This window comes from Scaptodrosophila lebanonensis, unplaced genomic scaffold, assembly GCF_003285725.1.
Source record: "Scaptodrosophila lebanonensis strain 11010-0011.00,11010-0021.00 unplaced genomic scaffold, SlebRS2 tig00000024-arrow-pilon, whole genome shotgun sequence".
Classification (NCBI taxonomy): domain Eukaryota; kingdom Metazoa; phylum Arthropoda; class Insecta; order Diptera; family Drosophilidae; genus Scaptodrosophila; species Scaptodrosophila lebanonensis.
In genome coordinates this window covers 4995458-5067546 of record NW_022060538.1, presented here as the reverse complement: position 1 = coordinate 5067546, position 72089 = coordinate 4995458, and the positions used below count along the sequence as shown (strand labels likewise).

At 39.2% G+C, this 72089-nt stretch overlaps 2 protein-coding genes and 1 long non-coding RNA gene across 3 annotated transcripts in view; all 3 read right to left on the bottom strand.

The window, feature by feature from the left end:
* LOC115621725 overlaps positions 1-348 on the bottom strand; it is a 587-nt gene extending 239 nt beyond the window's left edge. Inside the window, exon 1 of the long non-coding RNA XR_003995292.1 lies at positions 88-348. This is a non-coding gene — a long non-coding RNA (uncharacterized LOC115621725). The remainder of the gene's footprint in view (positions 1-87) is intronic.
* Positions 349-25226: 24878 nt separating this feature from the next.
* Positions 25227-27033, bottom strand: LOC115621957. Its single transcript, XM_030515804.1, has 5 exons — positions 27019-27033; positions 26613-26855; positions 26496-26574; positions 26325-26424; positions 25227-25344 (listed from the first exon to the last, which is right to left on the bottom strand). The coding sequence occupies exons 1-5, from the start codon at positions 27031-27033 to the stop codon at positions 25227-25229; spliced, it is 555 nt and encodes a 184-aa protein (XP_030371664.1).
* Positions 27034-61234: 34201 nt separating this feature from the next.
* Positions 61235-63281, bottom strand: LOC115621956. The gene is made up of 3 exons (XM_030515803.1): positions 63254-63281; positions 61543-61700; positions 61235-61297 (listed from the first exon to the last, which is right to left on the bottom strand). The coding sequence occupies exons 1-3, from the start codon at positions 63279-63281 to the stop codon at positions 61235-61237; spliced, it is 249 nt and encodes an 82-aa protein (XP_030371663.1).
* Between the last annotated feature and the right edge of the window lie 8808 nt (positions 63282-72089).

Sequence of the window (72089 nt, the reverse complement as noted above, 5' to 3'; positions counted from 1 at the left end):
AAAAAAAAAAAAAACGCTTAAACAAAACAATAATTAAAGCTGTGGAGCAGTTGTTTTTTTATTTGGCCAACAATATTTATTATTTACCCCTTAACAATTAGTAAATTTACTAATAAGTCATATCTGCAAAATTCGTGCGTGGTAGACGATAGTCGGAAGTCAATTATTCTACTTCACATTTAATTACGCAGGTATCATCATTCCAGTCGGCCATAATCTTATAAGAATGATTTAGTTCAGCTTTTTTGTAAATGTACTTTCTTTTTTTAATCCGATATCGTGATAGAAGGTTCCAGTAGTTAGAATTCTTGTATTTGAACACCCTCCTTGTAATCATAAGAACATCACGATTACGTAGCTTTATTTTATATTTTTGAAAAAATTTTTTTAGTTCAGAATTTAATGAATATACTTGTATTAATGTATTGCTAGCATATGGAAATATGACATGTCGAGCAAAGAATTCTGATTCTCATTCACTGTAATGTTATAGTATATTAAGTTTATTGGCTCTTTTGTAATGATAAGTGAAAAACAATGCATACAATTGTTTTCAAACCTTGGAATATAATTCGATTTCAAGAAACTGGGTTGCAGAGCCTTTCGGGAGAAACGCAATTAAATTATTTCAAGTATTAAAAAAATGAAATTCGATTTTATAATTTTTTTTTTTAGTTCAGAATTTAATGAATATACTTGTATTAATGTATTGCTAGCATATGGAAATATGACATGTCGAGCAAAGAATTCTGATTCTCATTCACTGTAATGTTATAGTATATTAAGTTTATTGGCTCTTTTGTAATGATAAGTGAAAAACAATGCATACAATTGTTTTCAAACCTTGGAATATAATTCGATTACAAGAAACTGGGTTGCAGAGCCTTTCGGGAGAAACGCAATTAAATTATTTCAAGTATTAAAAAAAGGAAATTCGATTTTATAATATTAATATATTCTTTAAATAATTACAAATTATATTGTAAATAAGTTTGTATGTGGAACTTGTCTCTCTATAACAGCCCCACCCCTGCAAGTATGTCTGTGTGTGTGTGTGTGTGTGAGCCAGAGTGTGTGCGGCTGCTACAAGAGGGTTGGGAAGCAGGCTTAATGCGAAAGTTGTCTGCATGCATTTGGCGTAATTTTTAAATGTGCTTCGCGGTTTTGTTGCCGCTGCCACTGCTACTGCTACTGCTGCTGGTGGTGCTGTGGCAAAAGTTTTCATATTTAATTTGGGCCAATGGAAACGACGACTGCCTGTACACAATTTTGAAAAGGTGTTTGACCGGCAATAAGTCAATTTTGTGTGTGTTTTGTTCACGCGGAGCCCGCGCTGCGGCGTTGAAGGCATTGGAGGTTGGGGAGCTACCAACGCACTGCCAAAGAGGCGCGCTCGCGTTTTGCTCTCCAGGGAGTTGGCTACCAAAAATTCAATGATTAATGTGCGTTGGTGGAGCTGTTGAGGTGGGCGTGTGGACTTGGACCTGGCCGAATGGATTGGTAAGCAGCAGTTTGGTTTGGGCTGGTCGTTCTCGTTATGCCTGCTCACATAAATGTGCGGTGGAATAGGGGGCGGTGGTACGCAATGACCTCAGCGTATTTCAAAAGTTTATTAATTTATTGGATTCATGAAGTCATTGGGCATTATGCGTGGGGAATCGCATTTCCACTGAAGCTAATTCGGAGATGGGGGTTGGGGCTTGGGGCTAGGGGCTTGGGCTGCCGCTATGTAAGTTATTTATTTAGCGAAAGTATTAAATTTTGTTGTTGTTGTGTCCAATTCGTATTGCTGTTGTTGTTCTCGTTGTTCTTGTTGTAAGAGTCAACAAAAGCTTGTCCAGAGGCAATTTGATTTAACAGGATTATACGAGATAAATGACGTTGTTTTTGTTTATTGCCCCGTTTTGCGTGTATTTGCGTACCCAGGCATTGAAATATCAAGTTTGGTCAGTCATTCATCCAGTCAGTTACCCACTCAGCCAGTCAGTCAGTTAGTTTGTCAGGCGCAAAGTTTGTGCGCTTAAAGTGGAAATGAATTGTGCGTATAATTAGACAAGCAAACTAAAGCCAGATCGCAATTTGGAACCCGCGACCAAGCACCACGTTTCTGGCAACACAATAGGAGCAAATAGGAGTAAATTATTGAATTGCACAATTCGCCATTTTCAATGAAATCTGAATACCACACACATTCTCAGTTACACACGAACAATCACATGGACACATCCATGTGAAAATCTTATTTAAATTTCTATTCACTTAGCAGCCATTCAATGTGTTAAAGATTTTCGCATGAATACACATAGATATGTAATTGAATTACTCATTTTAATTGAAGTATTAAGCCGTTCTTACCGTTCGTTTACAACATAAAAGGCAAATTTCATTACAAATGCACATACATACATACATACATATACGAATATGCATTTGGTGGCTTTCCAATTGAACTTAAAGTACCTCAATTATCTAAATTAGCATTTTGATCTTTTATCTATTTTTGTAATATTCAGCAATCTAATAATAACTTATCTTATTAGGAGTTCCTTAATAGTGCTTGGAGACCTAAGTGTCTACAACAACTTTCAGTTTAATGAGAGGGTTTTAATTGTCAAACAACAACATTCAAATTGTATCCTCAACAGTTCAGTAATCGTGAACTATGGTCATGATTTCAGTAATTGATTTATGTAATAAATTTTCGACTTACTCAACCATGGCGTAAAATCTTTACTTTTAGTCCCCAATAGTTAATAGTTAGTAAATATTGAATAATCATTTAGCACAGCTTTGACAGGCGACTTAGCTGCAAAAAGCATATAGAAGCGAAATTAATGTAACTAAACTATAGACCAGTAACATCCAGTGCCTTACAACATCCATTCCATGGCTTTAATCTCAGAAATGAAGAAATCTATTTTACTTATACTTGTGAAAGAAATGTCTATTTAATGAAATTTTCAATCACTTCCAATCAATGCCTTGATGTCCGCTTTTTAAATTGATATAAAAAAAAAAAATAAAATGTTACAATATTACATAAAATGTCTCCATGTACACAATTTATATTACCATTATATCTACAGCTCTCTATTTGAAAATGATGTTTGAATTTATTGATTCGATGTTTAAATGGTGGTTTAAAGGAATTTTCTTCACCAGACTGATTATTTCATTAATTTTCATTTATTTATTTTTTGACCATCTTATAATCCGAATAGAAATACAACTTAATGCGTTTGAAATTGAAATGCGTTTGAAATTATTTAAAGTATTTCAATTTTTGCCTATTGTACTTAAACGTGCACTGTATGCAGCAATTTTTGTTTCAGCTCAGACTTTTGTGGCTCATTTTGCTCGAACAAATTACATCAATGCCGGGCAATGGCAATGGCAATAGCAATGCATTTTGCATGCCATTACAGGCCAATTATTTAATTAATTAAAAATAGCCAAAAGCGTAAATAATTGCAAAAACACAGACAAAATGTAATTAACTAATCAAAATACAAATACACGCACATGCCAGCGAGTGTGTCCCTTTTATTTACCCATCCCCATCTAGCCAGCACTTACTCCGCCACGCCCCTCCACCAACATATAATGTTTTCCTATGCTAGTTTGTGCGTGTGCGAGCTAAACTAATCAATGTACAAATACAGGGGCTGAGCACTTAATGCATGTTTAGCATAAAAACATATCACATATGGTGGCTTTAATGTACGACACGCGACTAGAGCAAACAACAACAATAACAACGACATCAGTTACAGCAGCAGGAGCAGCAGCTGGAAAAAAAAACATGAAATAAAGCCAAATACAACGGCGGCAATTAAAATTTACGTAGCATTTTAATAGTAAAACTTTTCCCTTTAATGTTTATTCGGCTTGTTCCGTTGTTGCTCCTGTAGTTGTTGCTGTAGGTTTTTGCCGCATTTCATTAAAATAAAACTTTGCCCACAGCAGCAGTAGGAACAGCAACAGCTAGCTGCAGAATTTAATAGCTGCACCTAAAGCTGCAGCTCGGCTTGCCCGCTAGTTACACCAACCTGTAGCCAGGCTGGCTGAGGCCAACCACTGACGATGTCGCCTCGCATAAAGCACAAAAAATACCATCAAAAGTGCCAACCTTGAGCACTTGGTTATTAAAATGCATTCAACCAAAATCTAAAAACTGCAAAACTAAAAAAAAAAAAAAAAACAAAAAAAAAAAGTAAAATACTGAACGGATGGGAGAGGGAAGGAGAGAGAACGCAGCTAAAAACTAAACAACTTTTGCAGCAAGATGATGGCCAAAAGGGAGGCGGCACGTGGTGGGCGTGGGTGTGTTCAACTATTTGCCATTGTCGTTGGCGTCGTCGTCGTCGCCGCCGGCGAGCCAAGCCAGAACCCACTTTTTGTCGTTACACTTTCTAGATGCTTTTTTGGGTGACTGTGTCTGTGTGTATGCCGGTGTATGTATGTGTGTGTGTGTCAGTGTGGTGTGTGCCTTGCGAAAAATAATTAATTTGCATAATCCTTTGTAGCACTTTGCTTCATTCATGCCTGGCACGTTGCTTGCAGTTGCAGCTTCGTCGTCGTAGTCGTCGTTGTCGCCGTCGTCGCCGTTTTCCTTGCCTTGGCCAAGCTCTGCAAATTCTGCAATGCAAATTACCTTAAGTGCGGGCACACAACACATCACCTACAAAAAATTACAAAAAGGGGGAAAAAATAAAAACCGGCAGCAGCAAAAATAAAAGAGCCAACCAATGTAGTCAGTGCATAGGGATGCGTCGTTGTTGTTGCTGTTGCCGCTGTTGCTGTTGCTGCTGCTGCTGCTGCCAGCGCATTGTACATGGCACTAAACAACCTCAAATCCTCGTAGATCTTAAGTTATGTATACACGCACAGTTTCTAACTATGGAAGTGTGTGCGTTTATGTGTGTGTGTGCGGGTGTGTGTGTATGTTTCTGCCTTTTTCTAGTAGCTCTGAGAAGGTCGGACCTGCCCATTGCAGCAGTTGCCGTTGCCGTTGCTGTTGCCATTGCCTTGCCGTTGCTGTTGCTGCCACTGCAGCTGTCTTCTTTCATGTCGCGAGACAAGCCAAGAAATGTGTAAAAAACACCTGCTGCAAGTTATTTAAGCAACCAGTGAGCAGCTCTCCGAAAACCCCGGCTTGTTATGACGACGATGCCGGTGCGGGTGGCCGAACGCTGCCGCGACGTTGCAGCAACACTTCATCACACAAGTCGCCAACAAGTGCCAACAAGCGCGAGAACATGACGAGCCCAGGGAACAAGCTAGTAACCAACCAGTTGGGCAGGCCATAAACACTTAAAAAAACCACAGCTCATTACAACTATTCGCTTCAGAAATAGCTATAGTTGCAAAACTGTATATTCACATATTGGAAACTTGTTTCATATGTTAATCTTTATCAATGCAAATTGTAATTGGTTGTACTCTCAACTTTTTACAAGGCATAACAATTAAAATGTCAGTAGCGATAAGAACTTCTACTTTGATAAATTTTTTACAGTTCTTCACATAAAAAATACAACGATTAGTAGTAGAATGAAAAAATATAGTTATATCTTATTGGCTTGATTAAAGTGCTGTTTTGAACTTGTACTGGCATAGCAAATGAATAGTAGATGCAAGCGAATAGTCTGTTTTTATACTCTGTACATGAAATGTACAGAAGTATATTAGGTTTGCGGGTGCTGAAAAATTTAACAGGCAGAAGGAGGCGTGGCAGAACCCACAAATTATATTTATTCTTGAACAGCATGACGAGACGAGTCGATCTAGCCCTGACTGTCTGTCTGTCTGTCTGTCTGTCCGTCTGTCCGTCCGTATTGAACACCTGGATCTCAGAGACTATAAGAGATAGAGACACCAAATTTTGCACAAAGATGCCTTATGTGTGTATTCTATATGAGTTTGTTTTATTTTTTGATTTTCCCCCCCACTTCCCCCCTATGGTGGTTTTCCCGATTTTCCATTCGTATAACCGCCTATATCTCGGAGACTATAAGACCTAGGAACACCAAATTTTAGTCCTTGTTAGTGCCTTGTGTGAATACGCAGAAAATGTACATTTTGGAATTTCCCTCCCTCCCCCCTCTACCCAGCAAATCGTAACTCCCGTAATTCTTGGAATTTCAAACTAATTTTGGGAATACCCCCAGTTAGTTATTATGTGTTCGTATGCCAAGTTTCACTATGATAGACCGATTTAACAAGAAGTTATAGCCGTAAATATATTTGCTGCTGCAGCGCTACTCAAGCGCTGCCCATGCGCTGCCCGCGGCTGTTGTTGATGCTGGTGCTTTGGTTGACTGCACATATGTTTACACAGACACGAATAGATGCGCATAGGCATACATACACACAGACGCAATTGTTTGCATATTGCTATGTAAATGTGCAATTATACACCCTTTACGTGAGCTCGTATACCGAGAGAGGTAAAATCGATCAAATTTTTTTTTATTTTCCTAATTTTTTTTATTTTCTATAATTATTGTAAACATATGTACAGAGTATTTCAAAGTCGGGACACCCGACTTTAGCTTTTTTACTTGTTATTTTTGTTGTTAGGTCGCCATAACTAAGTTTATTTATCTGATACAACACAAACCCTTAAAATCATGTATGTCTTCCAAATGGATTGTTAAAAATATTTCAAGTATTAGATACTTTCCATTGTGCTTTCAGCCATCCGCTCCTTCTAATTAACTTTGCTATTTTTACAATTTAGATTTTTGGTAGCTTCGAAAGAGCTCCCCTAAAAAAAGAAGACTCTCGCAGAGAAAGAGCTCAGTTTTCAAGCTTTGAAAATAGTATGTAGGTAAGCAAATTTTTTTAAGTGCATTCTGGCCAGTCAGTCATGCAGCGAACCAAAACCCTTAAGGGCAACACCCAAACACTTGGCTCAAACATTTGGTTAACACGAAATTTCTTGCCTGCCCTGCTGACTCTGATTTTAGATGCTTTTAGAGCTTCTTCTGCTTCTCGACTTCTTCGGCCTCTTCGGCTTCCCCTTTGCTTTTTGTGCGCTGCAACTCGGGGCGTTTTGCACGGGCACATCAATTTGGCTCAGTCGAGATCTCAAGATGAGCGAACGCCTTGGCAAATTAGTGTAGCGGCAGCAGTAGACGGTGGACGGGAGATGGTAGTCGAAATTTGTCTGCTGTCAGTTTGTAGCTGAGCTGGGTGCTGATTTATGTGCCACTTTGCAGCTGCCACGACCAAACAAAAAACTGTGGCGGACAGTGCACCAACAGTGTCGAAGTCGCAACCGCTAGGACAGCCGCATTCAATTGTTTGGACCCCTTGTCCAGTTCAGTTTGGGTCATATAACTCATTCAGAGACTCACGACTTGAGGGTATTGCCAGTTTCTCATCAGCCGACTTTCTCAATTTGCCATATATAACACACAAAGCGCAGCATCCTCCTTGCTGCGAGTTGATGTTGCAACTCTTGTTGCTGGTGTTGCTGCTGCTGCCACCAATTTGCGTTGCACCGCCATCTACGTGCCCATTTTTAACTATTTCTCAAAAACGGCGCCCTTAAGTAATGAAGCAAGCTCTGAACGTCCTTTGGTGGCTCCTTCATTTACTGCGCTATGTCCATATACGAGTATGCAGTATGCAGTATATAAACATAAAGGTTGGTAGGTAGGTATATATACAATTATATTTGCGAGAGGTGCTGAAGAAGTTCAGCAGCTTCGGCTCAAATTAGCTAAATAAATATGCAAACAAAATACATATTCTACATATTTATTCTAGTATTTATGAATAAATGATCTTACCGATGTGTATAAAATATTTGCCAACAATTTTCTAATAAATAAAATAACAGAAACAATAAATTATTGCTTATTACTGTTGTTATGTTCCTGCTTAGGCTGCGGCCAGACAGCAATTCGGCATTGAGTAGAATAGTTTTTTTCTTGCAAGTGACTTGCTTCTCAGGTCGTAGCTTAATGTGCTGATATACTTGCATAACAAAATTATATTGCTTTCAGTTTTTATTATTTTATTATTATTTTTTATTTAATATATGAAAAATGTAATACTTGTATTATTATAAACTATTTAATAACCATTTTAGATGCGTCGTCGTCGTTATTATGTAAATAGCTGCAACAGAAATGTTTAAATACATTTAAATCAGATTTAATGAACAAATTAAGTTTAAGCAACATTTGACCTACACGACCGTCAATATAATAATTGCACTTCCTTTCGACAGTCCCGATCTAATCACGCAGCCCACTTATATATAGGTATGATGATTTCTTTTACTTTGGTTAATAGACCCGACGTTGCACTATAAAATTTATGCCATAATACCGTTTGTCCTTGCTGCGGTGTCTGTTGCCAGTAGACTGCAATTTCTTGCTGTTATATGTAGTAGCATCTAGCACTCCGCCCATGTCCTGTCCCAGCTCCTACCCCCCATCGTCCCAGCCCCCTGCGCGTTACTGACGGCCTCTGGCTGACTGGTAAAGTAAAGTAAGTATTTTTGGGTATTTGCATAAATTTTCTTAAGTGCATCAGGCAGTAAATTGCCATCGATGTTGTTGCTGTTGGCAATGGCATGGCATGTTGCTGCTGCTGCTATTGTTGTTGTTGCTGTTGTTTTCTTTTACACTTTTACCCACGCTATGCTGCATGCTTTCTTTATTTTTTGCTCGCCTGCTTGCTGCAAATTATATAGCACCACTTTCCACACCTGGACATGTCGACGTCGTCGCCGTCGTCCCACAACGTCTGCAACTCAACACTGGGCTTTGGTCTGCTCCGACGATGGTCCGGTCTGGTGCGGTCCCGGTCCGTTCCGTGGCTAGTACGTTCGTTGGCTTCCGGCTCGAACACTTGGCCACCTTCAACATGAGCCTTGGTGTCTGGCAAATTGTTTTCAAGGAACATGCAAAGCGCAAGTATTTAATTAATTTTTGCATATTTTATCTGTTTGAATTTGTTGAAGCATGTTAGAGTGGCCGCTTGCTTGGTTGCCTCTTAGCTCACCATCTTCCCTCCCTTGCTCTCTATCTCTCTCTCTCCACACCTCCACCTAGCCATGTTGTATCTTACGGCACCTTTGGCACTATAGTGTTGAAATGCTTAAGCCATTGATTGCATCTAAAGTGGGAATATTTATGCGTTTGAACTCATTTAAATAAATTTTAAATAAAGCACGACGAACGAATAGTCAGCCAAGATCCTGACCACTCAACCAAAACACTTGGCGAACAAAGTTTGCGCATCAGGCGTCGAAACTTCAAGCAACATATATGAATAAAAGCTTATTATATATGGCTTATACTTACTATATATAGCCATTGAAATACAATATTTATTTGAAAATGCACCCTGAACTCGTAAGTATGTTGAAAGAGATTCCGTTTTATGAGCTTTTGGCACATTATTGACGCAATCACTTTTCTATGACATACATTTCGCTTTTGATTGGCAGCTTAACTGCAGTTATGGGATTCTTTCAAATGTTGAAATGAGCAAAACAATTTCTAGCTTTGTGACTTTGAGCTCACATACACGGACTTCAAGTTAATAAATTTAAAAAATGAAGTATTCATACCATTGCGAACATTATTTTTGTATTAGGAAATGCATAAATGGGTGATTGAGCCAGGAAATTAAAACGAACTATGAAAAACTATTTTCTTTATTCGGCAAAAATATTTTTGTTTATTGAAGTCCTTTATTATCAATTGCTATGAACATGCATTGGATAAGCCTAATCAAGAAATAATACAGTATTTCGTAGTACACGTACTAGAAGCATAGTAAATTAACTGTGGAAACAAAGCTATAGATGCTGTGTTTGGTGCATTCATTTATTGGGAGGAACTTGTAGAGCTGCATTATTATCATTTAATAATTATCATTTATCATTTAATAATTAGGAATTAGGAATGTAAGAATATCAAGATTTTGGAATCATGGTCGATTTGAATTACGTAGCTATAAAGCTATATACTATATGTATATTAAATGACCATAATCTGAAACTCTAATTTATTAATCCACATAAGTAATATTTTCAAATTATTAAAAACTTAAACCATAAGGAACAGTTTAGGTAGACTAGTAAAAGACTGATACAAGTAAATGGTAAATAACACCCAGCGCATGAGCAGTACTCAAGTATAAGGCGCATTAGAATAGTGTACACCCTTTCCCTTATTTACAAAATATATTCTAAGATCTTTGACTGTAGATATACATTGCAATAGTGGCATTGTAAGGTTTTATGATTTTAAATTCAGTTTTGGGAACTTAGTGTCTAAATATTTCATGGTGTTTTTAAATTATGATTATTATTATGAACGAACAAAACGAATATTTAAACATGCCAAGGTGACATACAAATTTACATACTTTTTATTGAATTGTTTATTGAATTGTATGTTAGCAAGTAGCCGAGTGTGAAATTCGTATTGGCCGTCGGTCCTGAACGGCGTGTATATACAATAAAGAAAAAGGCTCGAACAAAGAGAGAATTACTACGAATTACTGGAAGCCAAATGTATTTATTGTTATTTATTTAAATGTATTCTCAAATGATAATTTATTAAAAATAGTTTCTGGTTTAAGTATTTTTAGTGAAAAATAATATTAATGCAATATTTACATGATATCCCTGAAAGGTAATCGTTGTGAGCCATAGTATGCTAATTACCGCCTGTCTAAATTATGATTCCGCTCCAGTAAACTAGACTGCACATTTCGCTGCTACTCGTCATAAATCAAAGAGCAAAAAATAAGCTTCTTTGTCAATGCCCATTGAAGTACATTGAAGGATACAATTTTTTTGGTATAAGCAGAATAAATATTACAAGTGAAATATTTATGTTTTTGGTTAATTTGTCCAATCACCTGTTTTTATTATTTATTTACTTGTACGCAAACTTTGCTGCCCAACTGTAATTATTATTATCTAGCTAACAGATATTTACGAGTATATACGAGTAGTATGCCTATGTGTGCGTTGTAGCTACCCATTTCATAAATCGTGTTTCAATCCATGTTGTTGCTATACTATAGCTGTTCGTGTTTGCATTGCTTTTGTTCGAAAATCAATTATGCTGTCATTGTCATGCTTTTGACCTGTACCTGACCAGCACCCCCAGCCCTTACTGCCTCACCCCCCACACACACACACTCAGCTGGGCCGGCAGTGCCTAACAACTACACCCCGACCGACTGATCGACCACAACTGTTATCACACCTAGCGCTGCTTATAAAAAACACGTTGCTCAAACATTGACTGCTGATGCCTGTTGGGCTGACTCTGACGCTGACTGAGCTGTCTAGCGTGCGGCATTGGCGCTGGTGCTACAGAAACTGGCCACGGGTCCGTGCTGCGCCACATTTTACGTGCCCATAATGGACCCTCATCAGTCTCATTATTTATGCGACGTGCGGTTTCTTTGGATTTTGTTAGATTAAAAAGCGCCTGAGGGTTTTGCTGAGTGGCTCGGCCGGCGTCACCACACCGGTCACTGCGGTCATCGTGTATGTCAGTATGCGTGCCGTAGTATATATATGTGTGTGTGAACCCAAAGGTAAAGCAGGTCAGACCGGTCAGGTATTGTCGTCGGTGGAGTTGCCCTTGCCTTGTTGCTTTGGCTCTTCTGCTTGTTTATGGCCAGAGCACGCGCCCCTTTTGCCTTTGCTATAGCGACTATTTGTTAAATTTACAAAATAAAACAGCAGAAAACGCAACAAAAAAAAAAAGCACGCATACACCAAACACTGCCACACTCACTGGCAACTTGAAAGATTGGCATTAGTAATGATTTTCTTCTTTTTTTCAGACTGTCCGCCCTGCTGCTGTTGCCTTTCGCACTGTTTAAAGATTAATGCGACAGGCATTGAATATTTATTAGTTGTTACTTTGCATATAATTTGTTGCACGGCCAGTCTGTCGCCTGCCTGCTAACTGGCATTGATTGGGATAAAGATATATAGTATGTGTGTGTCTGTGCATGCGAATACGAGTATAGTATGGATTGCTGAATATTTAAATGTGGCTGACTAACCAACTGTTGGCTCTGCGGTTTTAATTTGTCAAAGTGGGCTAATACGAAATTAATTTGGCCAAGTCAGCTGGCAAGACAAATGGTACCGGCCACGATGCCAGTGGCTACGTCTGTGTCTCTGCTTGAGAAATTATAAAAATACTCGGCCATATTGCGCATACGCCCAGTGGCCGTTCAGTTGCTGTTGCAGACAGGACAAGTGTAAAAGCAATTACGTTAAATAAAACAAAAACATAGCGCCAGCGTGCACAGACAAACAAACAAACAAACACAATGTAAGCCAAGAAAAACACAGCAGGCACTCTAAAACACAGAGAAAGGGACGAAGGAAGAGGTGGGGGAAAGCGAGGGCAACAAATTGTTGCACTGCGGCAAGGCGACAGTCGACAGGCAACAGCTGCATGTTGTGCTAATAAACCAAAAAAAAGCAAGCAACAGAACAAGCAGCAACAACAACAACAATAACAACAGCGACAAAACCCGAATCAAAACCAAATTAAATAAAATAAAATAAAGCAAACATTTTCCCCAAACAAAGTAAACCAAATAATGAGAATATTGCATTAGTTTTAGCCAAAGGCATGCAGCAAGCAACATCACTAGACTGGAGACTTTTTGGGATCGTCAGACTGCCCTGGTCTTGTCTGGTCGAGACGACTCGGGTCGGTTCTGCTCTGAATTTCTCAGACTTACTTGCAGCTGTACTTGTTGGCCAGCTAAAAGCATTAACCACAGTGACAGCACAACAACCGACATAGCCACACATGTTAGCCACACATACTGACACGGCCTAGGTTTAGCGATGGACATGATAATACTATGAAATTGTTATCATATATTAATAAAATTATTATTTTCCACAAGGAAACAAAAACCCAAAAAAAAATAATATTTTTATTTTCATTAATAATTAATTCGCTGAGAACTTTTTAAATCTATCCCTTGAGGTTAATATTAATGCTTGCCTAGAATACTCTAATCCATCCTGTTTCTTGCATTAGGACCATCAGGATTAGGGTAAGGTGGGCATTAGCACCATTAAGTTCAGCAACATAAAAGCAGTCCCACTTACTTTTTTCATTCCCCCTTCTTTTTTATAAATATTTTTTTTATTTTTAAAATTTGTTTTAACTAATTCTACAGTTCCTTTCTCGGTTAAGTTTTTGCTTTTATTTGGCAGATCTATTGACGCCTCTGATTGGAAGGGCACCCTTGGAAAGTATCGTATTTCATTTATTTATGAAATTAGTATGAACTTGGATCAATAGTTAGACATATATATCATTGTTTCACCCTAACTCTTCGTCCTATTCACATAAGCGTCCAACCCTACTACTACTTCAGCAAATTTGAAGCATGCCTATAAAGGATTATTTTCAAAATTTGGTGTCAGTTTGTGCAGTAACAGCCCAAAAATTGATTTTCTGCCCATCACTAGCAGAGATGCATGCATACTTGACTGCAGTAGCAGCACCAACGATGACATTGGTGGCGGCTAAGCTGACGACACGCTTATACAATGGCGACAACATGCTGCTAGCTACCGCCCGAGCCACGTTCTCATAGCAACAATCGGTCGCTCGCTCGCTCGTTCACTTCCTCACTCGCTAGCTTGCCCAAAAGCAAAATGTTTTTACACTTAAAGACAAAACCAGAGATTCACCCTGAAAACAACTCTCGACATGCCAGCCAGCCATGAGGGCAGGGCATAAACCAAAGCACCAAATCTTCAATAGCGCACAGAACAGGGCAGAGCATTCGAGCGACAGAAGGAGAGCACGAGCAGCAATGGCGGACTTGCAGGAGCAGGGGTACCAGGAGCTGCAACCGAACAAAGACAGAACAGCAACCACACAGCCAAACGTCCCAGCAGACGCAGTTGGTAGCATTGGAAACGTTTGTGGCTGCGGTTTGCACTTTTTGGTCTTTGAAGTTGGGCGGCTATGAATCTGTATTGGTAGACGAGTATGTGTGTGGCTGTTTGTGGGTGGGCTGTTGTCGGGCTGACTGTGTGGGTGTTTGGCTAAATTGCAACAGCAAAGTCTTTGCAAGCTGTTGTCGCTTTCGCTGCTGCAGCGAAATTCGTCGTCGTGTTGCATTGACAGAAGATTAGTGTGAAGCAACAATGTGAAAAGTGCGCTGCAGGGGTATAAGCCACAGACACAAACACACAAAATGCAGTACACTCAGAAAAATGTGGGAAGAATCTGAAAATTATGTCTATATGATAAGAAAAATTTAGCATAAATATGAAGAAAATAAAACTGTTTTAGTTAAAAGCAACACTAATTTTCAAATAGCAAAAAACTAGTTATTGGATCTAATTAAATTTAATTAAGCTACTATTGTAAATTATAATACTAAAAGCACCAGATGTGCATATTAATACGAGTGTATATCATCTTCAAACCATTTGGAAATGAACACTTAACTTATACTTAATACTCAATACCAAACATAAATGAAATCATGCAGCAATAATTTCATCATATATAGTATTGATAATAACTTTTATATCGCAAGAAGCATATGCAAGTACAATACTTGTATATCGGGTGGTGTTACTTTTTCTAAAACTAAAATCACGATAGATATTGCTTAGATACAGCTTTGTAGTACATTTTACGAAACCCATAAAGAAGTAATATATCAAGTATTGGCAGAGTATGAGATGAGAGATGTTTATCGACAATTTTTAACTAACTGGTAGAGCTGAGCAAGCTGACTGCCATACCAGCATTGTCATAGCAACATTTGGAGCCTAAGGATTTAAAATTGCTTTTCCTTTAAGTCACATGTCAGATAGTGAGAAATCTTGCTTGTACTACAGTGATTGATTTATCTGCCACATGCTTAATAGACATGGCCTTTCAATTTCATGTTTAGGCTAGCCTATATGAAACATTTCTATTGACGTCGTTTAATATGTTTCGTTTCGGCCTAAGCTTTTTATCGCAGTGCAGTCACACAAACAGCCATTCATGGAGGGCAAGGCAGCAATAACGGAAATGGCTGGCAGGGCGCAACTAAGGAGACATTTTTATTGCGGTGCAGCGCTTTTTAAGTTGTTCCGAATTGCATTTGCCGCTGTTGCTGTTGCTCTGCAATGGCTGTTGTGCTCAAAAATTACATAATTTAACGAAATTTAATAAACATCAACACCAACTGTGTTGAGTGTGTGTTGTGTGTTGTGTGCGGGGGCGATGGGTACGGGGCGAGGGGCGTGCCGAGAGTCGACCATTGTGTGCGTGCTGCGAGGACGATGGCAACGACGGCGGCAATGGCAACTTGAGCTTTATTAAATTTCACGCGTGCTATGAGCGTTACCAAACCTGAAAATGAATGCGCGCACTGCATGAGCAGCATAAGCAGAATGAGGAGTGTTGGGGCACTGGCAATGTCAAAGTGGGTGTCGATGCTGATGCTGATGCTGAAGCCGACGCTCACGTTGACGTCAACGCATGCGAATGGGGTGCAAAATGTTTGCACATCTGCATATAAATTCCTCTTGGTTCGGGCTAGCACCATCAGTTAGGGAGCTGAAGGTGGAGGTGCTGGACGGGCGGCAGCTTACACACTTTTTCAGTCGGTGTTGCCAATATTTGCATTTGCATTCTATTCCACCTTCCCGTTTTTTTTTTTCCTATTGCCACTGTTGGTTGCTTCGCTATTTGCTGCCAACTATCGCATGTTGTTGTTGTTGTTGCTGCTGTTCACTTACACTGTTTACATAAAAAATTTTTCGACACAAAACATTTCGTTGCACAAATTTACATTTAAATTAAATTTTAAGTGCATTTTCAAATAAACTAACTTGAATTTGTAGTTTATGGCAGTGCGAGAAGCGGTGGCAATCAAAACTCAATGCCCCGCCACCGAATGTGCGCTTGTTCGAGCACATTTGTATATACATATATACTTATATATGTGCGTGTGTGTGTCTGTTATGGGGTTAAGCGCATACATTGTTGTCGCGCATGTTTGCGACAGTTTGACCCACAAGCGACATACAGAAGGACGCCCAAACACTCACACACGCACGCAGTCACTTTTACACATAAACACATCGCCATATTGATTGTTATCAATTTTGGTTATACCAAGCCTAAACGCATGCTGTTTTCGGTGCGATTTTTCATGCGTGCCTTTAATGCCCTGCCTATGGAAAGTGTCGCAAATGGGTCTCTTCATTATAGTTGCAAATATGCAACGCACTGACACACGCTCGCATATTTATAAGCATGCTAGGCAGAACGCTGTCCATTAGGGCATGTTGATAGGAGTATGAAATTATAATCAGCTTTTGTGAAAAGTTCCCTTTTGGTCATTGTCACTGCATTTTCAGAGTATAGTGGGAAAGTTAACAAAAAATATCTAAAAATATTTAAGCTGTTTGCATTTCTTCAAAAAATGTTTTTGATTTTGCTGTAAATATTTGCATATAACTGATAACAGTGTACAAAAGTTTCTGGAAAAAAAACCTTAACATATAATTTCTGAATATTTCATTCAATCTCATCAGTGTGCAAGTGTGTGTATTATCTATACTAGTAAGTCTATAACAAACCAACGTCTTTTTATCAAGCTAGCTTCAACAATTACGATGTGTGACAATACTTTAAAACAGTAGCTTTTCAAAGTAAGTTTATACTGGATTTCGATTTCAAATTCAACTACATTTGTAAAAACTCATCGCCTTTAATAAACGTTTGAAAGTCGTTGGTAACCTGATACTCCTGATACTCCTACTAGTCACACACAACAACTTTTTCAATATTGTTTCAAATTTGAAACCTATATTTGAATTTCTACCACATTGCATTTCTAACTGAAAAAAATGTGAAAAAAGCTTTGTAGATTTATTAAATCGAGTGGGTAAAGTAATAATATTTAAACAAGTTAAATACTTGTATCCCTTTTTTTTTATTGTAAAAGCTATCTAACAATTTTTGCCTAAATATTTTCACATGAATTTTGATTAAAGCTGCGTAATATTTGAATATATATTTGCAAAAAAAAATGAAGTAAATGACAGAGTTACAGTTGAATACATTCATATGCTCTTCTCATTACTGCTGTGGTTTTTTGTGGTTTTCAATAATATATTTAACAATGTTGCTTTTGTAGATTGCTAAGCAACTCTTGAACTCCAGATTGCTTGCACGTCAGTAATACATCCTAAGACATCATTTTTAAAGATATAGTGGTTTGGCTTGTATAGTTCTGCTGTAAATTATTATTATTACTTTTAACAACTCACTCGAATCGACATATGAAAAATCTCTCCGCTTTATCGTTCCTGTCTTGGGTGCGCCACCCATTGTTGGTTTATCTACTCGTATATGCCTTGGCATTTATTCTTTAATAATCATGGATGCTGTTTTATGCCTAAATACACAAATGGGCAATAGTCGAAATATCAATTTGCCACGCACAACTCCCTTTAATGAAAATATTATTGCTTTTTGCAACTCAAGCAGAAGGCAGTGTATCAGGCCATCGATATTATTGAAGTAATATCCAGGTACGGCTATTTGTCTGCATTTTTCCCCACTCAGTCTATGCCAGCAGCTATTTCTACTATACGAGTATGTATTCATGTAGACATGAATTTATGCTTTTGATTTTTATTGAAGCTGAGTGCATCGATTATACAAATACCAAATTGAACTAATAAACGAGATTTACAATATTTTTCGCATTTTATTTGCCAATGCAAAAGAGAAACGCCCACAATCAAACAAATAACTATTACTACAACTACAACAACAACTACTATTCGGTCGGTTGGCCGTATATAATTGAACATAGTTTTATCGTTAGAATTGCATGTTGTTGCATGAATGTATATGGTCATTTCGATATGTATGTGTACGGGTACGTACGTTTATTATTTTACAACAGAAACACAAATACAACATTCTTTTTTTTTTTATATCACCTGAAATTGGCAATTGAAATTTGTGGCTGTTGTAGCAAATTGCAGTTGCAATATCAATTGAAAAGGAAAACGAACGACTTCCAGGAAAATTCAAGTGCACAAAGCGCCTTTTGAAGCGCAAAAGCAAAACGTAAACGCCATGAACAGATGAAAGCTCATCGTTTTATTTATTGCTTAATTTATATAAATAAGTAAAATGTTTAAAAAGGAAAGAAATGAAACTCCAAAAGGCAGAAACAAAACCAACAACATCAGCAGCAGCATCATCATTGAGCAAACGAGATGCGGGCGGAGCAAACGAAAATTAATGACAAAATTTAATGGACACTTGTGCTGTGTATATCCATGGACCTTCACCCTCAACCCTCCTCCCTACCTGCCCCCATCCATGTCCACATCCAATTGCGCTTGTTGGCACTGAGTGCGCGTATGTTTACACATACTTATGCAGTTGTGTACGCGCACTTATACATGGATACATGCCCATACATCTCCTCGCTCACCCACTCTCTTACACACACACACACACACACTTACACAAGCACACGCACTTTCACGTTTACTTATAGTTAAGTACGCGTCGTATTTAATGCAACGAAATTGCAGGCAACACCAGCACAGCAACATGGCCAATGTCGAGTGCAGAGGAGGGCCAAGCGAGAGAGGCGCTTAAACAACGGCAACGTAATGCAAAGAGCAAAAAGCAAGCGAAAATGAAAACAACAACATGAATGTTAACTTTATTTGACGGCAGCAGATTATGCACCCTACGCGCCAGTGTTGCAAAGTTTTGCACTTTGATTTTGCCTCTAAACGGGCGGGTGGTCGAGCTCAAGTAGCCCACTGATTAGCTCACTTTATCAGTTGATGGAATTTTCAAAGTGCCGCAAACAGTTCATAGTGTCGAAGATGTGAGTATTAGAAACTTCCACAACAAGGCCCTCCAACTTGAATAGTGTATGAGAAAATGTTGCATAATTTCACAGTGGTTTTCGTGACTTCGTTTAAGACTATTTGGAAGGCTTAAATAAATATAACATCCTGGAATACAGCTAACAGAAAAATAATCAATCTCTCCTTACAGGAGAATTACACCCTCCGCTCTTTTTAAATCCTTCACAAATAATTCACTAAATTCATGTCTTTCCGTAATTATTGAAAGTTTAAAAAGATTGCATTCCTCTTAGTTATGTTAGCTCAAGAAGAATCGCCTGTTTTTGAAAACATTGGTCTTGTCGCGGTTATAACATTCATGAAAAGTATTTTAAAAAGCAACACAATAAAATACCTTCGCAATGCCAAAGTGTGAAATTGTCCCCCACAGATACGAACTAAAATATTAACTAAAAACAATGGCTTTGGAAAGACAGAAATACAGAGTTCGTATAAAAATTAAAAGAAATTTGTATGAATTATTTAGAAAACGAAATCACGCCACTAATTACCTTTATTTTCAAAACACACACATTAAAGGCCAACTCATAGCGGACTATTACAACAGAACTCGTCCTTCATGACTGAACCAGCCGAGTTTACTTGTTCCATACCTCATGCAATCTCTAATCAAATTTAATAAAAAAGATAGGCCATTAACAAATGAGTTGCCCGTCATTGTGCATATAAAAGACTGCAGCATACGAATATGAACCATATGTGAAAAACGGTATATGCGGAATCATCATAAAATATAAAATGGGCGCATCTGTGAAACAGAAATCAAAAACAAATAATTTTTATTCATTAATCTACTTAATATTCTGCAATAAAGACATTTTGATGGTACTCCGAGACAAATTTTACTAGTTAATGGCAACATATACATATCTAATATACTTAAGTTCAATGAATATTTGATTTGAATTAAGTATCTGAAAAATATACATACTTTTATGTGAAGTATATTTGTTTTAGAGCGTAAGTTAGAGTTAGAGCGTAAGTGTCTGCCAAAGAGAGGTGTAATTACTGTAACAAGCACACCAAAACAAATATAGAAAAGGGGTCTGCCTAAGAGGGAAGTCCGTTTAACACAGACTTACATTAAAAGAGTTTTCACTGCATTTAGTTTAAATTGCCAATTGCGTTTTGAGTGTAAAGTTAGGTGAAGACGAAGATAACCCCATTGCTCAACAATATACAATTTAACTATTTTATTCATAATTACAATCTGTTTTCTATTATGCAACGCCATAAATGAAAAGCCTCAAGTTTTTAAATTAGCATAATTGAGTTTTTCTGCTAATTACCCAAAAATCATGCAAGCGCCTACATTTTGGAGATCGCCATTCTTACGTACCACTTACGGAGGCACGAGTACTCAGGCTAAGTGCGTGACTCTAAAGCCAAACTGAGATGCAGAGAAAATATTTTCATTGAGTACCATGGCAGCAACGAAATTTAATTATAATTCATATTCCACACAGCCAACTACTTGTAGTACTACATGAACTTTTAACAGACACCTATAAAATTGCACCCCATGCATATAAAAACTTTCAGCTCATTAACTAAGAACTGAAAGCGCACTTAAGCTAAAACTTAAGACCTGCAGCAATCGCAATGTTTTCATATGCTGCACAAGCACACATACACACACAGACACAGGCACAAACACAAACACCAACACACATACAATCGCAATATGTGTGTGTAGCTCTAGCCTTTGGCACTGCTTCAATCTCATTCCCGGCTTAAGGGCGCCTCCCGACCACTTGCATGCATGACAAACGCGGCAACTACATCATAACAACCTGAGTTTTTTATGTAGAGCACTTAAAAAAATACCGCACCGTTTTTAATTTACTAGAGAAATTACAAACAAACGCTGGATGCATTTGCTGAAGCAAAGCTGCTGATGCTGATTCTGCTTCTGCGGCTTTTGCTTTTGCCGCTGCTGTAGCTGCGTGAGAAAATGTATTTTTCTTAAAATTTCTTAAAAAGCGGCAGCGGCAGTAGCCGTAGATGAAAAACAAGCAGCAATCTTATGAGCGCAGCAAAAAAAAATACTGAAAATGAAAATATAAATAAATAAACCGAGGTCGAATGCACTCATTCATGAGCGCTCTCTTCCTGCACTCAAACACTTGCTCAGTCAGTCAAGTCACTTTGTCATTCAGAGTGGAGCAACAGCAGTAGCACCATCCGCTGCCAGCTCACACATTTGCATGACGTCAGAAGTCGCAAGTACGGACTGCCTGCAGTTCCTCTTCATAAACTCTACTATATACAGTTAGATGTGTCTATAAAGAACCTATAGTTTTATTAGTTAAAACGCTAGCATGATCGTTGCAGCAGTCTATATATCTTATTTGGATATTTCTGATATTCGTTTGCCATTGTTTGCTTAAGCTATATCTATATTTTATACTAGTACTGAAATATTGACAATATATACTAAATATCTTTCTTTTTTCAGTAATATTGCAAATATTATCATCATCAATTGAAATGATTAAGAATAATTGTTATAAAGCAGCACATTCAATTATAATTGTATATATATATTTATTATTGCCCACAACAGTTATGCTTCTCAACTAACATAAATACAATTAAATTACAACAAATAAAACGATTGAATCTAGTTCGTATTCCGAACAGACTTTGAAAAATATTCAGAAACTGTACTATTGATAACTTTGAAGTTAGGTGGAGTTTTTTTTTTTCATATACTTCATATAGTTGTAACTACTGCTCAAACTTGCTCTGCTACACTTTCTTATTTAAAATACAAATGAAAAATATGTCAGCCCTTCAAATCCTTCAAATTTGAGATCAAGGGCGATTGCTTTAATCATCAACACCATCTGTCTGAACTACATCATAAAGGATTTCCACTGTACATATTTTTTTGCGTTTTTACTGGTGGCTGCCAACGCCAGCGTTCTTGTTGGTTTTCTGCTGGCAGCGTGTATATTTAATTAAAACAGGATTAATCTAGCAGAAACAATACTTCACTTAATGCACCACCGCCAGCAGCAGCAGCAGTAATAGCGACAGGTCCGACGACGGGGGTGACATGAGGGGGAGGGGGCCTTGGCAATAACGGGCGATGCAGACGTTGGCAAGACGGTGCAAACTAACAGACTCGTTTGACTGGCAGACAGACGAGACAGAGTGCTTGTTGGTTTGGCTGTCGACTGGCTGGCTGTGCCAGACTCGACACAAACAATGGTGTTAACTGCATGCACAAACACAGACACACACATACGCACACGGATACGCATTCCTTTACCCACAAATTGCAAGTATGTGCGGGCGTGTAGTGCAATGTGGCCCCAAAAAGTATGCTACGCTTTTTGATACGTTATGCATGCGTTGCTCGCATTTACACACTTGAGCCTCCACTTCGTCACTTCATCCACTACACTATGAGAATTCAGTGGCACCCATTGCCTTCGCCCCAGCCTACTCTACAGCTTAGCAAGCGCGCCTTCAATCATTCAATGTTGACGTCGGCCGCCTGCGTTGCCAATCAAGGAAATTGCGTGCTCACATGTTAAACACAACGACGGCCGCCATGACGCAAAGAAAAACAGTCAAGTAAAACGTTTTGGCCATTCACTATCGACTTTAATTAATATTTACATTTTGCTTGCTTTTTGCTTGCTTGACTATTAACTAAGGCAAACAGTTTTAACAGCTCTCTACATTCTGGCTTTTAGCTTTTAGATGATGTTTTGCCAAATTCCTTTTGGCGCGCACATCAAAACTTGATGGCAAGTGCCAGGCCAATAGCAACAACAACAACAACAACAAGAATAACAATAACAACAGCAGCAGCAAGCAAATAAACAAAATATATAAAACACCAAAACGACTCTGAAAAAATTAAGTTTTTAATATTTCTAGCCCACAAACAAAAAAATAGAAGCAGCAAACGCCAAGTCAAAACCGAGCGCCAAACGTATAAGTAGCAGCAAAAATCCACATCAGGAAGTGCTATACACAAAACGACGCAAGCAATGCCAACAACAGCAACAGCAGCAGCAGCAACAGCAACAATAACATCAACAACAACGGCAACATGAGTCGAAATTGTAGTTGTACAAACACGTCAGCTTTTAAATTACTTGGCCTAAAGGTAAATTGAGCGGAAGTTAAAATGTTGGAAAAACAGCACGAAAAAAAGCAAAACCAAAACACGAGCAGGAGTAAGGGAACGAGGAAACAGGGCGTGCAGAGTGCTGTGCAGGCAGTCCAGGCATGCCGTAACGGAACGAAACGAACTAAAGAAATGCTATAGCAGTGTGCCCATAACAACAACAACACCATTAAAAGTAGCAGGGGACAGGGAGGCAAGCAGGAGCAAGCTGGAGCCAAGACAGGAGCTGAGGAAGGGAACGAAAGCAAGCCAAGGCAGCGGCTCGCACGGCGAATTGGCGGGAGTAAACGTAAGAATAATAACAAGCCATGGCAAGTTTTCGGTTTACGTTGTTGTTGCTTTTATCAGGGCTGGACACAAGATTTTTAAGCCAAAGCACTCGATAACGTCAATTTATAAAAACAATATTCATAATTAAGCCCCAAAGCTTTATGGTGTGAGGAAAAACTTGGAAGACCAGGAAGTATTTATAAGATTTTTGTTTACTGTTCCCTTGATATCCGTAAATTATATTAGAAGAGGAAACATGCAAAAATTATTTAAAAACAAATAATCCTCTAATTTCACAAGTCTATTTAATAATAGCAACAGTTGTCATTTTTGTGAGGTATTTTATATCTTCTTCAAAAAGGTTTCACAATTTCACCTTTGAATAAAAACTGTTTAAAATCTCTTCAAAAAACTATCATCTTTTAATATTATATGTAGTTTACCAGGGTTTATGGTTTAAGGTAATTTAATTTAGCCCTATATAATGTTTTGACATTTTGTGGGATTAACAATTAGCTTCGCGACTCTCCGTGACTATTCAATACAAATTGCATTCTTCCCATGTTATCATTTCAGCATCTGACAAACAGATTATTTTTCTATTAAAATGTTTGATGTTTTCCTTTTCAATGTTGTGCATTTATGTTTTACTTTTCGCAAAGCAATAATTTCGTGGCCTACATTATGATAAAAGCGGAAAAGACAGAAAAGGGTTTACAAGGGTCATCATTTCAAACAACAATTTCAAAGGGATCACAAATCTTCACACTGTATCATTACTTCAATGTTTTCTGTCAGCCCTGTTGTTGCTGCACGTTGGTTGTTAAATAAAAAGTATATGAAATTCAGTGGCAAAAATATATATGTATGTATGTATATGTGGGCTAAATATATATGTTTATGTGTATATATACTAATATACGTGTGCACAAGAATACAAAACGTAATTTCAACTAAACGAACCGACATTCAAAAATAAACAAACAAACGAATGAACGAACGAACGAACAAGAGCAACAACAGCAACAGCACAGGCAACAAACAAACAACGAAATATTATTTTAGCTGGTTCGCATCCTTCCTCTTGGCCACGGCGAGAAGCCAGCAACGTTTCAAGGCTTAAAGGCGGCAAGGAGGGCATTGGGCCACTTACATGAGAAGGATAAGTTGGCAAAATTTTGCAATAATAAAATATTTGCAACGTACTCAAAACTGGTGCAGAAGCAGCGCGCACTCTAACGACAGCGCGCGGTAGCTATGGAAACAACAACAGCAGCAACAACAAGAACTGGAAACTGGCAACTGCATTTTCATAAAGTGCAGCTCATAATAAAACCGACGACGGCGATGGTGATGGTGATGGCGACGCTGCCGGTGGCAACCGTGTGCAAGAGCTGCAGGGCCGAAAAAAAAAGTGAAAATAAATATGAGCAACCAAATAACGCACCCCCCGAAACAACAACAGAATTGCAGAATCAAACAAACAACAAGCAGAGCTGCAGAAACGGCGCCAACAACAACAACAACAGTAAACAGCTACTGTGGCAGCAACAACTGTAAAAAAAATGTTATAAAGCCCGCGAAAATATTTGCAGCGGGCGTTGAGAAATGTTGCGCAATAAAAATTGCATTTTTATGCTGATGTTTGAATTTTGCATGCAAATGAAAAACGAACGGTGCACCAACACCAACAGCAACAACAAATGCAAGTGGAACTGCAGCAACTACAAAATGGCGGCAAAACAAAAGGAGAACATCGTGCGCCGACTAGGACTGGGGCTATTCGGGGAGGGCTGTCGTCTGCCACTCTGTCTGTCGGCTTGTCTGGCTGGTTGGCAGGAAGTGCCGCCGCTGTCAGTGGCAGCGTGTTGTGCCTGGCCTGGGCTTAGCTGAGACTTTGCGCCCACGCTCCACGTGTTTATGACTTTGAATTGCAACTTCATCCGCTCGCCGAAGCCGTCCGCTCGCCGCTCTCTACCTTTTTCTGCCCCTGGCTGACTGGCTACACTAAAAATAAAAGAGGCAGCGATCATATATCGCGCAACCCCTTCTCTAATAAAGTTAACATTTGATTGTTCGAACTCCACACATCAAAATAAACTGTAAATTTTAAAAGAAATTGCCCGGTAATACTTTGTTTTGAAAACTCTAGAGAATATAAAGCTAATTCTTAAAGAGCTATGAACTTATCTTCCTAGACGTTGTCGAGCTTAAGCGCAGAGGAATATAACTGCCCAACATTTTTCTTTGTAGTGTTCTTGAAATCCATTTGTAATTAACTTTGTTCGTAATGATTTATACTCTGTGAGCTGTAAAGATTGGTTTTTTAGAAATCAATTCCATTTCTAAAGAATTTCGGTATAGAAATAGTTTGTACGAAAATTATTTTAAATCTACTCTACTTCTAAAATGATTGCCGAAACGTTCTCAAAATATTTTCAGATATTTGTTAAAAAATAAATGTGTTTCTGGGTAGATTGTTTCAAAGTCATTTCCATCCAGAACAAGCAACTGCTAGCCTTCCACCAAAACTAAATGCACAAAAAATTATAAAATTCACCACAGAAGCGACATTTTATGTTAAAGTAAAATAAAATAAAAAAATATTATTGTAAATATAAGAATATTATGTAAATATAATAATGAAGAATATTGAGGTATTTTGTTCCCCATTAGCAGTATCTAATAATTCATTTATAATAATTTTGAAGACGAAATAATAAATCCAAATATTCAAGCTTGAAAGCGTTTCATTCGCAATTACACATTACGTTGCCAGTCCATATGCAATTCAAATATTGTTAATCCTATTGCAATTAAAATTTAGTGCCTGTGATTAAATATAAACTAAAACTAACTATTTTGAACCATATTACATTTTTTTTGTTGCCTTAATTTTAAATGAGTGCCTAAAATATTTAAAATTATTCTTTGTCAAGTGTAGCTGCTTGCCGTGTGCCGTTCGCTGTCGAGTGCAATGATGGCGCCGCATAGCGCGCATTGTGACGCGAAATGGCGTCGAGTTGAATAATCCAACATGGCGTTTTGTGTGCTGGTGGCAGCAATGGTGACGGGAGTGGTGGTGGCGGCGTCGGCGGTGGCGCTGGCGGTGGCGCTCGACGCTGTGTGTTGTCTGTTTCCGGCTGCCGGATAAAAAACTTGGCGTTAAAGTGTTAATATTTTGAGTTTTGAGAGCGTCGTCGTCGTCGTAGTCGTAGTCCTCGTTGACGCTACTCGCAACTGGCAGGACATGCAAATGCTGTACAGCAGTAGCAGAGAAAATAACAACAACGACAACAGCAACAGCAGCAACAAAGGCGGCAGTAACAGCGCAACATAGTGTGTTTCCCCTCGACGCTGACACTTGTTCAATTCAAATAGCATGCCAGCGACGACGTTGATGTGCAAACCCGGAGGAGAAGAAGAAGCAGGAACCAGAAGCGGAGCCGGAGCTGCTGCTGCTGCTGCCGTCCAGCCCAGAACCTATTGCCATACTCATACTCACACCCATGTCCATTTCCCTGCCGTGGCATGGCGTGCCGTGCCAGGCGGGCGCATTTATGTTATCTTTAATTTTCATGACGAAATTGGCCGTAGGAGTGTAGTTCCGATTGCAGTACAAGCATATTTATTTATATTGCCTTACAGCACACGGCCCCATTGCGCCCTGTCATTAAGCCCAACCTGCCACCCAGACAGCGAGACAGCCAGCTAGCCAGTCAAGCGCCCAACATGCCAACAAGCCAAGTAGCAAGCTTCACTCATTAACTTTTTATGCTTTTGCAGGAAATTTTTATGCACTTTACATGAGAGATAATTATAAAGCTGTGAAATTTCGAAAATGCAATGAAAAGGCAAAAGAAAATGAAGTTTCTGATAAAGAATCAATCTATTGATAACAATAATAATAATGGTGATAAACAAGGACATTAGACAGCATCGCATAATAAAAGTTTAAAATTAATTTCTTAAACAACTCTTTGTCCATCAACTTTTCATAAAAAACAGTTTTTTCTTTAACGAAAGTTTTCAAAATTTATTCAACTTGATAAGCCACAAGCTTGCCAGAACTTTGTGTACAGGGCATGGTCGTCAAGTATTTAAGCCAGAAAGTTAATTATTAACTTGCTTAGAAAAATCTGATACTTCTTGTTTAAAATAAAGAATTCTGTTATATATTTAATAAATGAACGTTCATTTTAAATATAAACCATTACTCAAACATTACTTTTAACATTTTGTTCCTTAAGTTAATAAGTAGCTTAGGGTGTTCAAAAATTAACAACACATATTAGCAAAACAGTTGTTCATCAATTTACACAATTAAACGTAAAATGTGCTTTTTATTGGTTAGGTGAAGTCCTTTTAAATTTACGAAGATTTTACTTGAGGTTTTTAAATAATACTTATTTAAATTATAGAATGTTACTTTCTTATTTTGCACAACTATACAGTTTATTCACCAAGTTTCGATTCGCAGTCATACAAATAAAAAACAAGATAAATAAAATGCATCTACTACAGATCCGTGGCAACTGAATATTTAAACTGACTAATAATTAAACGCTTCGAAAATACTGTGAATATGCACCTTCAATATGCGACAAATGATATTGTTCAATGTTTATTTTTTACTTCGTCGCGTGCAATTTTCAGTTTTACTTGCAAATTAATTATCAGCATGTTGCATCTTGTTGATTTTGCCAGCATGGTCCGTGTGACCAGTGCGGTCAGTGCAGCCATGTCACATTAAGCATACGCACTGTCTGACCGCGCACATTTACATCAGCATATGTATAAGCACGAGGATAACTATGTGTGTGCTTGTGTGAATATCTGCGGGGCTGGCCTGCGAGCTGGGTAGTCAGATAGTCTGACAGTCTGACCGTCCGACAGCCCCAGAGTCAGACAATCGGGCAGGCGGTCAGTGGCAGTCTGCAGTCAACTTGTTGTGGCTTGCTTCTCTTTTCTGAGCGCACCACTCGCCTGCATCGTAAATTGTCAACTTGCCATTTAAAACCAGTTCTCGTCAATTTAAGCGGACATACAGTGAAACCAACAATTATTCGTACACTCTTTACTTTTGACTTTAAAGGCCTATATCTTCGCTGTTATTTATAATACACAACAATTTTTAATTTCAAATGAACACTTAATATTTATATTTTATATTTTAAAAACAATAACAAACAATTTCATAATCGGTAATGGAAAAAACTTAATCTAATCAAAATAAGGCAGGTTTTTACGTCCATAAATTATTCGTACACTTAATTGTTTTCAAATTATTTTTCTTAAATTTACATCTTATTTAAATTTTAATATTTTGTAGGCCCGCCTTTGGCCTTAATAACGGCTAGTAAGCGCCGGTGCATGCTCTTCACCAAATTATTGGTCTCTCTTGGTTAAATTTTTTGCCACTCAGAAACTAATGCGGCTTTCAAGGATTCCTTGGATGTTATATTGTGCTTCCGTATCCTCCTCTCAAGCAATTCCCATATATGCTCTATGGGATTTAAATCTGGTGATTGGGGTGGAGATTTAAGCTGCTTGCAGTGATATATCAGCCACTCTTGTACCAAATATGATGAATGTTTTGGGTCATTGTCTTGTTGGAAGAAGAATTTTTGGAATCGAGCCCGAGCTTTGTGGCACTTGGATGTAAATTTCTTTCCAAAATACTTTTATAAATGTGCTTGTCCATTTTTTCATCTATGAACACCATGTTTCCAGGTCCAGATGCAGCTATACATCCCCAAACCATTACATTTCCTCCACCATGCTTGACGGTGGGAATAATGTTTTTCTCTTTCATGGCTTCATTCGCTTTTCGCCAGCTTTTGGGAGGGCCGTCGTGCCCAAAAATGTTGTATTTGGACTCATCACTAAAGATAACGTTTTCCCAAAACGAATCTGGTTCATTTAAATACAGTTTGGCGAATTCCAGCCTCTTTTTTTTATTAACCGCCGAAATGAATGGCTTTCGCCGTGCAATCCTTCCATGATAACCAGCACTGTATAGGCAATTGCGTATGGTTTGGTGGCACACTTGTTTGTTGCTACACTGTTCAATATTTTTGGATAGTTCTGAAGTGGTTATTTTTGGGTTTTGGACAACAGCAGCTACTATATTTCGCTCATCACGCTGTGTTAGAATTTTTGGTCTCCCAGCTTGTTTATGATTTGCACCCAAACTCCCTGTGTTTCCGTACTTCTGTATTATACTTTGTACAGAAGAGTGTGATCTGTCGATTAATTTGCCAATGGCGCGAAGAGAATAATTTTCTGTATACAATTTAAGAATATGTTTGCGCATATCAAGTGAAATATCCTTTCCTCGCCCCATTGCGTCTATATCAATCAAAATTCGTCTCAACACTAATTAAAAATCAAAGAAGAATGAATGAAAACTAATGTACATGCTGAATGCTGGCGACGGTAACGAAATTCCTTAAAAAGAATTGCCAATTACAGTTACATGCGATGAGAAAACATGATAAGGCACAAAGTGTACGAATAATTTATGGACGTAAAAACCTGCCTTATTTTGATTAGATTAAGTTTTTTCCATTACCAATTATGAAATTGTTTGTTATTGTTTTTAAAATATAAAATATAAATATTAAGTGTTCATTTGAAATTAAAAATTGTTGTGTATTATAAATAACAGCGAAGATATAGGCCTTTAAAGTCAAAAGTAAAGAGTGTACGAATAATTGTTGGTTTCACTGTATGCTTAACTTGACTTGCGGTGATTTTTCAACTTGGCCGGCAAAGTTTGACTACAGCCGAGCCAAGCCGAGCCGAGCCGAGCGGCAGTTGCAGTCGCAGGCCCAGGTTGCAGTTTGCAGCGTTGCAAGTTTCAGCATTGTAGTGGATCGTTTCGAGTGCTTTGCACATTGACAGCGTTAATTAACTTTTAATTTAATTTTGCGCAAATGAGTTTTTACTGTCAACGCGGCGGCAGCGGCAACTGCAACAGCAACAACAATAAAGATAGCGGCATCAGTTGCTGTTGTTGCAATTTTCGAGCTGACAAAAAACAATTTGCAACGCAGGTTGGCTGCAGACCAAGCTTATAGACCAGAAATGGAGAGGGAGAGAGGAAAGGAGTGGCAAGAGCAAAGCAGGCAGGCGTTGACGCACAGCGAATGCTTTTAAGCGCGGTTTTCAAATGTGGCTACCACAGCGCTGGCGTCGCAGTCAGCATCGCCTTCATCTACGGATTCATCGCCAGCCAGTGTCAATTTATGCCACCAAAGTGAAAATCCAAACTGAAAGATTTATGTATGCGCAAAAAAATACATATTCCCCCACACACGCACAACCTCACTGAGTTTGTTCACGCACTCACACACTCGCACACCTACATGCATACATACATACATATATATTATTTATATTTTTGCGCTGCGAAAATGTGATTTATACGAAAAATCTCGACGACTTTGGCTACGTCGATGCCGATGCCGACGCCGACGGTGATGCGAACGCCGACTGCATGCGTGTGAAATATTTTGCTGCGTTTGAGGTTTTTAAATTCAATTCCGCCGCCAACGCCAACGGCAGTCGACGCACATAAATAAGCGCTTTGCACCACTGTGCCACAGCTCCACAGCAGCAGCTCCATGCCTTCTACAAGTAGTTCAAATTATCAGTAGTTCACTGACTTAACCTATTGTCAATACCTTGCCTCAGCCAGTAAAGACTTAACTTGTAAACGACAGAAAAAATTTGACAGAATTCGTTTGGGGAATACAATAACTTGAATAGAAAACTCTGGATATCCTGGGTGGACAAACACGAGACAGAATTATTTATTTGCTAATGTCAAACGCGAAAAACTACATTAGTTATTTTTAATAAACTGTTATGTGAGATGTTTATTACATATCATTGTAATATTTAGTATTATAAACCAATGCGGGATAAGTAAATACAAATGAATACAAATGATAATTTCATTTGTATCTTTGTCTCAGTGAATCCAAGAATAAGTTAGTAGTTAGTACAATATCTATTATTCTATCTGGCCGTAAAATTTAACTTGCTTTTTAATTATACTTGTATACTTATAATTCAAGGATAAAATAAACATTCAAAAAGATTCACATTTAAAGATAGACAAAAGAAATAAATGTACTATTTGGTCTGTCAAAATTTCAGAAGTGCAACATATTTTTATGCATGTATTTTAATTTGTTTATACGTTATTATGTAATTTATATACGTGTATACATATACAGAGATATAATATAGAATGAACACCCAGATCGCTGAGCCAGTTCACACAACTCTGCCAAACAGCAGCAGCTAAATATGCAGAACAATGAATGGTTGAATGCGAGGGGGGGAAGAGAATAAACGAAAGCAACGTTTACCGCGCAGAAGGTGTGTGTTTTATTAATTGCCGTCGCTGCAGTGCAACATCCCAAGTCCTCTCTTTCTGCCCCAGCCCCTGCTTTCGTCCATGACCTAGCCAGTACCACTGCCACTGCCACAGCTTTAGCCGGAGACGGCGAGCGAAATATGCCAGCAATGCACGCATGCGGTTTTTTTTTCGCTGGACCTTTTTTTCACATCGCAGCCGCTGGGCAACCACTGCGGCGTATCGTTAATGAAAACTGATTCTAGTGCCATTAACGTGCGGCCCTCAACAAACGGCAACACGTTCAACTGCAGCCGACCGACAGACCAACGAAATGACCGACCAACCGGTTGCCCATCCAGTAAGTCAGTTGGCTAGGGAGCCAGGGAATCAGGGAGCATCTTGTATCCAAGGAAAGGACCCGAGGCATGGCCACAAAATTGCACGGCTGGGCGACGAGTCATTTAAAATGATGCGGCGCCGCTTGAGTGAGCAACTGATTGCGTTGTCTGCTGCCGCTTCACTGTCCCACTACCTCCTTCGCTGTCGCGCTCCCAAACGGCATATACGTTGCGTTGACGACTTAATGACAGTCATACAAAATACGACAACGGCGCGAAAACTGCATGCCAGCGCTGTTTTCGATGATTACCTTTTAATGCAAATAAAAAATGAAAACAAAAGAGCGCCAACAAGCTGACAACAACGTGGCCCGAGGGGAACATGACAGGCAGCGGCGGCAACTACAAGAACAGCAACAGCAACACCAGCAGCAACAGCAACACAGCAACAACAAGGAGCCACAATGCGCGAGCGGCCAAAACGGACAAATGGGCCAAAACTGGCCGCCAACTGGACGGCATGTGTAAATGACGCTTAAAATTGAAAAATTAAATGAGAAATTATTATGTGCGGTATAACAGTGGGCTGGGTTAATACATATAAGTATATATGTATATACACCTACCGACATATACTTGTATGTATATGCGAGTGTGTGTGTGCACCCATTGGGACATGCAAGCGCATGTGTGTGTCATTAAATTAATTTGTCAAATATGTATAAAATAATAAATTACCTTTTTGTCAGTTACTCGTTTATTAATTTGTACATGGCAGCCAACTTTTCGTAGTGTCGTTTTGCGTGGCGTTCGTTTCGTTTCGTTTAAAAATGAATGACTGCACAAAAAGGTGCCGAAAAAACCCAAACAAACATACAAACATACACACATACATACACATACACATACGCCACGACGAATATGGCAAAAAGTCAACTAGTATAAAAAATTATGATGTGAAAAAAGCGTCAGCAGCAGCGGTGCCAACGGCACAGACATACAGACTTAAACCTACAAGCAGATATATACATGCATCTGTATATATGTATGTATGTATAAATAAGAAAAAACAAACAATAATTGTGACACGTCGAAAATTATATACGCTTACAACCATCCCAGCACAAATTATTGGCTCTTCAAATTCCGATGGCTGTTTGGCTTTTCAATAAACCAATCTTGTAAAGCCTGATCTATGTTTCTACATAACGCTCAATAGGGGATATTAAAACGTCCATTTGTTATAACAAAGAATGTTGTATTTAAGTTGTTGTAATGTTAAGAGGACTGAAGCGATGGTTGACAACCCCGATGCAGTTTATTTTCATATGGTTTATTGATCACTTTAGCTGATTTCACAATCTCCAGTTCTGTTAACCGTAAGATCATTTCGGCCGAGTATTCCAAAGGCAATGAACCCGAATCTGTAAGACTTCCGAAGCAACCCCACCCTAGTGGAATCCTCAATTGCTCTTAGTTGTAAGAGTGATATGAGGCGGCAATCTCTGATCTTAGGTGGACACTGTCAAGCGATCCTTACCTAGTGAAATATGGTAGTGCCATTAACAGTCGGCACACGATATGTAGTTTTAGCTAGAGGGTTTTACTATAAGCTATACATTTTAAATAATGAAAATAAAAACAGATTTTCATATAGTACAATTGTTCGATGTCAAGTCATCTAATCTAAACAGCTGGCCCAGGCCAGCTTTGCTGCTCATCTTACCGATTATCTATCTTCCTGATTATCTACCTTACTGATTATCTAAAGATCATGACATTTAACGAACAAAGTTTAATATTTTATCATCACTTTCGACTTTGATGTTGAAGCCCCGGTTTATTATCAGTCACAAAATTGTTTTGATCTTTTTAGTGGCCTTAACATCATCCTTCAAATGTTGAATTCCGAGCAATTGTTGTATTGCGTACGCAATACGTAACGCCACCAGAGAGGGATATTTTTAAAAGTTATACAGCATCTTTTGTAGTCATATTATAAAGATTAAAGTATTCATTCAAAGCAATCTCTCCATAAAATGAGAAAATCATAAATGAAAAGCTGCATTATAATAACATGAACCTACTTTCCTAAACTTCAACTGACGTGCTCGTATGTATCAATTTTTCATCTCAGTATATATGTACGTCCTGTAATCATCACATATTTAGGATGCCTTCTGGTGTAGTGTATAAAAAGCGTATGCACCACATGTGACAAGATTCTGAAGACTGAGGGGGCTGCCATCAGAGGTGGAGACGGGCAACGCCTGGCAACAGGGCGACAAGGCGACAGAGTGACGGCGACAAATTGGCAACCTGCGCATCGTGTAGAGTTTAATAGAAACGCGATGGCCGTCAGTTGTTGGGGCCATTTTGTTGGCCATCATATTTTTATATACACAAAAACCTCTGAATGATTTATGATTTATTCAATGCAACGTGCTGTGCAGTTAAAATGTAAGTGGGTGTGCGAATGTGTGCTTGTGTTTATCTGTGTATATGGCGCTTGTCTGTTAAATTATTTTTTAATGTGTCTATTAAAAAACACGGCAAAAACAACAATGCCAGCGGCAACAAAAAAAAACGAAAAGCAACCGAAAGAAGTGCAATAGGGGCATGCGGAAAGTGTTGGCCGCAAAATGCGGCGCTGGTACAATGCGAGTATATTGGATCAACTACATGAAATCGGCCCCATATGCGGCGCCGTGTCGAGGATTTTCGCTGGCATTAACATGAACCAATATAAATGGCATGCCAAGCTCTCTACTGGATGAACAAATTTGGGCTCCCAAAATAAAACAAGTACAAGCGCTGTCCACAAACAAACATCCTCGCACATATAAGCGAATGCGATTTTGGGGCATTTGTTTGAAATCACCCTGGCGTCGAAGTGATGAACAAGTAATAGCGAAACACTAAAAAGCAACCACAACAGTAATAACAACAACACCAGCAAAGTGTGGAGGCGTTTTTATATCGTCTCTTACAGGCCATAGGTGGCAATGGAGTGTATTATGAACCGGGGAGACATTACGAAGCTTTATTGCAACCTAATAGACTTAGGTAGCCATAAATGGATCACACGAATGTCAAGTATTATTGTCGAGTGCTCAGACTTTGAAGATACCTTTTGACTTTACTTATATTTGTTAAGCAAGCAAAATTTGTGTAGGAAACTTATTCAACGATCTAATATTAGTCTTAAGTTAAAACTCTTGTTAATTCAACTTCAACATTTTATTTAAAATCAACCAATCAATTTAAAATTATCTAAGCCAGCAGCTGTATCAGCCAGCACGAGTACCAACAAACAAATTGTTTGAAGTTTTTAATTGAAGCCTTAATTACAAACATTTAGACGTCCCTATTAAATTACATATTACTTTTCACTTTGTTGTGGTTAAAATCAATATGATGTATGTATTATTAATATTGGATTGGTTTAGTAATTTGTAGCCCTTCGTGTAGTCATACATGGCCGCTCGAGGGACTAAAATTTGGCCGAATGATTACCAAGCAAATCATTTAGACTGCAAAGCGCACATAATTTTACCGTCATAGCAAAATCTGAATTGTTTATTCATAAACAAATCTATAAGATTGCTTTGTCCTTTTTATGTATATCAAAAAGTTCTACCAGATTATTAGGCGTTTTTAGGAAGCACTTTAATTAATCAATAATTAAAAATAATTAAAAAAAATTATATGAAATAAAAGTGTCCACAAAACATTTACTTACTTAAATATAGAACTCAATTAGTAAAGATCTTACTCATTCATGCCTTCCCCCTTAGTCAAAACCTATTAACGGCAGATTCTTTGTTTTCACCTTCAATTATTCATATGCGCGTATGCATGCCTATTAATATGTTAAATCAAAGGGCACCGTCTCCTACGCCGAGTACGAGTATGGGTAACAAACGATCTCTGAAGGTAAATATGACTTCAAAAGCACACCGCTTGTCAAAACAAACAATGCTACAAATGTAACCAACTCGTTTGTTTATTAACTTAAGTGAATTGTGGCTGCTAATGGTAATGGACAAGCGAGGAGTTACCGCCAAAGGAAACACACAAACACTCTCCCAAATAGTTCCATCATTCAATTTGACTAATTTCATTAACAACAGCAATAACACCAACAACAACAACAACTACAAATGCAGCAACAACACGGGAATGAAAAGCTAAAAGCGAACCAACTAACCAACAGGCAAGCGAACGAGCAAGGTAGGAAACAAGAGTCATTAAAAAATTGTCACGTGAAATGTTTTGTAAAAGCATTCCGCATGTAAGTGCGTGCACATTTAACTGCATAATTGAAAACACAAATTATATTTTACCGAAAAAATGAAAGCTGTGCGGCCCAGTCTGTCGAGCAAACGATCTAACTGGGGCGGGCAACTTCGCTTTCAGTTGTGGGTGCCCCCGAAAGAACCCCCTAATTAAGCGTATATGTATGTGCATGTACGGGTGCTTCAGCTCGCATGTGATGTATTAATTTAGAAATACCAGCAACAACAACTGCCACAACAACAATAGCGACAATAACAACTACGTCGGTGACAGTGGCAATGGCAACCGGCAACCGGCGCAATTACAAGAGCATCAGCATCCACACGAGCAACATCCCCAACTAAACGGCTAACTATTTCACAGCTATGTATGACGTTGTGTGTTTATATTAACACACACACACACTCACCCGCCCATACATACACACACACGCATTAACAAAACACGTAGCTGCAAAATAACTGTACCATTGGAGCAGAAATATCAGTGATACGAATCATATGCAACGATGCCATCCACAGAGCCAAAAATACACCACCAAAAACAAGGAGCAGCGCGAAAATCAAGTACAACGTATCTGGATACTCTATAGCAGGACATATCAGTTGAAGTGGCTTTACAACGAATATACTTATAAGTAGTGTCGCTTTGGTTTACAATAGAATTCAATAGAATAAAGAAGCTTTTTAAATTGGAAATCATATATATATACATTTCCACTGTTGTTAAATATCTGCTTATATCAAGGATACGGCTCTAAAGTTACAATATAGGCTAGACAGGTGCTGTTAGGCATAAAAGTACTATAGTTAATCTTTAAAATTGAATAAAAAACATAAAAATATGCAAGCACCGAGAAATTCTTAAAAATTCCCAAAAATTCTTAAACGATGCAATTCTTAATCAACGAATTGGCGCACAAGTTTGTTTCTGAATAATATTTCAATTCCAATAGTTTTTGAAAAACAAATTTAGTTTAACTTAAAGTATGCAAACACCGAAAAAATACATTAAAATTCTTAAAAATCCTCTAACAATGAGATTCTTAATCAATGAATTGGCCGACAAGTTCATTTGTCAATAATATTTCGTTTTCAATAATATTTGAAAGAGAACTGAATTTCAAAATAATTAATATAGAACTTTGAAATTCTATTCTGGTATTTTGATTAATAATTAATGGGATTTTCTGCCTTTTGACAATCTCTGAATTATGTATCTTCCCGAAAATTGTAGTTGCTCCAATGAAGTTACTGAATAAACACAACCCAGTTTCTCAATTCATTGGATCAGGAAGGGTATCAACACAGTCAGCGATGAACCAGCAACATCTGCATTCTATTGTGCACGCAAACTCACAACACAAACACACACACACACACACACACACACATGCTGGCATCCATACGAAGCACGCTAAATAGTTTGCAAGTTTTAGTGAGACAGAGAGAGTGAGAGCTCGCTTTGTACATGAACGGCGCGTTGCTGGACGGAGCGTTTCAGATGGACGGGCGGACGGACGTACGGATGTTAGCAAAAGTTAGTTACGAGTGCGAACAATGATATTACGTAAAATATTTTGAAACTACTGGTGCTGGTTATGGTGCTTTAGTCTATGGTTGTTGTAGTTGCTGTTTTGTCTCCATTTGTGAGTGGCCGTGGGTGTGTGGGTGTGTGCGTGTGGAGGTACGGGGGCGGGTATAGTGCGGCAGCAGCGGTTGCGGGCATGTGGCATGTGACAGGAAGACGCCATCTCCGACGCCAACGTCAACGTCGTCGTCGTAGTCGACGCCAACATAGTAATTGTGGCACATGACCCCAAAGTGTATGCCCAGGTACCCTTTTTCGCAAGGGCAGCGACAACAACAACAGCAGCAACACAGCAAGAACCACAATTGAAGTTGAGCTGGCAAAGGTGCGCACGCCCAGGCGCCAGCAGGCAGGCAGCGTCGCCATCGCGTTCCTTTGGCCTAAGCGTAAGCTCATTACGTTTTGGCTTTGTTTTGGACTAATTAAATTTGAATGACTATTTTCACTTAAAAAGTTTTTGCCAGGCATTGGGTGCCCAAGCACGAGGTTGTTGTTGGTGTTGTGCCATTGCCATGGCGAGACGTTTTGTTTAAATGGCGCGGGCAGAGAGCAATTGGACACACATTGCCAGCAAGGGTAGGGGGCATGATGCTTTTTCCAAAGGGTGATACTCCTGAATAAAACCAATGTTGGTCGTGGCTGCCTCTGCTGCTGAGTGAGACATAAGCAATGTGGGGCTCACTGCTCTCTATCTCTCTAAAGTTGTCTGTTGGTGAATGTGTGTGTGTGTGTGCTGTGCGTTTGTGAATGTCCTGCGTGTTTGTGTGAAATGCCAAAGTGTCGCACGGATGTGACACAAAATATTAGAAATGATACTTAACCACAGAATTGCACAGCTTTTGGGGGAGTTAATTGTTTGGCACCCAGAAACCAACCAACCAGAAAACAACAACAAAAAGAACAACCCACAATACACTCACACACACACACGCACACACCCAGGCAGTATTTTGGACCATTTTTTGTACTTTTTAGAAGGGTTTTAAATGTGAACTGCAAAATTAGTAGCAACGGCAGCGGCAAATGGCAACCGGAAACGTGCCATACCGGATATAAGCAACGCTGGCTGTGCACAGCAGCAAATAGCAAAAAGCAACAACACCAAGTCAGACTAATAGCAACAACAATAATAACAGAACACCACAAAGCACGGCAATGGCGTACAATTTTTTTCAATTAAAAGTGAAAATGGCCACCAATTTGTATGTGTGTGTGTGGGTGTGGCATCAAACACTTTTCATTTGATTTATTTATAGAATATTGTGTATTCATACACACAAACACGCACGAAACAAACAAACAAACACATAAGCACATTTATGGTTTTCTATATTGTATTTAAAGCAAATTAAAATTAAAAGCTCACAATTGTCATTCATAATGATGGCTGTGGTACACAAAAAACAAAATTGTCGTATATTTTATGTATTGGCAACAAAACTGGAATTGTTTTAAACTATGTAAATGAAGTGTGTAGCTCTAAGAGTACTCGTAAATGTATTATAGAGCGTTTTCTTTAAAAAAGTAAATACAAGAAAAAAATTTCTTAAAAATTAAAAAATCTAATTTATTACTTTATTGCTTTCATTTAAATGAATGTCAGTCCAACTATTATCAAACCCAAGCTATATTCTACTTTAGGAGTCTACTCCTTCATGAATGGTGGAACAATCAAAATAATGGAGTGAAAGCAGGAATAGGATTTAGAGAAGGAGAAGACAGCTGCAGCATTACACGGTCTTGATGTCAATGGGTTGATTTTGATTGACAATTAATCTGGAACTGTTTTCGATGTTTAACTTAAAATATTAAAAAAGTTTATTATTCCTGTGCCCTTTTGTTGATAGTCTTGTTTGTGGACACAAATAAATAAATAAATTGCGGCGATTTCTGGTCAAGTTTTTTATGAGTGTAATTATTGCGTCTGCTGTTCGCTTTTTGCTCTTTTATGTTAAGCGCTTGCCAATAGATATACTTATAGTACGTATGTATATGTAGTCAGTAGGATAATAGATATTAATGGATTTGCGTCCAACACACAACAACAAAAAATGAAGGAAAAAATGAAACCAAAGTGCGACACAAACGTGGAATATGTGTCTGGTTACTGGTTGGGGAGGCGTAGGATGCGCGGAAGCGGTAGCGGACAGACATCCAACAAACACTGCATAAATAAATAAAAGCATATAAATGAGTAGGCACAGCAACAACAGCAATACCATGAAAATCAATAACAAACAACGCGTGGTTGGCGCGAATAACAACAACAAAAAATTGTGTACTTGGCTGTGGCACAACAAAAATTTAATTGTGTTGAAATGAAATAAATTTGCGTGCAGCTTTTGTTTGCCGTTGTCGTTGCCATTGTAGTGATTGTTGTTGTTATTCTTGTTGTTGCTTTGCGATATTGGCCATCCAAGTTAAAGCCTCAGCAACCGCAGAAAATCGCTCAAATCAATTAAGCGCAAAATTTCATAAATGCGTAAAATTTTAAGTAAATACGGGTTTAATGAATTCCTACACAACGCATAAATACACACATACACTCTGTCTCACACACACACACACACACACACACACACAAACTCCGTTGATGAAATCTATATACATTGGTATTTGTACAATATACTGTGTATGTATATGTTTCGATTTGTTGAGTGGGCGTATTTATTTGCTCGACCACAACAATTTGGAAAATAGCAACAATCGACAACAGTTTGAAAAATGTTTGGTGGAAATCGTTTTAGGAACCATTAATTAAAAATGAAAAATGCTAACAAAACTACAAAACATTTGTAAAGAAATTACCTCAAGGGTTTCGGTATTGAATTCTGGACTTTTTCATACATTTTTGTTTCGATTTAATAACAATTTTATTCATATTCATTTTCACTTCACTATAATGAAATAAAAATTTTATCGAATTATATTGAATACTTGTTGTTTAGCTGTCTCCATTAGGTTTCGCACAAATCCTTTCGTAACAGTAGTTGTCATTCGAAGCATCCTGGATATTTTTCCTTTCTTCTTCAAGTTCTGCTATACAAAAGTCCGAATAGTGGCAATTGATGAATTCTCCTTATTGGCAAAAACGTCTTTAAGAACATTGCCTTCCAACAGAACTACAAAGTAAAGTAAGCAATTAATAAATCAGTCCAAAAGTTATTGTTGTTCTTCTTATATAATGGTGGAAGACATTTCCTTAGCTTAGTCTTTTACAATCCTTTGACACGAACTTTCGTATTGCTTATTCGTACAAGAGTCAATAGTTCTTTACTCATTTCTCCTATCATTGTGTCCTCTCGTGTTTCAAGTGTCAAATATTACGAGTATGTTTATTTTGTACTCTGATTACTTTGTATTATTATGGACGTGCTCTTATTTATTCTATCAATTTAAGCTAGTTTAAGTGTGGTCATGTGAATAATCAACACACACATGAGTTATAGTAAATAAAAAACTTTTGAACATATTTTCAACTTCAATTGCTAGCTGATTGAAAATTTAATTATAGAAATGTTGTTTTTATATTCACTTAAACTCCATTTAAATGGGCACGTTTTATAGAGAATGTTAAAGGGTATATCAGAGATTTTAAATAGTATGTCAGAGTGTTGTATGTTCATTATTTCATTGATGGTATTATTTAGTTCCAGGAAAATACTGCAACGCATTCATTATCATTAATGCGTCAATATTTAAATTTCTAATAATTTTATAAGTCTACGAAATGATTTTAAAAATCTTTTCTTTCTTTATTAATCAAATACTTTTGATTTCGTATATCTAACATTTATTTTCAAATTTTCAATCTTTTTTAATATGTTCAAATCTTAGTTTGATCGACTTTTTAATGGCTTTTCCGTATCCTCTCAGTTGTGTTTGTCGGCTCGACTAAATATGGAAGGAGTTTATATATAGCCTATAAATAAATATACATTTACTAAACTTATTAGCATGCTTTTCAAAGACACCTAAATAACAATTTATTTCAGTCACGTTTGAGAATGAATTTCAAATGTCGAAGCAATTAGGCATTTAAAAAGTTCATATAACATGAATTGCAGATAATATATTAGGACTAATGAGTGAAACTCAAAGTCAAATTTGGCCCACAAATCGCATTAAGTTTGACATTACAAGAAAATCAAGCTTATCAATTGTGTCTACTCAGTAATTACTCAGAATTCGTTTCGTACTATGGAAACGTAGTCGGCAACTCATTACACTCGTATGATATTTAAATATGCGCATAAGTAAATAGAACTCAGAAATTGTTGTGTGTATTTATTTGGTCCGCTCATTTTGCTGGTTTTTGCATTTCATACCCAAAGCTAACGTGTCAATATCAGGTTCAAATCAGCTTCGAACAATAGAACAAAGACCTGCCCTAACTATACGAATGGCATTGTTAGTGCGGAGATTTTGTCTCTTTGGCCCGCATCCACATGCAGACACAAACACAGACCCAGACACAGCTCGTTACCAAAAAGCCAAACCATATAAAATCAAATAAAAAGCCATGGTAATTGGCTGTATGTTGGAATATTTTACAATTATTTAGGAGGTGGCCGGCTGGTGGTGCTGGAAAGTTTGTTTTTGACAAACTGAAGTAAATGCAGGTGTACGTTTATGTGTGTATCTCTGCGTGTGTGTGTGATTAGTGAGGCACTAAATGCGCATTAACTACTAGGGTAGAAACCAATATCCGCGGGCCTGATTAAAATGAAATATGTACATTAACCGCATTTGTTTAAATATACAACAAAAACCACACACAATACGGTAAACACAAGCCTCACTTTATGAAAGAGCGAGGCAACAAGCGGCATGGAGAGTTTGTGTTCTGTTTATGGTGGAGGTGGGAATGGCAGATGCTAAGTGATAACGGTGGTGTTGGTGGTGGAGGTGGTGGTGGTGGTGGTTGGCATGAGCTCACGCTGTGGCTGTGTGAAGATAATAGACAAACACACAAAACTGCGGACAAGAAAATGTAATAATGAAATTGAATTTACAATTATTTTTGTTTTGTTTTATTTCAATAAACAAACACACGCACTCAAACAGAGCGCTATGTATGCGAGTGAGAGTGTGTGTGTGTGTGTGTGTGTGAGCATTTGTGGGTGTAAATATTTGATTTGAGTTTAAACCGTGCGGCGTTTGGTCACGTCAACGGCTTGTCAAGAGGGCCCCGGCAATGGGTTATGGTTAAAATTTAATTAAAAGCCTTTTGTGCTGTTTTGTGTTCTTGTTATTATTATTGCTGTTTACCTATATGTGGCGTAAATTATATAACAATTAATGTGAAATTAAAGGTGCACGCTTTACACCCCGCGCACACGCAGCCATAAACAACACAATCAATGCAGGCGCTAAGCCTCAACAACAACAACAACACAAACAACAACAAAAATAACAATCACGAACACAAATACTGGAAACGCAGACAGAGCGCTCGAAAATAAAGTAATCCAATGCTCAATTAACGAAAACAGTAAAATCTTAAGTAATTGCAATAAAACAGACTACCCGAAGTACATATTTTATAAAGTTGCGCGAAAAAGGCGACGACGTTAGCGCCGATGGAGGCGACGGCCACATCGCCGTTCAAGGAAAAAATGCCATAAAATCTGCGCCAAGGCAGCCAAAGGCAACAGCCAAGCCCAATGATGGCAACGAGGACGTTGAGAAAGATGCCGCCAAAGTCGTCGTCGTCGCTGACGCTGACGATGAGGTAAATCAGGTGAAGTTACAGTGGTAATAATTTTTTTTTTTTTTTCAAACTAAATGCAAAACCAAGTTCGAGTAAGAAAAGTTTTTTCTCCCAACTCAATATTCGTAATCCATTAGAGAGAATGAGAAATTGAAAGTTGATCTGTATGTTTATGCAAAGCATGTTATATTGTAAGTTATTACCGTAGGAAAACTGCCAAATATTGTGGAACAGTCTAAGACATTCAAACTTAAATGTTGCAAATCTGTGGTAATTGTGAGTCCATCGTTATTATTTGATAAATATGGAATGCAATTAGGTTAAGTAATACCAACAAATCATTAAGAAAGCATCGAAAGTCATCATTAACTGAACGTGAATTTAAACTGACGTCGGGGTCACCAAATTATATAGTGTGGTTGAATTGTCCATTAGTAAAAATTAGCTTCTTCTTTGGAATTAAAATTATTCTTCAAGCTACTTCAATGTTCATTGATCTCCTCAGAATCAGTTTTTGTAAACTAAAGAGGCTTTTGACCATCTGCTTTCATTTTACAAGTACGCTCTAAGTAAATCCGTTTAAGACTATCGTTCGCCGTATAAGTGTTATTGATTTTGAACACATTATTGTCTAGCGAGCTTTGCTTTAGTGCAATGGAAAGGTATATGCAAGATATAACAGTCCAAACGATTTCTTTTAGCTACTCTTGACTTTCAAATGCTTAGCAGAAAATAGTATGTATAATCCGTGAACCGAATAGATCAACTACCCACAATTAACAGCAGAGCCTATGAGAGCAGACACTTTTCCTTGAATCTTCAAATTACTTACATTTTTTTTTTAAATTTTGCATTAGTCTGGAGTTTGGCACCACTGTGACGCTGTGAAGGTTGGTAGGCTGGCTGACTGGCTGGCAGTCGACGCTACCCTTATCGCGCCCAAATGAAGAGCTTTCACATGTCTGGCACATAAAAACGGAACGTTGTTAAACGCACCACTGGGAATGGGAAGTGGGCAACTCAGTCAGGGGTGGCTTACGAATAAGTCGAAGGTGGTGCGAGGGGGTGGTGCCAGAGACCGCGGTGCTGGCGTGCGCCAAAGTTGTCGGTGTCAGTGTCTAAAGGAGCAGCAGCCATCCCGCCATCAGAGCAACAACAATGGCAGGAGGAAAATATATAAGCAGCAACAAAAATTGCTTATGTTTTCATAAAGTGAAGCGAAAACATTTTTTGACTGAAAAGCATAAAAAGAAAAACAAAATCTTGAACGTTGGTTGAGAGGCTGTAATCTGATTTTATTATAATTTTGATTTTGCTTTCTTTTCATAAATTTTATAACAAACTCCGTCGAACCGCAGCCACCGATGAGATATGCAAAATAACAACAACAACAACAACAACAACTAAAAGACAAGAAACCAAAGTGGAAGCTTGCGCTCAAAACAACAACGCGTCGCAATAACAATAATAACAACAAATGCAACAACAATATCGAGGTTAACTTAGGTGGGTACCTAAGGTGGATAGGAGCAGTTGTTTTTGGATACTGAGCTGCTCGCTGTTTGTTTCGCTACATTTTTGGCAAATGAAGATGAAGTTCAAATGAAGGGGAAGGGGAAGAGCAATGAACTGGGGTGGGCAAACGATTGGGGTGGACAAGTAACTGGGACGGCGCGCCGTGGGGGGTGCGAGGATGAAGGCTGCTAAGGAGGCGTAAAATAATAAACGCGATATAAAGTGGAAACCCACAAACAGGAAACCGCACGGGCATCCACACACATGAGGCTGACAAACACACCACACACACACACACACACACACACACACACACACACATACACCATATAGACTCTAAAGCCACTTACACGTGTAGCGAAGATGGCGTTTTCTTGGCTGTTGTTGCTGGTGTTGGTGTTGTTATTGCGATTATCGTCGTTGGTGCTGCTGCTGCTCGCCGAAGCGTTTACACTGATTTTCGCTTTCAGTCAATTTTAAAGACAACTTCAAGCCGCATATAACACAGTCAGCAAAAGTAAGAGTAGCTGCAGCAACAGCAGCGGCAACAACAAGAGCTTAAGTAGAGCGCAGGAGCATCACAGCGGGTGCGCAGAACAGAACCGAGCAGGCCCATTTCCCTTTTTTGCTACATTTTTAATGAGATTAAAATAGGCTAACACAAACATACACACATACACGCACACACACAGTCGCCTACACACACGAAAGTTGTTATTGTTTTGGTGTAGCCTGACACTCTGCCACATTTACACCCCACGCCACCTGCTCTATATACGTGTATGTTTGTGTGTGTTTGCACTTTTATAGCAATTTTGGGACTTGTAAGATTTTTAAAGAGTTCTTAGGTTTGTCCTTGCCTAATGCGACCTTGTTGCCTGCCAGCCTGCCTTTTGTTGCCTACTGTTGTTGCTGCTGCTGCCAAAAAAGGTTTAAGATGCCTAAATGTATGTTAAGAAAAAAGCAGAGAACAACAAAAACACAAGGGTGTGCGTCGTTTAATTTGCACAAAAAGCGGCTTACTTAATCGTTAGTGTTTTGTGGAGCTGTCAGGTGCGGGCTGCGGCACAGGCCAGGGGAAGTTCGGGGGGCGTGGCACGCTGCGCCATGGAAGATGCCGTGTGGTTTGATGTATGTGGCGCTTAACTCAACACAAACCACTGCTGCCGCCCTCTTAGCGGCCCCTCATTAATCTTCAACGCATTAATTTCTCGCCACAAAATCCAATCTAAATTACATAAATCAACAAGCCGTAACATAGGCAGTCAGAGAGGCGGGGGCCAAAAGCGGGCGCCACAACACCAACAACACCAACAACAGCAGCAACAACAACTATGGCCCACCCGCGATTTGTAATTGGGTCACTTGTATGAAAAAGCAGCGAACTGTTGCACCCTAAGTGCGCACAGTTGAAGGCAGACATTGCAGCAGGCAGGCGGGCAGGCAAATGTAGCTACAATCTAACAGCTACTTTGTCAAGCGGCAGCAGATGTTGCAGCAGTTGCAATTGCAGTTCCATCCTTAGCTGCAGCAACAGCAGCTCAGCTGCAACAACAGCAACAGCAACAACAACATGAATAACAACAGAAGTAACAACGACAGCAGCGGCAACTGCAGCGACAGCAATTCATATTGCATTTCGATTTCGAGCGTCGATTGCCAGCCGCAGTTAGTCAGTTCCTCAATTCCTTCACTCCTCCACTGTTCCGTCTGCTGCTGCAGATTTGTGTGGCCTAATTAATTAATTGAAATTCATGAATTGCACATGCGACTGGCGCTTGAAGAATGACTGGCGCTCGCTATGAAGCTTCTAGGCTATGAGGCTTCGAGGCTACGAGACTCCGAGGCAATGCGGCTTCGACCAGCAGGCAGCCATTTAATTTGAACTGTCACCGACACCGTCGCCATCATCGCCATTGCCACCGCCTTTGCCAACGCCATTGGCTGTTTCAGTTTAGAGTTGTGCGGCTTATTTCTAGTTAGCTAGTGAGATTAAGTTTAAGGAACTAGTTTATTTGTGGACAGTAATCGAAGATAAATGATTGAAGATGTAAATATATCATCAATCTTATTACTGTAGCAGTAAAGCAACGCTGAAATAATAGCCGGTTTTCCCTAGGGAATACCAATACAAAGCCAATATTTCTGAAATCTCCATTGAGTTGTTCACTGTGCGTTTTTGTTCAAATTATGCCTGAACATCATATCAATTGATTATATTTCATCCTTTCATCATCTAAACTAAATTTAAATCAAACATAAAATTGCACTTACTTCGAAATCAGATGCAAATATATGTCACTTGTATTTTAATTAAACAGCATAGAGGCATGAAAAAGCACTCAAAAACTATGCATATTATATTGTCATCCATTGTATATACATTTAAACCATACCCCTATATAAATAAAAATCCCTCTTTCACATAATATTGTTTTGTATACAAACAAATTTATAATCTTCAATCATATTTTGGTTGACTTTTTATACACATAATCACTTAAAAAACAGGATCGGACAAATTTTAGGATGGACGTGAAAAATATCATTTCCGCATTAGCTAAATAGTGGCTAATAATAATAATCTCTTAAATATAATAATTTCTCTTGAGGGGTACACGTAGAGAATTTTAAATCTTTATTCTAGGCTTTACAAGCCCATTGTCTTAATCATATTCTAGTATCTCCATTGATTCTATTTCACTATTGACAGAAATTGCTCGTCTTTGGTAGTAATTGGAATTTCTGTCAGTATTTTTAAAGAATTTTCTGAATCGCAAAGACATTCCAAGCCTTCTGCTTCTAAAGGCACAATACATTGTACAACAGCCTCCACTTCAATCCACTATATCGAACTAATTTACACGGAATTTCAAGTGGAAACAGCAATCCTTTATTAAAGCACCAAATATAATCTGTCTCAGTTGGCAGCCAAGTAAGTGAAGAGGACAAGCTTCTTGTCTTTCATGTTTATTCTCACGAACTAACCCATTAGAGAAGGCCCTTTTCAAAGTGAGGACAATGCGAATATAACTCTGAATACTATATACAAGTATTTTGGTCAAAATGATTTATTTTTAAGAACTCAACTGAACAATTTAATTAAATAAACAAATTTTGATTATTCTAAGAAATTATAGTAAAGAAAAGAATACAGTACTTAATAATTAATAGAAAATTTAAATGGTTTGCGTAACTTTGCGGTTGCTATTTAAAATATTTATCATACTTAATTAAAATATAATCTCTGATACATATGTCTGTCTGGAAAGTAATAAGAAAAGAAAATCGCGTATGAAATCTTAAAAAACTCTTCTTAGAGTTTGTTTTGTTTGCCTTGGAAATTTCATAAAAACAAAAATCAGGAAAACTCTTCGATTTGCATTACTGAGGAGGTCGACAAAGGTTCCTTGATCCTCAAAAATATCCTTGAATACAGGAATACAATAAGGGAAGTATGTGTACCACCCTCTTGACACGGACAAGTCCTTGCCCTCCAGTCCAGCAGAACGTATTGTAAAACGATAATTGTTACTAGTGTATCTTACTGTTTCATTATGCATGTCATATAAAGCAGAAGTTTTCCAATTAGAAGGTAATTGGGAAAATGAATAATTGAGTTACACAAGTGAGCCGAAATGTTTTTTCTAAACAGTGCTGTTTGTTGTCAACCAAATTTGTGCACTAATCGAACTAAATTCAATTAAGCTGATAGAGCCAGTTCTATTTGAATATATCGACTGTATGCATAATCACAACTCTATGGCATATTAATTGCAATCAATGCTCAATAGGCAGCTGAAAAACGAAACTCATAACCATTTAAATGGGTTCAAATGCAGAGAAAAATGTAGCGAAAGCCGCTTAGGCACTCGGGCGTATTTTAATTTATTAATGGGAATTTATCGAGCTGCCTGCACCGCATCGCACCGCACCGCCCTGCCCATCACGGCCCGGCCCGGCCGTGGGGTCGTGCTTCATTGTCAATCCGTCGTCGCACAGCTTTTAGATCTTTGGAATATTTATGGCAGCTAGCTGCCGTATTGCCGCCATAGTTACAAATCCAATAGCTACGGCATTTGGTATATTGACCTAATAGGTTGTCATTGAGGTTGCATTCGGCTTATCTGACGACGCTTCGCGTAATTTTGATTATTAAGTGCCACTTAATTTGGTGGGCGTGTGCATTTGCCTTTTCCCCATACGAAAAATATTGAAATTGACAGTGTTTTGCATAACGAGCTGTGAGCCGAGAGCCGTGAGCTCTGGGTCTCTCCCTGCATAATAGAACAGGTTCAAGTGGGTTAATATCAGGTTTTCATCGTCATCGCCACCGTCAATCCGACACTCGCCTCAATATGTCATTAGGGAAAATGTTGCCCAGTAGCCCAATACGGGGGGCATTGATTAAGAAATTCATGATATATTTGTGGCAGATAAGCAAAAGTTTTCGCTTCTTTTTGTTGCTAGTCGTGCTTGTTGTTGTTTTCATAGCTAATAGAATTCAAAGCAACAAAAACAACAACAAGTATGTATGTACGTGTATGTAAGGGAGAAAACGGCTTGTGAAAATTATATAAGCAGAAGGCCGCAACTTTTAGGCAGGCAGTTGAAACTGTTTTGAAAACATTATGGGGCAGCTCATTACTCGCTAGAGGGAAAATGCTAAAACACAAGCAGTGCCAACAGCAATGACAAAACAAAAACAACAACAAGCACGACTGGCATAACAACAAACGGCAACAACAACAATGTACAAATACAAGCACAAGTTCCCACTACCATTGGGGGGCTGATTCGAACATCGCTCTCTTCGCTGTGCTCTTACAGCCTTCACAGCGGCTTTATCGTAAGTTTTCCACTGTTAACAGCCACCAAGTTTAAGAGAACACCAAGTTTAAGAGCGCCACCTACATATTTTCGAAAATGTTCACTCGCTCTTGCGCTCTTCAGCAATTCGGATGGATAAGAGCATGTGCTCTGCCTGCTACCTACTGTCTCTGTGCCTTTTGCCCGTTATATCCAAAAGTCACGAACACAGCGCCATTTGCTAGGACGAGCACTCTACGAGTATGTGTGTGTGTGTACGTGTATGTGTGTTGGAGTTAGCCGTTGTTGGCTACGTGTGTCGGCATGTGCGAAAAACGCGGATGTAGGCCAATGGGTAGAACGACGACGACGACAACGACAACACGACGAGCGAGCGAGCAGCAAATACAACACTAACAACAACAATAATATCAGCAGCAAGCAGCAGGACGATACTGTTGGCAACAACAACCACAACAACAATAGCAATAGCAGCAACGATGCCATAGTATGCCACACAAATGTTGAATAGTTGCGGAAGGTTATGAATTTCCGTGAGAAATTACTACAAGTAATATGTGTGTGAGTGTGTGTATGTGTAGAGGTATAGATGTATATGCATGTATGTGTGTGTCTGTTTGTGTGTGTGTGGGCATAACTATGAGTGCTATATGGGCATATAGTATGTTGTGTGTTAGTATGTAATATGTCGTTGTCGCAGTCACATAGCTATAATATATATATATGTAAGTACCTCCATACATATTTACATATTTACTTCAATATGCAAGCATTTGCCTCTACCACACTACTTTCCATTTATATTCTGATACAGTTTTGAGGTTTTCCTATTTTTGGAGCAACTGTCTTGGTTATGAAAGGACATTGCCTTTTACCAAGCCAGATTGTTTTGCCAAAAACGTAAGTTTTCGACGTATCTGAAGTGGAAATACGGTTTCTTGTTTATGGTTTTTACTAAAACAGTGATTGAAATGATTTATATAGTATTTATATATTGACTGCAACTCTAGATTTGTTGGCTCTTTTAATAACATTTATAAAACAAAATAGGTTTCAATCAATATTGAAGCCAGTTGTGGGTTTAAACGGCAAGCATTTCTATATGTTTTTAGTTTGATTTATAAAAAATTTATAAAATTTTTTAGCAGTTCGTACAGCAGTAAAAGAACAGATGGATACCAGCATCAGAATTGAAGGAAAAAGTGAAGGAAGTAATTTCTATTGTCATTCTGTAGATTTTGGGAGACGGCTTTAAGTAACTGGCAGTAAAAGCTTAACATTATTAAAGAGCTTGGTAGAGTTTAAGCAAATATTTACCTTGAGCTCAGCTATATGTAAGCACCTTTAAAATCAAATGATTTTGAAAACTAATTACTTACCAAAAGTGTTTTGTACAAATAATATCAATAATTAAAAAAAAAACACATACAATTTCGTTTTCTATCTTCTATCCTTACGTAGTTGCTACTATTTATTATTGTGGCTAATATTTATTACACTACATATATTTTTGGTCCAATAGATATAGTTTTTAATAACTGATCGGCACCTTAACATTGTTTTGCGTTAAGAATCGGTGCTATTCACAAACTCTTCATAAAAAAGTTTCGCATTACTTCTCAGTCTGCATATATCCCAATAAACAATCCAATTCCGATCCACAACCATTTGCAACATGTTGGAGGCAATCTATAAATTCTCGTCAACATTAATCGGACTTTTGTATATGCCCGGATCCATATACATATCCATAAACATCGCTTAAGCCCATTCAACTTAATCTCGGTTAGTCAAAGTATACAAACCAGATACTGTAGTTCCTGGCCACGTGGTTAGGTGGCAAGGCCTGTGACTATGACTGTGCCTGTGCCTGTGCCACTGCTACTAGCACAATTTTATGTGTGTGTTTTCATGTGTGCATGCTGATAACAATGTTGCACTTGCTAATGCATTAATTTTAATGCACTTTGTGCTCACAACGCGCATTTAAACTTACCAATTTATATTTAAGCCATGCGTTGAGACAAAGACCTAGAGGCCAAGTGAAAGGAAGAGGAAGGCGGAGTGAGAGAGAGAGAGAGAGATGGAGAGGTAGTTGGAATTAACTTGCAGCAGCCACTTAATTATATGAATGCTGTCCAGGCGGTGTGCTGCCCTTTTGTGTGACAAAGGGCGTGCATAAAGTCCCAGGACTTACTTTGGTTATCCATCTTTGTTTCGATATGCTTATCCTTAAAACTCAAGCAAGTGTCGCGCTCATCATTATCGCTTTTGTTTCCAGCTGGCGTTTTGCTTAGTATCATAAAAGCCAGCAGCTAAACCGCCACTGCCACAAGCAATGATAGAATCCTTTGCTCCTTTGGCGCCGCCGCCATGACACTTTTGTGACATTGTGCAAATGAATAATTGTGCTTTTCTTTGCTTTTACTCAGCGTCGACGTCGTCGTCCACCTCCTCAGTGCAGTCAGTCATTTATGCCACCCAAACCAGCCACCACAGAAACAACAATAACTGCACATCCGTTCCACATCGCTCGCTCAATGTCTCATCATCATCATTATCATCATCATCGTCCTCATCCTCATCCCCACTGCTGTCAGTCTCTAGTTGTCGCCAGGCTCGTTGCTCATTCGTTGGGCCCCGTTGTCATCATCAGCGCCTGGCCATTCGTTTCTCATAGCTGTTCTCCTTCTAGCCACAACAAAACAAGCAGCTAAACACTCGCTTAGGCAGCTGACGACAACGACTAGGACGACGACTGACCCCCTTTGAATGGGCATCCGGTGGATGTATGGTCCGTCCCACAGTCGTCGCTGTCGTCGTCGTCGTTGCCGCCGCCGCTGCCACCACTGTGTCTCCACCCTCTGGGCCTGCTCCTATCCCGCTGTTGCTGCTGTTTGCCATTCATTTTGTTTCTGTTTGCGCTTTGATTGACGGACGCGCTGCGCTGCGCTGCTCTCCTCTGCTCTGCTCTACTCTGCGCTACGCTGAGACGAAGTGTACCGAACCGAATGGAGCTGAGTTGCATGTCCTTGCGCTTGTCCTTTGAACGCTATAGTGCCAAGCCAATGCCAGTTGCTGTCATAGCTGTTGCCATTGCTGCGCTTTTCCCGCCGTTATTAATGATTTTTCCAAACTTTTCGCTACATTTTATGCTACATCTTCTGCCCAGTTGGCTCTGGTCGACGCTCGCTGCTCGCTGCTTGCTGCTCAATGGGCGATGGACGATGGTCGATGGTCGTCGCTTCCTCGCTTGGTCGCTTCCTCGCTTGTTTGCTCGTTTCTGCTCCCATTGACCCGTTATCCCATTGTTTTTGTTGCCGTTGTTGTTGCCATATTGTTGATTGTTCTTTTATCTCGTCTCTGTCAATTCGTTGCGTTATATTGCTGCGTTCCATTTGACTTTGGGTTTTGAATTTCCGCAAGCTACGTCTCCGGTTCCCTGCGCTCGCCTGTGCCAATGGGACTTACAGGCGACCAGCATGTGAGATTGAGATGAACGAGTGAGCAGAAATATTGTCACGAATGCCTATATTCATTTTTTTGCCCCATCTCATTACTGGTATCCCATCAAGAACTGAAATGATAAATGACCATCAGTTACAATTGAAAGGTAAAGTTAAGTTCGATTAGATAAAATATTAAAGCTTTCTTAGGCCTGTTATTTATTTAAATTGTAGTTGTCGTCATGCAAATTTTGTATAGGAAACAAGTTTTCTTTAATTGTTATTTATTTTTATTTGTGGATGGACTGTTTAGTGCCGATGCATCTGGGCTTTCAATGTTCATTTCAAGTTAACAGTATGAAAGTAAGTCGGGTTGTGGCTCACGCACCCATCGCTGTGCTATGGCTTGGCAATGTTTTACGCTTATTTGCCACTCTTTCAAGTCAAGCGAGCTGCTGCCTGTGGTGCTGCTGCATTTCCCGGCACATGCCTGCCTGCGTGCCCGCCTTCCCTCCTCGTTCGTCATTTTTGCAGCTTTGTTTTATGCTTACTCGCCATTTCCTAGATAAATACTTGTCAATCAGTTATTAATTGCTTTTCAAATTTATTGAATTGCGGTTTGTTGCTGCCGGTATTTAAAAAGTTTGCCAACGTTACTGCTATTTGCCGTGATTGGCAGCCGCCAGAGCAATAGTTCTCTTCTCTTGTGTTCTGCTCTGGCCCCAACCGCAAGTTTCTGTTTCCACAGCTACTACCAATGAGTTCCCTACTACGATTGCAAGCGCCACTGCCAGGGCATTGGAATTAAATTGAGTTGAGCTCGAGAGCTGGTTCTGCGGCTTTTCATTTATGCTGTTGCTGCCTCGGTTCGAGTAAAAGTTAATTAAGCTGAAATTTTTGCATGTTTGGCAATTTTGAAATGCAATTGGCCCCGAAAGTCAGTCAAGTCAGTTGGAGTCAGTGAAGTCAGTCAGTCGACTGACTAGTCAGTCAAATCAATTGCACACCGGCCAGCAACATTTTGAAACAAATTAGCAGTAAATCGTAATGAAAGACCATAGCATTGAAAATATTTGCAACCATTTGCCATGGCCATGTCAAGCTGCCATGTCCATTTCAAAGGCAAATTTCTTTTGCGGAGCAATTTTGATAGCGCTCGTTAATTGCATTTTCTTCTTTAACGGGCTACACCAACAGCCGACGACGACGACGACGTCAACGTCTACGACTTTCCCATTCCCGATTCTGAATACGACATATACGACGACATTCAACGTGTCAGTTGCCGCACACAAAGTGACATTTAAGCAAAGTGATGAGTGTGCGTGTATGTTTGAGTGTGTGTGTGTGTGTGTGTATATATGAATGTATGTGACTCTATGGCAACTGGCGCATTTGACTGACAAAAACAGGCATGGCAGTACATTCGGAGAAATAACAGGATAAGATTAAATAACCCCATTCAGAGAAAAAGTCATTTAGGCCAATCAACTTAAACAGCAAAGGTATTTATATTGTAGACCACGTTCACTTTATTTCTGATATTACCATCACATAAATACACAACGTACAAAATTTTAACGAATTTTTAAACAAAATTCAAAGGAATTTGTAGTCAAAAAATGTCTTATGCATTATTACGCTATTTTTGTATTAATTCACAGACGTTAAGATGTAATACATTTTTCAAACAAGAAACTTGCTATAAAGGGAACACTTTTGCTTAAAGTACCTTAATAAATGGTAGTTTCTAAATAGCCACTGCTTTTAATTGGCTTTGTGTTAAATATACTTTAAAATTGAAACACTTCTAAAGAAATGCAACAAATTCTTACAATCGGAATTGTAACAAGCTGCTGTAAGATTAGTTGAACAGAAGAACATACATATTCCCAAATTTGAGAAAATTGTTTGGTGTACAATTTTAATAGCTTCTATATCCTTTTATACATTTTTCTTTCTTGCATTTTAATTAAACCCTTTATTAAAAATTATAATAAAACTGAATATATGAAACAGAAAATGTAAGGTAGATTTCTGCTTAGACATTTAAAGATAACAACTTGAAAGCAATGTTTTTTTAAACATATATATTCATTTACATTATGTTGCTTTCAAAATCGGATGCCAAAGTAATTTTTGAAATTCTTTTACATATAATCCAAGGAAGCACGCTTATAAGCAATGGTTTTTTTCTCCAGCCACAAGCAGCCAGCTCGACCTATTTATTTGGCAAAAGCAAATAAGCAACATTTAATGTGTAAAAAACACTCTACAGTAAGACGTTAGAGGAAAAAGCCTTTCAAAATTACAACGATATTTAATAATGAATCTGACACGCTCGGCAATTTTGTTATTATGCCAGCACTATGTAGTCAGAGACTTTATTATTGCTAACTATTTAGGATTTGTTAGGGCAGGCTATAAATCAATATTTTCTATAATTCATAGTTCTTGTAAAATGCAACTAAATCCAAAAAGAGGGAGCTCTAATTCGATAAACCAAACAAATTTAAGCTTAGCAGTGCCATTGTGAATACCCTTCATGTGAACTCTGACTCCATGTAAAAAGCATACCTAGGCCCTATGATATACCTCCCCATGTGCAGAATAAGTGTTACTTTATACCAAGCCATACTTAACTACTATAATTAAACTTAAAGCTGAACAACTACGACTAGTTATCAAATTGCTTCTGACTATGTTCTGCAATTTCATCAAATTCTCGTAACTGCGCTGAAACATTTAGCTGATCTTTTAGTAATAACTGTTGCGGCTTATACGAGTTAAGCTCGCGCAACTGTGACACTCTACTCGTTGTTACCATTGACTACTCAGTAATATTCGAAAGCTCTTTCTAGTGTATTACCTACTAATTATGAATAGAGTATGGTGTTTATGTAATTAAGGAAGCCATTCCGATTTCTCCGGGTGTATAGCAGAGCATCTGCGGAGGCAGTCTGTGTGATATACGAGCATAACTAACAGTGCGCGTGAAAGGTGTGCGACCACAAAACGGTTCACAGTCCTATGGCCCGCGCAACCATTTCTATCTATGCCTGTACGAGTACAAGTATGTGTGTGTGGCAACAACAAAATGCAATTAGCAAATAGATGTGGCAAGAGATTCATGCAGCTGCAACGCGGCTACAGCCGACCACACACTCTTTTCCTACGTGTATGCTGTTGTTGGTGTAGTATGTGTGTGTGAGTTAGTGAAAGCCATTTCATTAAATGCTGCAATGTTTATTAAAATGCACGAAATGCTCGTACTTTTTGCCACAGACAAAAACAGACAGTACACCTAAAACAACAATAAGAACAACAACAGCCAACAATCAACAAAGCTGGCCATGCAATGCTCAGCACTTTGTTGTCGTCATGTTTATGAGACAGTTGCCGCATCAGCAGCAGCAGCAACAGCAGCAGCAGCATCAGCAACAGCAACACAACAACCACATATGCCACATTTTATGTTGTTAGGCACTCAACAGCACATATGAAAGCAATTGACTGCGATTGCCATGAGGAGTCTTCTACTTCTTCTTCTTCTTCTATTATCAACTTCTTGTTCATATTTGGACCATGCATTTAGAGTCAAAATTTTAGAGCGCGCCTGCTTTAGTTTGGTTGCTTGACTTGCCTTTTATGACATTTAAAACGCCTGCAACATATGTAGTATGTTGATGGCTCGTTCCACTTCATGGCTAGCGTTGCTTTTGTTGTTGTTGTTGCTAAGTATTGCATATGTATGTGTGTTGGTGGGTTTGTTCGCGCATCTGGCAACATCTTGTTGAGCTGTCAAAATATGCTTGTTAACAACATTTGTTGCACCGCAACAACCACACAACAGCAACACCAATTGCAAGAGCGCACTAACAACAACTACAACAAAAGCAAACACGTATGTATACGTTGCTGCCATGCATTAGCTTAAACATGTTTACAAGACATCAGCAACTTTTTAATATGCATTGTTGTTGCCTAAGCCTGGACGGCTTTTAGTTGCTGCTGCTTTCCATTTAATTTCTGACAGCAAATTTTTAGTTAAAAGCGACAAAAATAATCATAAAAATTGTTGATGCAAATGCAGCTCCATTTGCCCGTTGTTGTTGTTCATCTTCTTGTTGTTGTCTTTACCCGCCCGCTCTCCTGCCTGCCTGCCTGCCAGCCTCTCTGTATGTTGTTCAACTTTATCTCATTGTAAACTTTCCATAAATAGTCAAGCCAAAGTGAAGGCGCACGTCTGACGACTCTATACGGAAGAGGGCTGTTCACTTATTTTTAGAATCCCAAGTAAATCGTTGCTGACAGATATAATATTTATTAATTGTTTTATGCTTTGGAATGTGTTCCATCTTTTTATTAGTTATGCTTAAAAGCACTCGAGCAGTGCATATTCTTCGAACATTAAAGACCACTTTTGTCAATTAAATCAGTTGCAAATATATCTTGAACTTCAATGAATTAATTATATGTATACATATATCAAGTAAATAAAAGACAAAAACTGATTTTAGATTTATTATTTTTCTGTTACATCTTGGCTTACAAAAATAAGAATAGAATTTATTATATACATATATCAAGTAAATAAAATATTAAAACTGATTTTAGATTTATTACTTTTCTCTTACTTCTTGGCTCAGAAAAATCATTTCCATAGAATAAAAAATATGAGGGCCACGCAATTTCTTATCCGTTAGTTGCCATCGATCCTTCCACTGACTTAAGTCAAACAGATCCAAAAAGACATTTAAACATAAATGTATATTTTCAATAATTCCAAACAAAATATATTTTTTATATCCTAAGTACTTCAAATTTATATTTTGCAGAACTGCTCCCCCTACGTTTCCAAATGACATTAAATTTCGACAATTTCTTTAGAGTTCCGACTACGTTTTCCAGATCCAGTTGATGTGGATAATGTTTCTTTGAAAAATACGGGAATTTGTTTAAAATTTATTGGAAAGCTAAGCCAGTGGTTTGAGGAGAGATGTTGAGCACCATTTTAGAATGTAATGAACGAACCTCGTTCTTATGCCTGCGTGTTGATACATATATTGCGCGTTTGTGTGTGTGCCTGTGTGTGTTGACCGAGCGACCGCCTTGGGCGTGCGTTTGTCTAATAGATCAGCATCAGCAGCAGCTCAAATGTGTTTTCAGGCCATTTATCATCTGGCCGCTGTCTGCAATTTCAACGAGCACATGGGCGGGCGGCCTCTGCTTCAGCTCCTGCTGCTGCTGCCTGCAATGTTGCAGCCTCGCCATGTTGGCTGTGGCATTGCTCATGTTGCAACTTGCAGCAGTGGCCACAAGCAGCAGCTAGTTAGCTGAAATTCGAGCGGCGGCATCTCATTTTATGCAGCTCGCATGCGCGCACAAGGTGTCTGAATTTCAACGCCCCGGTACGAGCTCTTCCGGCTGCAGACAGTCTGGACAGTCTCTGGCTTTGGTTCTGGTTCGGGCTCTTGCTCTGGCTATGCTGGAGCTGCAGCTGGAGCTGGAGCAGGACTGGGCCAGAGTCTGAGTCTGGCTAACCGCTAATGTTGCTGACGGCTGCTAACCAGCTTGCAGACTTTTTATTTCATTTTTGTTAGCCTGCTGGCTTTTTCTTCATTTACGCTGAAATTATTTTGCATAAATCATTTTAATGTTGCGTGATTTTTAGCGCGCCCGTTGTGCTTGTTATTGTTGTTGTTGTTGCTGCTGTTTGTTAAAAGGCCTTTTAGCGCGCGTGGCCGTCACTTAAAATTTTGCACATTAAAAAGACAAGGACAACAGCGGGACAACAGGACATCGCGGATAGCGGTAACAGCGGTTGACATTCAAGTTAAAGTTTGTATTCCTGTTGCTTTTTTCTTGTTTGGAGTTTATTTAACATATTTTAAAGTTAAATTTAATTCAGCGTCTGTTACACAGCTGCCGACTTACTTACAAGTAAACACAAAGGCGGCCAACCAGACAGAGAGACAGACGGACAGACTAACTGACTGAATGACACTTCATACATAATACGTAGGCCTTATAATTACGGGCAGGCATAACATTTACATAAGCTCTCCGGCCGTACTTAAATGCGTCATACAGCTGGAAATATTCAGATCAAAGCGCACAGCAGCCGCACACATATACATACTTGTACAGTGAAGCCTATGGAATACGGCATTTCGCTAAATAAACAGCTTTTTAAAGAAATAACCTATTATTCTGAAATGCAAATATATTGACATTTTTTCAGAGTTAAAGGCGACCGGCAGCCCACCAAATATCTGCTATGCATGCAAGGATTTCAGATTTAATGAGAAAAACATGTTGTGTAAAGTCATATTGAAACATATGGTGCCCCTCAGCTTGTTTTATGCACTGCGTACTTTTTTATTCGAAACAATCAATGTTTGCAGTTTCGTTTTGTATTGTTTAACGAAAAGTCAAAGTCAACAAGTATGTACTCCGCTTGCCAAATAACAATTTAAAAAGGTCACTCGAAACGAATGCTGCACGGTATTACGAGAATAAGACCTGAAAGGCCCCCAACTCGTTTTGAAACGTAAGTGACAAGAGATACATTGTATAGAAAATCAAAGCCAAACATTTACTATACTTTCAGCTTCGAAACTTGTATAGTAGTACTATGTCACGATACATGATTTAAGTCCTTAAAGTATATTTCTATGATTCATTAATATCATTTACAGTTTTATTTCACAATTGTTTTCAATTGACTGACTCGAGGCTAGAATTGGTTCAACATTTCGTGCACAGTTACAAAACTGTAGAACCTCCTTTAAGTGGTAAACATGCTACGGCAATTACGAATAATTGCACAAAATGTAATGTAAGATGAATAATGAAACAAAGTGATTATATTGTAAACTTGATATTTTAGACGCTGTTTTCTTTTTGCGGCTCACAACCAAATCAATAAATTATAAAACGGCTTACTTTTTCTCAAAAATCAACATTTTAAGCTTTTTACTCAATTCACTGTGCATATTTAATACCATTAGCTATTATTATTTACTAATTGTATTTAATAAACAGATTTAGTACCTGTTTATCATTTCACTAATTTTCATTGTAAAATAATATAAAATAATCATTTAAACAAAAATTCCTTAAAGTAAGTATACTTTCCATCGAAAACGGATAGGATGAAATAGGGTCATGCACTTCTTTTATGATAGTGTGCTAACATAGGCGTAGAAGGAAGAAAGCACTTATCCCCAATTAGCGAGCCACCAAGCGGAGTTGTATGCACCACCTGCACTCTCATCCACCCCTCCCAGGTGTACGTGACGAAAAGGAGGAACACACGGACACGACCAAAACCAAAAAATTATAAAATTTAGTAAATGCTGACCTGTAAAGTAATATATTATTTATTTGTAATTTATAAAATATTTTATTCATTTCAGGAATTAACAAATAAATTCTGGGCAAGCTATTTATTCTAAATGCAATTTTCACGAAATTCCTTCGATATATAAACCGGCTTATTGGCTCTTAAAACATTTGCCTACGTTTTTGGCTTCTCAAGAGCACAACAGGCTCTCAAAAGCAGTATTTACTGTACACACGAGCACGACATGCCGGAATCCAGCCACACACACACACACACACCCACATACACACACCCACATACACACACCCACATACACACACCCACATACACACACCCACATACACACACCCACATACACACACATGTATGCTTTTGAAGTTCCATCCATCCAGCCATCCGTCCCGCTCTTAGCTCATTTTAGCTTTGAGTTGGCACTCGCAGGAATTATATCTTTCAGTTCGCAGCATAAATGATACTTTGTTGTGGTTGTTGTTGTCGCCGTCAATATGTGTGGTATTATTGTCGATGTTGTTGTTAAACATGCCACAATCCACAAAAAAAATGAAGTAAACGAATGTAAAAAGAAGAAGAAAAAGAAACGTACACATTCATTAGTATTAGCATCGTTAGATTTGTTGCCTCTCCGCTGCCATTATGGCTGTGGCTGTTAGACATTTTTATATGTCTCGTCTATAGTACATAATAGCTTTTCCAACTTACGCCATCAACTTTGGGCCTGCAGCGCGATCTTTGCAGGAAACGCATTATGACGGGCGGCATATGTTCCTTGTACATCGCATATTGCCGCAATACGAATTTGCAGCCACTGAAGTGCACACATTGGCCAACGTTTTTGTCGGGCGTCTGGCAACTTTTCTCTGCACGCACGTACGCACATACACACACATATATATATATATATATATATATATATAAGAACATATATGTATATGGATATATATTTATATTTATATGTATAATCAATAGGGTAAGTCGCCGGGCGGCATGTAATGCTTACGTGTGTGGCACAAAGTTGGCAACAAGATGATGAAGCAGCAAAAAATCAATCGAAATGTGCGCCGCATTTTGAATTTAAAATTCTAAGACGACGCCTCAGTCGCTCCTCTCCTGCCTAATGTCTGATGTCTTATGTCTGATGTCTGATGCTTGATGCCTCAACCTGCTGCCTAATATTTCTGTTGCTGTTGCTGTTGCTGCTGATGCTGATGATGTATTAAAGTCGCATTAAATTCTTAGATGCTTTAAGCTTTCGCTGCTCACTCTGCTGGATTTGGATTTTTTCTTTGCACTGTTTGCTCACTGGCAGGGCTGGCAGCAGATTGTTGCTCAAGTAAACAGCTTGAGCAACTTTTGATAAGACCGACGCGCTCCGCCAACAACGGCATCTAAGGCTGAGGCTAAAGCTGAAGCAGAAGCTGCGGCAGTGGCAGTGGCAGCGGCAGCAGGCCGACGCTTATCGGCGTGCAAAACAAGAGGCCAAAAAAATATGTACATAATATGTAAACAAATACACACGCTCACATATAGTAGAGCTTTCCGTCCATAAACACATGTTTAAGGCAGCGCGTACCAGTTCGAACCTATGCAGGGCACGGCGTACCACACAGTGGTGGCGCCGCGACGGGTTGACGCGGGATTTGGTGATGGGGTGATGGGGCAGCTGGATGGGATAACATGGGATGGGGTGGAAGTGGGAGCGGAGGGGACTGACGCCGAAGTTAACAAAAGGAAATGGAAATTTATTATACATATATGTAGATATATTGCAAAGTTGAAAATGAATTTTAAGCGCTGGAAAAATACATGCATGTGTTTTCTTTTTTTTCGTTTTTCTTTTACATACACGCTGTCTCAAATGCTTAGATACGTCTGCATGTGTGTTGGTGATGGAGGAAGTGGAGCAGATAGGCGTGCGGCGCCAATGAGCAGGTCTAACAACTTTTCAATTAGAGTATTTGCTCGACAAGGCCAACCCACCGCCTCTGACTGTGCATAAATAAGTATTTTCGATCAAGCCCCTCAAATTTCAATGCAATTTAAAATTTATGAGGTGTTTCTTTTGATAAATGATTTAATTGGAATTGTTAGGCGCCATCAAATGCTGCCAAATATCTTCTATGTACAAAGACATTGGGTAGAATAAATACTTGACTACGGTTCTTGGAGGACTTGTAATCGTGTCTGCATTCGGTCGTTAGCCATTTTCTTCACTTCTAAGCTTAAACTCAAGCTTACTTATTCAGTATTATGGCCGTTCCCCGAACTTAAAATGAACCGCCACACCAACAACTGCCTGCCATTACATCAAAACAGACTGGCCAGGTCAGTAACCTATAGCTTGTAACTTGCCGACTTGATGGGATGCTTGGCTTGACCGCCACATATCTGCAATCCCGACTCTTAGTCTGACCTCCTTCATCACTTGCTTCTGATGCCATTTTGTGGCCTTTGTGTTAAAGTGTGGCCTACATTTAGATATCGAATCAGCTATGTTATGTCAGCATTTAATAATCAGAAATCTGCCAATAGCTTATTATTAAACAATTTATTCAGTTAGTTGCTTATACGTTTATTTATAATAAATACCTGATTAATTTACAATAGCTCTTTAAATATAATTAGTAATATAGAAATTGCATGTATTTTAAAATGGGTCGTCAAGAAGAACCGACACAGAAAAATTATGTACAAGTAGTTGCTTGAATGTATGGAAAATACTGCAAATATAAATAATGTTGGCGCAGATGCTGCTTTAGATTAAGATAGTTTAAGAGAATTATTTGAATTTTAGTTTAGGGCGAAAAGAGAGCGCGAGAGCGGCCGTTTGCGGACGTCGCCTCGCGCCCTTTTTTCGCCGCCTTAGGCTTAGTTTAGCATGTAAGCCTAATTTGAAGTCAGTTGAAAAACCGAACTAAATAGAAGCACAATCGCACAATCGTTTCGTCATTTTCGATATTAAAGTCAGAATTAAAAGCAAGCGTCCCATCTTTGTTTAAATAATTTATATAAAATAATATAAATTTTCATTGGCGCCCGAGCAGGGACTTGCTTGTTTTTTTTAATTAAAAATTTTAATTTGTGCGGAACCGCGTCGGTCGTGTTGTTGTTGCTGCACTGGGGATTGTGTGTGTTGCTGTCACGTCACTGGATTATTGGAGGATGAGTCAAGTCGACCAAAGGGAAGTTCCTGAGCCAAAGTCGACTTCACAGGTACTGTGCTAAAGTTTGAAAGCGGAATTTAACCAGCGAATTGCTTATTTCGGCCTTCAACTTTCAACCTTTGGCACATACGTGACCATAATATAATACGGTAGATAGTTGAGCATAATTAACACAAATATAAATCGCATGTCGTACTAATATTAAATAAAAGTGAACCGCTATAGGCAATTATTTAAAGTGCCAATTTATTGTCGTTTGATTTTGTTATACATACATACAAACATAAATATACATAGCCACTTTTACATACGGCATCCCCCCCACGTCAATCTCAGCCAACCGTCGGCAGTTTTCGTTTGTTGCTTGCTCTCGTTGTTCTCATCAAATCCGCCGTTGTCGTTATTACATATGTAAATATATACCGACATACTCGCATACATAACATAGCTAATACATTGCTGTCGTGTTCGCGGTTAAGCTGCTGCATTTTTTGTTTGCCTGCGCTTCGCATAATACATGCATAAGAATTAGCTGTTCTGCTAACGCACACAAGGCATTTGTATTAGAATTATTCTTTTCGTTTGTCGCCACATTCGCTGCTGCTTCCAAAAGTATTGCCTTCGACGGTCAGTCAACTGCAGTTCTTCTCGTTTTCGTTCGCACTGCTAGACGACCATCTGTTGCGCTCCCCTACACTTGCTGAGAACAGCATATTATTTTCGATTTCTCGTTTGTCACTCGACAATTTTCGTTCGATCAAAGTTTAAAACTTTAAATCAATATGAGTAAGGACTTGATCGAAGAACTTAAAAGGAAGCGCGAGGGCTGTATGAGGAGTATATGTCGTATGCAACGGCAATTAAAAGAAGGCTCGATTTCGTTAGAGCCAATCGAGTTAGAATGCAGGTTAGAGCTTCTAACAACTCATATAGAAACTGCAAATATATTGCAAAGCAAAATTGAAGCAAAAGATACAGAAGATGACTACCGTGAAGAGTTGGAAGAAACTTGCATTATGACCAAATCCTTATTAAAAGGCCAGCTGGAAAAACTAAGAAGAAAAAGCATCGACAATTCAAGTTCGGCAAACGGTATTGCACCGCCTACTTCAAAAAAGCCAAGGTGTCGATTGCCAGCGGTCGCTCTTCCAACTTTTAGCGGCAAGCATTCTGAATTTAAAAATTTCATGAGTCTTTTTGAAACTTTTGTTCACAATGATGACACACTGCATGATATTGAAAAATTCAATCACTTAATATCATGTTTGGCTGGTGACGCTTTAGGCACAGTTCGCGCCTTCCAAGTGACGGAAGACAATTATAGCAAAGCCATTGAAAGTCTAAAGCGGGTGTACGATAATGACTGCCTAATATTTTTCGATAACATATCGACACTTTTCAATCTGCAAAAGATTTCCCAGCCATCTGCGTCAGCTTTGAGAAGCCTGATCGACACAGTGTCGGCCACCTATGACTCACTTCTGTCAATTGGTGACGACAAGAAAATCGCTAATGCCATTTTAATTTATTTAGTTATGGGCAAAGTCGATCCTACCACAAAAAAGAAGTGGGAAGAGCAGCTCGACTACACAACGCTCCCACTATGGCGAGATTGTGAGACTGCTCTTAACAGACGCTACCAGCATATTGTTGCTGAAGAAGCTAGTAAAGCTCAAGCGAAGGGCAGCCAGTCGAGCAATAACACTCAGACTCAAAAAGTAAAAAATGCTAGCAGGATAAATCATTCGTTCGTTGCTGCCAAAAACGAACAGAATAACCTTTGTCAGTTTTGCAATTCAGCTGACCATTCGATTGGCAATTGCCAGGCATATATTGCCTTGTCAGTGCAGCAAAGGTTTGACTTCGCTAAAGGTGCGCCTTTGTGCATAAACTGTCTCCGACGAGGCCACACAGTAGCGAAGTGTAAGGCAAAGAAATGTAGCGTGTGCCAACGTTCTCATCACACACTGCTACATATTTATACTGCTAGCACAAATCTTGCATTACCACCACCCTCTCAGCCACCACATCTTCAAGATAGCTCTTCCACTTCGCATGCCATGCATGCGACTGCTTCGGATAGAGTGGTTCTTGCAACAGCAGTCGTGAGCGTTAAAACGAAAAGTGGCGATTTCGTTTTAGTAAGAGCATTGTTAGATTCTGGGTCACAAGTCAACTTTGTGACTGAGGATCTAGCTCAAAAGCTACAGCTCAGACGAGAGGATACGTGTATGGTCTTGCGCGGCATTGGAGACACTAATGCGCGTGCCAAGAAAAGAATTCATACAGTGGTGAAGTCGCGTGTCAATTGTAGCGAGTTTTCCGCAGATTTTTGGATCTTGGGTTCGATTTCTGGTTATCATCCCGATCAAGCGCTGAACACCAGCGGGTGGAGGGTCCCCAAAAATATTCAATTGGCCGATCCTCAATTCCATAAGCCGCAAAAAATTGATATGCTAATTGGAGCAGAGTCATTCTTCGACTTATTGTCGGTGGGCCAAATAAAGCAAGGCCCTGAGTCTCCCACATTACAAAAAACGCTTCTCGGCTGGATAGTGTCAGGCAGATGCTCTACTCAACCTACAACGAGTATAGAAGGAGCAGTGAATTTAAGTTGCCAAGAAGAACAATTACTTTCGATAGACTCAACGATACAAAAGTTTTGGTCCATTGAGGACTTGCCTAATAATTCGAAAGTTCTCTCACCTGAGCAACAGCTTTGTGAACAACACTTTGTTGATAATACAAAAATCTTGTCGTCTGGTCGATTTCAGGTACGGTTACCTTTTAAATCTGACCCAAAAAATCTTGGCTCATCGTATGAAATTGCGAAACGTCGTTTTTTGTCGCTTGAAAGGAGGTTGTCAAAAGACCCTCAAATGAAAAGCATGTATCTGGAATTTATGGACGAGTATGTTTCGCTCGGTCACATGTCCTCAACGGACAACAAAATTCCAGATACTCCACACTATTTTATTCCGCATCAGTGTGTCCTGCGGCCTCAAAGCACGTCGACCAAGTTACGTGTCGTTTTCGATGCCTCTTGCCGCACGTCCACTCAGATTGCGTTGAATGATACCTTAATGGTCGGTCCAACAATTCAGGAGGAGCTTTATTCTACGCTGCTTCGTTTTCGTTTGCGAAAGTTCGCCTTAGCGGCAGACATTAAAAAAATGTACCGTCAGGTGATGGTGCACGAAGCAGATAGAAACTATCAGCTCATAGTGTGGCGAAGAGATCCGTCTGAGTCTTTGAAAATCTTCAGGTTAAACACTGTAACATATGGCACGTCGCCAGCTCCGTTCTTGGCGGTGCGGTGTTTAACAAGGCTGAGTGAAATGGTCCGTTCCTCACATCCAACAGCTGCTGAAGTTATTCGGAGCGACTTTTATGTCGACGATATGTTAACTGGTGCTGAAAGCGTTGAACAGCTAAAAAAGCTTCGAGCAGAAGTGTCGCACGTTCTTCAAAGTGCAGGCTTCGAATTGGCAAAGTGGTTTTCGAACTGCTCGGAACTGTCCGCTTTTGATAGCACAGTTATTCCAGTAGCCACAGTCGACTCAGACCCAACCAAAACGCTCGGCGTTATGTGGTTGCCGAAGGAAGATGTATTTCAGTTCCAGTTGGAAAATTCCTTCCTAGATCTCCACTCGACAAAACGGAACATATTATCGGTGACTGCCAGGCTTTTCGATCCTCTGGGCCTTCTTTGCCCGCTGATCACCAAAGCAAAAATGTTGCTGCAAGATTTGTGGCTACAAAAACTAGATTGGGACGAATCCATCCCTGAGAATCTTCATACAGTTTGGGACTCATTTAAGCAGAATTTGTTGAACCTCAGCGATATTCAAGTCCCTAGATTCGTCCATACAGATACGCAGTCACCCATTCAAATACATGCGTTCGCCGATGCCTCAATGCGAGCTTATGGCGCCTGTATTTATGTTCGTGTTTCGACTGCGAATGGTTGGAAAGTGTCCCTTTTGACCTCAAAATCCAAAGTAGCTCCACTCAAGACGAAAACTTTGCCTCGTCTTGAGCTGTGTGCAGCTCACCTTCTCGCAGATCTTTTTCGTCAAGTCCGCCCGTTGCTTAATTCTCCAATAGACAAGATAGTTATGTGGACTGACTCGGAAATAACGCTCCACTGGATCAAGTCGCATCCGTCGGCATGGTCAGTTTTCGTTTCAAACAGGGTTTCTCAAATCCAAGAGTGGTCCGAGAATGCAACGTGGCGACATGTCCCAACGAAATCCAACCCAGCAGACATCGTGTCCAGAGGATGTAATGTAGACGAGTTGCGTAGCTCCATTTGGTTTACAGGGCCACCCTTCCTCATGGAATCGGAAGAAAATTGGCCTGTGAATGCTCACTTCGAGCCGCCTAAAAATTCAGCTGCCCTAGAAATTCGTAAGTCTGCTGTAGTTTTACTCGCAGATCGGCAAGCCAATTATATTCTCGAAGTTATCGAAAGCTACTCGTCACATTCAAAATTGCTGAGGGTGTTCGTTTGGGTTTTTCGATTTATACAAAGGTGCAGAAAAGTCTCGAAGCCCTTTGATCCTATAGCCAAGCCAAGCGAACTCAATTTGGTATTCAACAAAATTGTTCAAGTCATCCAGAACAATGAGTTCGGTGACGAAATCGACAAGGTTCGAAAAAAGAGAACACTTAACGCTAACTTACAGCGTCTGAGTCCATTTCTACATGAGTTTAGAGAAGACGGTTTCTTGTTTTCCTTGCTGAGAGTGGGGGGAAGATTATTAAATGCTCCTATCCCGTATGAAGCCAAGTTTCCGTTGTTGCTTTCTAAAAAGTCGCAATTCATAAGATCGTACGTATCTTATTTGCATGTGTCAAATTGCCATGCTGGCCCTAGATCGCTGGTGAGCCTGCTTCGTGAGCGAGTTTGGCTGGTTAACGCTCAGGAAGTGTGTCGCCGAACAGTACGTTCGTGCATCCTCTGCTTCAAATGGAAGCCCCGGTTGGCCTCCCAAGTAATGGGAAATCTTCCGGCAGACAGGCTCCAGCCGTTCCACCCGTTCGAAGTATGTGGTGTTGATTTTTGTGGCCCTATAAGCACAACGCTCCGCATCCGTGGCAAGCCACCGTATAAGTCGTACGTGGCTCTTTTCGTTTGTTTTGCCTCGAAAGCGGTTCACTTAGAGCTTGTATCAGATCTAACCACTGATGCTTTTCTCTTGGCTTTTGAAAGGTTCGTCGGCAGGAGAGGCGTCCCTCGCAAAGTTTACTGCGACAACGCAACGAACTTCGTGGGAGCCGACAGGAAGCTGCAGGAGTTCCGAGCAAGATGGGAGAAGGAGGCGGAAGGCGTACGCGAATTCGCATCAAGAAAAGGATGCGAGTTTGCGTACATACCACCCAGAGCGCCTCACTTCGGCGGTCTATGGGAGGCAGGTGTCAAGTCTGCAAAGCACCTGTTCCTACGGACGGTGGGCAATGCGCTCCTGACCGCAGAAGAGCTCGGAACACTCCTGGCGAGCGTCGAGGCCGTGCTGAACTCTCGGCCACTGGGACCACTCAGCGCGGACCCCAGCGACGGCGAGGCGCTAACCCCGGGCCACTTTCTGATCGGGCGGCCTCTTCTGGCGACTCCAGCTCCACCGCTCCCGGACATCGACAGCCAAACCTGCTTAAGGCGATGGCGCAATGCCTCGTGTCTCAAGCACAGGTTTTGGCAGCGATGGTCCCGGGAGTACATTTCGAGCCTCCAGGTGCGAGCGAAGTGGTTCCAGGAGGAACCCAACGTCGTCGTGGGACAACTCGTCGTGGTGGCCGAAGACAACGTGCCGCCACAAAAGTGGATACTTGGCAGGGTCACCACAACTCACGCCGGGACAGACGGGAAGGTGCGGGTGGCCGACGTCGCCACGAGTAGTGGCAATCTACGGAGGGCTATTCATCGGCTGGCGCCATTGCCCGTTGAAGGACGATGTCCCTCCAAGGGGGCCGGTGTTGGCGCAGATGCTGCTTTAGATTAAGATAGTTTAAGAGAATTATTTGAATTTTAGTTTAGGGCGAAAAGAGAGCGCGAGAGCGGCCGTTTGCGGACGTCGCCTCGCGCCCTTTTTTCGCCGCCTTAGGCTTAGTTTAGCATGTAAGCCTAATTTGAAGTCAGTTGAAAAACCGAACTAAATAGAAGCACAATCGCACAATCGTTTCGTCATTTTCGATATTAAAGTCAGAATTAAAAGCAAGCGTCCCATCTTTGTTTAAATAATTTATATAAAATAATATAAATTTTCAAATAATATAGCAATAATAAGTGAGTTTTCAATTTCTGAAATAATCAGCACGTATTATTCTTATTAATATAAAATTGAATAACTTACAAAAATAAAACACAACTGAAATGCATATTTTCACAAGCTGCGTCCTGAAGTCATCAGATCTTTATTTAAATAAGAACACAAAATTCATGTAATGATGAAATGAGTTTATTTAAATTTCAAACTGAATTCACTATCAAAAAGCATGTGGAGCGTGTGTCTGTTGGTCTGCTGTTGGTCTGCAGGGACTTCAGAATGGTGGAACTAAATGACTTTTATGTAATTATTTCGCTTTCCTTTGATGGGAAATACAATTTTCTGAAAAAAAAATAGAGTCGACTGATAAGGTGGCATAATCGGGCAACAAACGCAGTACTACCCGTTTGGTAGGAAGACTTCCTCATGCAGAATTACTTTCGAACTGTAGAAAAAAATAACTTTTTTTTTATATGTATATATTTATAGAGATCTGACATGGTCAGTCTCGGCTAGTCACTTGTGTTTAAAACAGATTGAAATAATGATATTTGGATTCGTGTCATCGTTATTCTGAACTTATATCGCAAGACTTTAAAACATGCTTTGTTTTCCTTAGCTGTTTATATATCTGATAACGACTTTGTTTCAAATGAAAATGTCGATTGCGAAAGCAACCTGTGTTTACTTTCTATGTTTAATTTTGAAACAAAAGGCCAATTAAAAAGTTCATCCTTAAAAGCTTCTGCGGTCATAACTTAATTATGATTTTTTTGTTTGCAACTAATATAAGAATTTTACTATGGTAAGTAAATACACATCTGCTTTGGCAAGTAAATTGTTAAATTAAATGGAAAGCAACCACCAAAATTCATGTATGCGCAGGTTGCAGAACACTGATATATACTACACATACTCACAGTCATACTTATAAGAATATACATATATGCTTGTATTTATAACTGCAGTTTGTTTTCTGCACACCAAAGCAAATGTCAATTTATTGTCGCTCCCCCAAAAATTGAAGACAGCCCGAAATTCAATTTGGACTTACACAAGTCTCGTGTAGTTTCTTAACACCAACAATTTTTAATAAAAATGTAAATTCTCCTTTAGTAGCCTGAGGGCGCACTTTTGGCGCAATATATCAATCAATAAAAAAAAAGAGAGTATGGCTCGTTATAAACCTGAATAAAGTTGAAGGCGCAGGTAAAGGGGACTTTAAATTTGAAGGGTAAGGTGAAGAAGAGCGAATGATGTCGCGACTCTGTGTCTGCCACCAAGTGTTGAAGCTTCCGTTCAAAGTGACGCATCAATTTACAAGTGTTCCATAAAAGTTTCCCCCACGCTATTCACATATCGTTCTTTCAACACACTGAACTCTTTTTGGCGCCTAAGTTTATGATGCCCACTTTTGAAGCACTCAATCAATTTATATATAAAAACAGGCACAGGCACACGCACACGCGCAGGCTGGATCAGTTCATATATTGCATGTTAAACAAATACTTAATGGTTGGCTCAATAGACCTCGAGCCATTATCAAAACAATGCAAAGGCTGGTCAAGCGGCTAGTGCCCATAAATCCAAGCACATCATTAAAAACCCTCTTGTCCAAAAAAAAAAAAAAAAAAGAATTGCTTCAACTCTTTAGCTTGATGCCCCATTGTTGGTTGCATTGGCAGGAATGGCGATGGAAAGTGAGCGCGCGAGCTCAACACCCGCTACTTACAGATACGCATATGTAGATATACGCATACATACACACATATATATGCATGTGCGCCTAAATGTTTGTACATACATATGTAAGCTGTTA

What these genes read in the sequence shown, in the direction of transcription:
- LOC115621957 (XM_030515804.1), bottom strand. An exon ending in GCATTTGCATGTCCTGCCAG is followed by an intron (nt 26,575 to 26,612) that starts TTGCGAGTAGCG and finishes GACTACGACGAC; the next exon opens with GACGACGCTCTCAAAACTCA. An exon ending in CCGGAAACAGACAACACACA is followed by an intron (nt 26,425 to 26,495) that starts GCGTCGAGCGCC and finishes TGCTGCCACCAG; the next exon opens with CACACAAAACGCCATGTTGG.
- LOC115621956 (XM_030515803.1), bottom strand. Translation starts at nt 63,281, where the DNA reads ATGGCATCAGAAGCAAGTGATGAAGGAG. An exon ending in AGAAGCAAGTGATGAAGGAG is followed by an intron (nt 61,701 to 63,253) that starts GTCAGACTAAGA and finishes ACGTGCGTGCAG; the next exon opens with AGAAAAGTTGCCAGACGCCC. An exon ending in GCAGGCCCAAAGTTGATGGC is followed by an intron (nt 61,298 to 61,542) that starts GTAAGTTGGAAA and finishes ACCACAACAAAG; the next exon opens with TATCATTTATGCTGCGAACT.